At 41.2% G+C, this 72,089-nt stretch overlaps 1 protein-coding gene across 1 annotated transcript; it reads left to right on the forward strand.

Annotated features, from left to right (window-relative positions):
* Positions 1-7,184: 7,184 nt before the first annotated feature.
* LOC142750662 (olfactory receptor 11L1-like) lies at positions 7,185-46,787 on the forward strand. Its single transcript, XM_075859651.1, has 3 exons — positions 7,185-7,361; positions 34,065-34,595; positions 46,368-46,787. The coding sequence occupies exons 1-3, from the start codon at positions 7,185-7,187 to the stop codon at positions 46,785-46,787; spliced, it is 1,128 nt and encodes a 375-aa protein (XP_075715766.1).
* Positions 46,788-72,089: the final 25,302 nt, after the last annotated feature.

The raw sequence follows: 72,089 nt of genomic DNA on the forward strand, positions 1-72,089 counted from the left end.
AGAATAAGTAATGTAATGTATGTACACAGTGACTCCACCAGCAGAATAGTGAGTGCAGCTCTGGAGTATAACACAGGATGTAACTCAGGATCAGCACAGAATAAGTAATGTAATGTTTGTACAAAGTGACTCCACCAGCAGAATAGTGAGTGCAGCTCTAGAGTATAATACAGGATGTAACTCAGGATCAGTACAGGATAAGTAGTGTATGTACACAGTGACTCCACCAGCAGACTAGTGACTGCAGCTCTGGAGTGTAGTACAGGAGGTAACTCAGGATCAGTACAGGATAAGTAATGTAATGTATGTGCACAGTGACACCACCTGCAGAATAGTGAGTGCAGCTCTGAAGTATAATACAGGACAAAACTCAGGATCAGTACAGGATAAGTAATGTAATGTATGTACACACTGACTCCACCAGCAGATTAGCGAGTTCAGCTCTAGAGTATAATACAGGATGTAACTGAGGATCAGTACAGGATAAGTAATGTATGTACACAGTGACTCCACCAGCAGAATAGTGAGTGCTTCTCTGGAGTATAATACAGGATGTAACTCAGGATCAGTACAGGATCAGTAATGTAATGTTTGTACACAGTGACTCCACCAGCAGAATAGTGAGTTCAGCTCTAGAGAATAATACAGGATGTAACTCAGGATCAGCACAGGATAAGTAATGTAATGTTTGTACGCAGTAACTCCACCAGCAGAATAGTGATTGTAGCTCTGGAGTGTAGTACAGGATGTAACTCAGGATCAGTACAGGATAAGTAATGTAATGTTTGTGCACAGTGGCACCACCTGCAGAATAGTGAGTGCAGCTCTGAAGTATAATACAGGACATAACTCAGGATCAGTACAGGGTAAGTAATGTAATGTATGTACACAGTGATTCCACCAGCAGATTAGTGAGTTCAGCTCTAGAGTATAATACAGGATGTAACTGAGGATCAGTACAGGATAAGTAATGTAATGTATGTACACAGTGACTCCACCAGTAGAATAGTGAGTGCAGCTCTGGAGTATAACACAGGATGTAACTCAGGATCAGCACAGAATAAGTAATGTAATGTTTGTACAAAGTGACTCCACCAGCAGAATAGTGAGTGCAGCTCTGGAGTATAAGACAGGATGTAACTCAGGATCAGTACAGGATCAGTAATGTAATGTTTGTACACAGTGACTCCACCAGCAGAATAGTGAGTTCAGCTCTAGAGAATAATACAGGATGTAACTCAGGATCAGCACAGGATAAATAATGTAATGTTTGTACGCAGTAACTCCACCAGCAGAATAGTGATTGCAGCTCTGGAGTGTAGTACAGGATATAACTCAGGGTCAGTACAGGATAAGTAATGTAATGTTTGTGCACAGTGACACCACCTGCAGAATAGTGAGTGCAGCTCTGAAGTATAATACAGGACATAACTCAGGATCAGTACAGGATAAGTAATGTAATGTATGTACACAGTGACTCCACCAGCAGACTAGTGAGTGCAGCTCTGGAGTGTAGTACAGGATGTAACTCAGGATCAGTACAGGATAAGTAATGTAATGTATGTGCACAGTGACACCACCTGCAGAATAGTGAGTGCAGCTCTGAAGTATAATACAGGGCAAAACTCAGGATCAGTACAGGATAAGTAATGTAATGTATGTACACAGTGATTCCACCAGAAGATTAGTGAGTTCAGCTCTAGAGTATAATACAGGATGTAACTGAGGATCAGTGCAGGATAAGTAATGTCATGTATGTACACAGTGACTCCACCAGCAGAATAGTGAGTGCAGCTCTGGAGTATAATACAGGATATAACTCAGGATCAGTACAGGATAAGTAATGTAATGTATGTACACAGTGACTCCACCAGCAGAATAGTGAGTGCAGCTCTGGAGTATAATACAGGATGTAACTCAGGATCAGTACAGGATCAGTAAAGTAGTGTATGTACACAGTGACTCCACAAGCAGATTAGTGAGTTCAGCTCTAGAGTATAATACAGGATGTAACTCAGGATCAGTACAGGATAATTAATGTAATGTTTGTGCACAGTGACACAACCTGCAGAATAGTGAGTGCAGCTCTGGAGTGTAGTACAGGATGTAACTCAGGATCAGTACACGATAAGTAATGTAATGTATGTGCATAGTGACACCACCTGCAGAATAGTGAGTGTAGCTCTTAAGTATAATACAGGACAAAACTCAGGATCAGCACAGGATAAGTAATGTAATGTATGTACACAGTGACTCCACCAGCAGATTAGTGAGTTCAGCTCTAGAGTATAATACAGGATGTAACTGAGGATCAGTACAGGATAAGTAATGTAATGTATGTACACAGTGACTTCACCAGCAGAATAGTGAGTGCTTCTCTGGAGTATAATACAGGATGTAACTCAGGATCAGTACAGGATAAGTAATGTAATGTTTGTACACAGTGACTCCACCAGCAGAATAGTGAGTGCAGCTCTGGAGTATAATACAGAATGTAACTACGGATCTGTATGCGTCTAGAATGTGATATACTGTCATCATCATTATTATTTTATTTTTTAACAGATATATAAAATTCATAGTAAAATAATAATAATAATAATAATAAAATTGTAATAATAAATTATTAATAATTATATTTAAAAAGAATACCAATAATAATAATGATAATAATAATAATAATAATAATGTAGTTACAATAATAATAATAAAATAATAATAATAATAATAATAGTAATAATAATAATAATAATAATAATAATAATAATAATAGTAATAATAATAATAATAATAATAATAATAATAATAGTAATAGTAATAATGTTGTAAGCATTTTGTCTTGTTTCTTTTACAATTATATGAGCAGATTTGCCACATAAGAGTTAATCTCCCTCAGTCTAGCTGTAATCTTCCTCTATTGATCTCTCCTGAGATTTATACATTTGATACAATGAGATAATGAGATCGGCTTGTTAGGGATAAACTTCATGTAAACAGTAGAATTGATATAATTATTCATCTCTAGCTGCGGCACCAGGGACGTTGTAATGGAGCTCAGCAGCTGACGTGTAAAATCAATGATATTATTAGTGTCTATTAATATATGAAAGATCTAAGTACACGAGAAATACAATGTAACGTCTTCCAGCTCTGGTATAAAAATATATTATAATAGTGACAGGTCTAATTATTCCCTAATGTCTCCTCCTCTTATCTAATCAAACTTCTTCAATTTTATTTCACTAAACTCCAGATTTATTCCCTCGTCAGGCAGAACTTCTGCGATTCATGACGCTCATTATATCCTTGCTGTAAGTGCGTTGTGCTACTGGTGTATTATTAACTCAGGCTGTAATTCAAGTGCCATTTAAATTTACTTTAAAATTTATATCTACATTTTAATAAACTAAATATATTAAATAATAACAAATGGATTATTACTTTTATCATTTCTTCATAATAATAATAATAATTTGAATTATTTAGTGTCACATTATTATTCTTATTATTTTGTGTTATTATTATTATAATTTAATGTCACATTAATATTTGAATTTATTATTAATGATTATTATTAGCATTATTTATTTTTTATAGCATTATTATAATTATCATCATTATTATTGTTATTTAATGTCACAATTATTATTTATTATTTGTATTATTATTATTATAATAAACATTTTTATTATTATTATAAGCATTTATTGTTATTATTATTATTATCATCATTATTTGTATTAATATTGTTTACATCATTTGATATTAGTAGAATTATTACTGGTCGTTGACATTTTTATTTTACTTGTAGGTACATTTGCCCTTCTAAAAAAAAAAAAAAAGAGCTAAATATGTCAATGTACTTACAACTAGAGCAGCTTCTACAACTTCTATGTATCATGTTGGTTCTACCAGTGTTTTTCAGCTTAAGATTTGTCTTAGGGCACATTCAGACGTGGCCGAATTGCTGTTGAACTCCGCTGTGGACAGTCCGCAGTGGAATTCTGCAGCAGCCGTTTTTTTACATTTGTTTCTATACATATTTAGGAAACTTAGTTCAGACGTTGCAGAAAATAATTGTACGGAAAATAGGCTGCAGTGCAGATTTTTCCCTCCGCAGCAGCTCATGACGTTGCAGAGAAGAAGCGGAATTTCACTGCAGATTTCAGCCTTTGCAATACAAAAACTGAAATCTGTGGCAAGTCCGCTGTGATATCTGCAACGTCTGAATTACCTGTCAAATATGCAAATGTTGGTGCAGTTTCTTTGCTTAATTGCCCCAAATCTGCAGCAATATTTTCAGTGGAAAAATTCCGCCACGTCTGAATGTGGCCTTATAGTACATAACGGTGCAGGATTTTAGAAGCATTATAACCTATATATATATTTTCTTAGCCAATTTATCATACTCAAGATATCACATATCCATATTCATTAAACCAAAAAGAAAAATCTTGATATAATATTATTTCATCAAAATATTTTTTTTATTAGTAATTTATTACACATAAATACAAAAAATACAGATACAAAAATAACCCCCCTCCCAAGTATATACTATAGACAATTAAAATATCATAAAATATATGCCAGGTGTTATATAATAGGTTTCAAAAAGATAGTAGATATAATGATATCAATGTTAGGTCCTCATACAGCAAAGCATGCACCCTAAGGATAGATAGATATGAAAACATGTATATATATATATACATGCAATAGCAGCATCAGAACACTAAAGAGCTGATGTAAATAGCGCTACACTGACAGGTCACTCCAGTCACAAAAGTATAATGATATAGGTAAAACATGGAGCACTAAGTCAATAAGAAGAGATAGACTACCAAAGGTGCTAGAAAAGGACTATACCTGCAGAGGACATGGTGAATGTGAAATAAACACCAGGACACCGAGCACCTCTGTCAGTGTAGCGCTATTTACATCAGCTCTTTAGTGTTCTGATGTTGCTATTGCATGTATATATATATATATACATGTTCTCCAATCTATCCTTAGGGTGCATGCTTTGCTGTATGAGGACCTAACATTGATATAATTATATCTACTATCTTTTTGAAACCTATTATATAACACCTGGCATATATTTTATGATATTTTAATTGTCTATAGTATATACTTGGGAGGAGGATTTTAGAGGCAGTCAGACACCTCTGTATTATCATACAATGGATAATAAGTAAAAATAACAATAATAATTAATACTAGAGATAATAGAAGCTCATTTGCTGATATTTCAGGGAACACGGTGGTCTTACTCCCAAAATACAAATGTATGTATCATTCTTTATGCTTATTTTATCCTGGTGGTTTAAGTAATAGAACCAGAAGCGTGTTAAGGCCGGGTTTACACTGTGCATTTTTGTTGCGTCTTTACATGCATTTTTTTTGGTTTTGCCACATAAACTCTCATGTTTCTCAATGGGATTCATCAACCAAAATAATAAAAAAAAACATGTTAAAAACGCCACAAAAACGCAGAGTGTGAACCCAGCCTATTGAGGTTTCCTCACTTTGAATTTTTCTAATGTTTTTTATTTATTTGGGGCTCACACATTCTGGTAAGTTTGATCTGTGGCTAACGACTAGGGACTATTTTTTCAATCCATCTATCCTTGTCTTGATGTCAAATGGAGGGAGGTTTTTAAATGAGCTCTGCACACCACAGGAAAACATTTACTATGTTCTTGTGATGTAGTGCGGGGGATTTTGGGGATCATACGTTTATGCATCTCAACTTCATGTGCCATAGGAATTAATAGTATAGAAAACCCCTAAAAAAGACCCATAACTATTTTATTTTTCAGGCGATAGAGCGGTGTGAGGACGAGCTGTAGTTGTTTTTTTTTACCATCATTTTTTAACATCTGTTATGGCAGGTTTCCTGTCGCAAAAGCCCAACCCTGATATCCGCAGAGATAGCATACGTGTTTTCTACAGAAAGTATTCCCCTACATCAGTTTGACATATTGACAGCCTTCAGAGATTTGCAGAAGACTTATCAAAGATACGTACGGTCATGCTGGGAAATAGCGAGTTTACAGACATATATAGAACAACAAATCGTGTATAGGGGACTGCGTATTAATTTGACTCCTAACTCCTTCCGTGGAGATGCTGAATTTGTAAAAGTGTGGGAGGAACTTCTGACATCCAACTCCCTGCGAATGCTAAGTTACATTCTGGAGTTTGAAAAAAGAGATTTTGATAAAGTTAGTGTACAGCTAGAGAAGGAGATTACTGATATACGAACGTTTAGTGCATTGCCAGAATTTGCAGGTTGTGAAAGCAAATTGCAAAACAACATCACAAAACTACAGGGTGAGATTAAAGAAAGGAAACATCGCAAGTATATTAGGGATAAAAGGGACTTTGAAACTGGTCAAGCCTATACCTACAAAACTCGCTCATACCCTGTATCTAGACAAACAACACGCACTACCGATTTTTCAGAGTCTGACATCTCGGGTACAGACGAGTCCACTAGCTCAAAAATTGGAACCAAACGAAAAATTAGGAACACCAAATTTAGTTCCTCTAAGAGAACTCCAACTCAAGCAAAATCAGTTCCAACATGTCAAACTACTTTGGTAACCCAGTCTGGTGCTGGATCCAGTGCCTTGTCTGTATCTCCCTTTGTACCCACTACTTCAAGCATACTGTCGTCCCCTCGTCCGAATACCAGACAACTAATCAGTACTGGTGCTGCAAGTGTTCCCCCGCCAAATGGGTTTCCTTTTTTAGGACCACCGAACCTACATTGGGGTCTGAAACAATGACATCAATAATTAGACCACCTACCAATGGGGGGGAGGATATGCAAATTTGCAACATTTCATCCATCCCACTTAGCTTGCACCATGAGACTCTTTTGCATAGGGGGCCTATCCTATACTCCAGTTCCTGCCTTTAACTAATTTAATTGGGTCAAGGATGTTAATCTCTTTGCCCGTAAATTGGCCCTGGGCAAATATTTTAAGAACAATGTTATTGGAGATAACAGTGCTAGTAGGATGGAAAATAGGACCCTACGCGACCTTGAGACATTACTGCTTGAAAACGAGGATGGTAGCACTACTGCAGAGGGACCTTTTTCATCTCTGAAACCTAAATCTAGACTTACCCCCCCCTTTTCCCAGTACGCTCACATAGATATTTTCGTAAAGATGGTGAGTGCAGATCTAAAGAGATTGAGACCGAATAGAGAGAATGACTCCAGTAACTTGGATGACACAGAAAGAATAGCACAAGAAGATTTATGCCAGAATGAACAACTTGTTATCAAGCCCTCCGACAAAGATGGCAACATTGTTGTAATGGATGAGATGGACTATGTCCATATGGTACACAGGCTGTTGGATGATAGGACTACCAATGTAATTTTGGAAAAAAAATCCCACAGATAAGTATCTAACTGAACTCAATGCCATCCTTGTCAAAGCAAAGACACATAACATTATCACTAAAGACAAGTTAAAATCCATGTTCATCTCTAGTCCTACAATCCCCACTTTTTATGCACTCCCCAAGATACACAAGACCTCTCGCCCTGTCCCTGGCAGGCCTATTGTATCAGGCAATGACAGCCTCACTCAAGGCATCAGCTTATATGTAGATGAGGTGCTCTCATCATTTGTTACCTCATTACCGTCATATCTCAAAGATACTAAAGACACTATCACCAGGATCCAGGACATCCAGGTCAATTCATCTACTTTAATTGCCAGTATAGACGTAGAGTCCTTATATACAAGTATACAACACGAGATGGGCATCACTGCAGTCAGTCACTTTTTGAGCACTAGGGGTAGACAGTTTCACATGCACAATAATTTCGTTCTAACACTTCTACGGTTTCTTTTGACCCAGAATTATTTTATTTTTGACAGGAAATTTTATCATCAGATAAAAGGCACGGCAATGGGCACAGCATGTGCACCCACTTATGCAAATTTATTTTTGGGGTGGTGGGAAGTTTTTTCAGACGATTTACTTTGTTACACGTGTCACATACTATTCTGGGGTCGTTATGTAGAGGACATATTGATTCTCTGGGAGGAAGACTCCACCACCTTCTCGGATTTTATGTCTGTACTAAACTCTAACGCCATTGGCATGAAATTCACACATGAAATTCATGATACAGAAATTGTATTTTTGGACCTTTGGATTTCCCTGGATCCTGATGGTAGTGTCCAGACTAAGATTAGTCGCAAACCCACAGCTACCAGCAGTCTTCTCCATTGGGAGAGTCACCATCCCCCGGCGTTGAAAAGGGGTATTCCAGTGGGTCAGTATCTAAGAGCAAGAAGGAATTGCTCTGATGAAGCATCCTTTAAGATGGAATGTGATGGTCTATTTCAAAAATTTGTAGTTAGAGGCTACGCAAAAAAACATCTACATAGGGCCTATGCCAGGGCCAGGCGACAAAAAGGCAGGATCTCCTTTGTGGATCTGCACCTGTCAGAAATATCAATTCTATAGAACCCACCTCTGTCATCAGATGCATCGGTACCTACGATGCATGTTCCTCCCAAGTTAGAAAGATCTTGGAAAAACACTGGCCTATTTTGAGTGCAGATCCTGATCTACGTGACTGGATCTCTCCCATTCCCAGTGTAACGTACAGAAGAGGGAAGAACTTACGTGAACATCTAGTCCATAGCCATTACTCAAAATCTTTATCTACTCCAAAATGCTGGCTTAGAACAACAATTACAGGCTCACATCCGTGTGGCAGATGTTCATTCTGCCCCTATATGCCTGTTACAAAAAGCTTTTGCAATATCTCAGATGGCAAAGTCTACCAGATAAAGCAATTTATGAACTGCCAGAGTAGTGGTTTGGTATATGCGGCTCAATGTCCATGCCCGAAACTGTACATAGGGAAAACGATCCAGGAACTTAGGAGAATAATTTCTCGACATTGCTTTTCCATCACTGGGAAAGAAGATACACCATTATCGAGACATATCCGCTCTCTCCATGGTAGTGACACTCAGGTACTGAAATTCTGGGGTATTTCTTTGGTTAGGATGGGCCCACGCTCGGGAGCAGGAAGAGGCCAGATGGATCTATCGCCTTAACACTTTGAGTCCCGTTGGACTTAATGAGGGCTTCAATTTTGCAGCCTTCATTTAACGAACACATTTTCCATCATTATTTACCACAAAAAATCGGATAATATGCGAATACACGTGCAGGCTACCTGGTTGGGCTAGCTATTGTCTTACACCTGCGTATTGAATTCATCGGAGCAGCTAATGCACTATTGCACACGCTCCTGTCTGAATGACTATTACAACTCTCTAATTTTCTCGAGTCATTACTGTTTTGAGACAACATGACAGAGTAGCTCTGACTACCCAATGTCTTTTATTATATATTGAGATAACGTGCCATGCAGATATATATTTCTATTTGCGTACAATACCAACATCCTGCCGTCTTTCGTTAATAATGTTCGCCCACCAACTGTCACTCCTCAGGAATGGCCCAACATGCACCTATTGGGAGATATAGTGCAATTGCACACGGGGGACGGACACTGGTCCTAGTCTCACTGTGACACTTTCCCTCTATGCATCTGATGTATTGACTATAAGAAAAAAATATCAATGGATTTAGTATACCTGTACCTTATACGTATGACTGCCTATCTCCTATTGCGTTGCTAGATATAAACAATATGCAGTATGTTGTGAGTACTGCTTATGAATGAACTTGACAGGGGGAGTGCACCGGGGGGGGGGGGCACATATGCTGCGGCTCCGCCGTTGGTCCCCCTCAATTGGCTGCCTTTAGCGTCTGTCAGAGGGGGAGGGAACGTTATCCCTCCTCTCTGTGTGGTATTGGACGGAGGCGTAGTATACACACAAGGGCCGGACACAGGTCCTAGCCCCACTGTGATGCCTCCTATGTCTCCTATGGATGGGCGATTGCGTCCTTCCCCTGTAATGTATTTAATAGATCGTATGATCTCAAATAAACTCTGGTACAGCTATGCAGTGGGGATCTGGCCGCCTGTTATGTATGGCTTAGCTAACATCTAATGTCAATACAGGGAGTGTGATGTGGAGGAACATACAGGGGGCGGACGCATGTTGCAGCTCCGCCGTTGGTGCCATCTGATTGGCTGCCTCCGGCGTCCGTCAGAGGGGGTGGGAACTGAGTCTCACCCCTCTGTGCGACATTGGACGGAGGCCTGATGCGTCTCTCATTGGTCCTCGGTGTTGAATCACCGATTGGCCTATTGAGATGTCGATCAGGCCGTCCTGGGGGCCTGACCGCAATGAGGGCATACGATTGGCTGACATGATGATCTCAGCTGTTCCTCCCGGACAGCTTAAAACAGCCCAGCATTTTCGGCGCGATATCATTAAGCCCCTGAACCCCTGAGGACGCTGTATAGCACAGCGAAACATGTCGGGGGGGGCTCTGATATAAACCTTTTAATCTAATATGTACCTCCGTTGCTCTCCACATATGCTAAGTGTTTGACTCGTTGGTCTGCAGCCACGAGCAACACTGGTGGTCTAATGTGCACAGTCAGTTCTAATTCAAAAGGAGTTGATGTTATTTTAATCAAACAGTGTAGTCAGTCTTTTGCTCTTTAGTGGCACAATAAAATGTATTTATTTTTTTGTTCATATATTTAACCATTCATTGGCAGTTGGATTTAAAGAAATTATTCTGCTGGTAGAAGTTTTTTGTAAATATACTGTTCCTGTTCCTGTACCTGTATCCTTATCTAGTGCCGTACTTAGCTGTAGCCGTGCTGTGCTGTATACCATACCTGTCCTGCTTCTCCATGCCTGACGTCCACCTGCCGCCAAGTTCTTGCCTTGTCCGAGCTGCTACAGGTACCTGATACGAACTATAGACTTTGACCTGCGTCCTGTTAGCCAGCTGCCTTACTGCCAAGATGGTACGGCCCAGTGGGTCCACAAACCCAACGTGACAGTAAGCTCAGGCCATGGACCCCGCTGGTCGATCCAAGACCAAGACGACGTCACAGGAGATGCGGGCGGATTTTCTGGACCTCCAGTCTCGACAGGACCAACTCCTCCAAGCTTTGAACATTCTCACACGTCAGCAAGAAGCAAGAGCTGCCATTCCTCCTACTACACCTCCTGGCAGTGTTGATACTCAGACTTAACCTACTGGCAGTGTCGACCCGTGTTTTTCTTTGCCACTTCCGGACCGCTATGATGGAGACACAGGTTACTGTCGTGGATTTTTGAACCAGTGCCAGATCCATTTCAGCCTGTATTCTAGGACATTTTCATCTGATGGTGCAAGGGTCGCTTTCATCATCTCTCTCCTCACTGGCAAGGCTCTTGCATGGGCGAACCCTCTCTGGGAGAGACAAGGATCAGAGACCCGTGACTTCCAAGCCTTTCTCCGGACTTTTCGAATGGTGTTTGAGGAGCCTGGACGGGTCTCATCTGCAGCAGCTGCCTTTATTAAACTACGCCAAGGAGACACCTCCGTGAGTACGCCATCCACTTCCACACTCTGGCGGGAGAAATGTTATGCAACAATGAGGCCCTGGTAGCTGCATTCTGGCAAGGACTGTCTCCTAAGATTAAGGACGAACTTGCTGCTCGAGACCTGCCATCTACCCGAAAACGCCTCCAAGTGGTTCGTCGGGAGAGAGACCCTCCTAGTGTGGTACCTACTTTGCAGAAACCCCTGCTGTCCTCAGATGTCGATCCTACTAAGGAGTCCATATCCTGGACATAACAGAGAGAGATAGGACATAACAGAAAGATGAATGACATAACAGAGATAGGACATAACAGAGAGAGATGAAGGACATAACAGAGTGATGAAGGACATAACAGAGAGATGAAGGACATAACAGAGAGATGAAGGACATAACAGAGAGATGAAGGACATAACAGAGAGATGAAGGACATAACAGAGAGATGAAGGACATAACAGAGAGATGAAGGACATAACAGAGAGATGAAGGACATAACAGAGAGATGAAGGACATAACAGAGAGATGAAGGACATAACAGAGAGATGAAGGACATAACAGAGAGATGAAGGACATAACAGAGAGCTGGAGGACATAACAGAGAGATGAAGGACATAACAGAGAGATGAAGGACATAACAGAGAGCTACAGGACATAACAGACAGATGAAGGACATAGCAAAGAGATGAAGGACATAACAGAGAGATGAAGGACATAACAGAGAGATGAAGGACATAACAGAGAGATGAAGGACATAACAGAGAGATGAAGGACATAACAGAGAGCTGGAGGACATAACAGAGAGATGAAGGACATAACAGAGAGATGAAGGACATAACAGAGAGATGAAGGACATAACAGACAGATGAAGGACATAGCAAAGAGATGAAGGACATAACAGAGAGATGAAGGACATAACAGAGAGATGAAGGACATAACAGAGAGATGAAGGACATAACAGAGAGCTGGAGGACATAACAGAGAGATGAAAGACATAACAGAGAGCTGGAGGACATAACAGAGAGATGAAGGACATAACAGAGAGATGAAGGACATAACAGAGAGCTACAGGACATAACAGACAGATGAAGGACATAGCAAAGAGATGAAGGACATAACAGAGAGATGAAGGACATAACAGAGAGATGAAGGACATAACAGAGAGATGAAGGACATAACAGAGAGATGAAGGACATAACAGAGAGATGAAGGACATAACAGAGAGATGAAGGACATAACAGAGAGATGAAGGACATAACAGAGAGCTGGAGGACATAACAGAGAGATGAAGGACATAACAGAGAGATGAAGGACATAACAGAGAGATGAAGGACATAACAGATAGAGATGAAGGACATAGCAGAGAGATGAAAGACATAACAGAGAGATGAATGACATAATAGAGAGATGAAAGACATAACAGAAAGATGAAGGACATAACAGGGAGATGAAGGCCATAACAGAAAGATGAAGGACATAACAGGGAGATGAAGGATATAACAGAGAGATTAAGGACATAACAGAGAGAGATGAAGGACATAACAGAGAGATGAAGGACATAATAGAGAGATGAAGGACATAACAGACAGATGAAGGCCATAACAGAAAGTTGAAGGACATAACAGGGAGATGAAGGACATAACAGAGATGTAGGACATAACAGAGAGATGAACGACATAACAGAGTGATGAAGGACATAACAGAGAGATGAAGGACATAACAGAGAGATGAAGGACATAACAGAGAGAGATGAAGGACATAAAAGAGAGATGAAGTACATAACAGATAGAGATGAAGGACATAGCAGAGAGAGATGAAGGACATAACAGAGAGATGAAGGATATAACAGAGAGATGATGACATAACAGAGAGATGAAGGACATAACAGAGAGATATGACATAACAGAGAGATGAAGGACATAACAGAGAGATGAAGGCCATAACAGAAAGATGAAGGACATAACAGGGAGATGAAGGACATAACAGAGATGAAGGACATAACAGAGTGATGAAGGACATAACAGAGAGATGAAGGACATAACAGAGAGATGAAAGACATAACAGAGAGAGATGAAGGACATAACAGAGAGATGAAGTACATAACAGATAGAGATGAAGGACATAACAGAGAGATGAAGTACATAACAGATAGAGATGAAGGACATAACAGAGAGATGAAGGACATAACAGAGAGATGAAGGACATAACAGAGAGAGATGAAGGACATAACAGAGAGATGAAGGACATAATAGAGAGATGAAGGACATAACAGACAGATGAAGGCCATAACAGAAAGTTGAAGGACATAACAGGGAGATGAAGGACATAACTGAGATGAAGGACACAACAGAGAGATGAAGGACATAACAGAGTGATGAAGGACATAACAGAGAGATGAAGAACAGAACAGAGAGAGATGAAGGACATAACAGAGAGATGAAGGACATAACAGATAGAGATGAAGGACATAGCAGATAGAGATGAAGGACATAGCAGATAGAGATGAAGGACATAGCAGAGAGAGATGAAGGACATAACAGAGAGATGAAGGACATAACAGAGAGATGAAGGACATAACAGAGAGATGAAGTACATAACAGATAGAGATGAAGGACATAACAGAGAGATGAAGGACATAACAGAGAGATGAAGGACATAACAGAGAGAGATGAAGGACATAACAGAGAGATGAAGGACATAATAGAGAGATGAAGGACATAACAGACAGATGAAGGCCATAACAGAAAGTTGAAGGACATAACAGGGAGATGAAGGACATAACTGAGATGAAGGACACAACAGAGAGATGAAGGACATAACAGAGTGATGAAGGACATAACAGAGAGATGAAGAACAGAACAGAGAGAGATGAAGGACATAACAGAGAGATGAAGGACATAACAGATAGAGATGAAGGACATAGCAGATAGAGATGAAGGACATAGCAGATAGAGATGAAGGACATAGCAGAGAGAGATGAAGGACATAACAGAGAGATGAAGGACATAACAGAGAGATGAAGGACATAACAGAGAGATGGACATAATAGAGAGATGAAGGACATAACAGACAGATGAAGGCCATAACAGAAAGTTGAAGGACATAACAGGGAGATGAAGGACATAACAGAGATGAAGGACATAACAGAGAGATGAAGGACATAACAGAGTGATGAAGGACATAACAGAGAGATGAAGGACATAACAGAGAGATGAAGGACATAACAGAGAGAGATGAAGGACATAAAAGAGAGATGAAGTACATAACAGATAGAGATGAAGGACATAGCAGAGAGAGATGAAGGACATAACAGAGAGATGAAGGATATAACAGAGAGATGATGGACATAACAGAGAGATGAAGGACATAACAGAGAGATATGACATAACAGAGAGATGAAGGACATAACAGAGAGATGAAAGCCATAACAGAAAGATGAAGGACATAACAGGGAGATGAAGGACATAACAGAGATGAAGGACATAACAGAGAGATGAAGGACATAACAGAGTGATGAAGGACATAACAGAAAGATGAAGTACATAACAGGGAGATGAAGGACATAACAGAGATGAATTACATAACAGAGAGATGAAGGACATAACAGAGTGATGAAGGACATAACAGAGAGATGAAGGACATAACAGAGAGATGAAGGACATAACAGAGAGGGATGAGGGACATAACAGATAAAGATGAAGGACATAGCAGAGACAGATGAAGGACATAACAGAGAGATGAAGGATATAACAGAGAGATGAAGGACATAACAGAGAGATGAAGGACATAACAGAGAGAGATGAAGGACATAACAGAGAGATGAAGGACATAATAGAGATATGAAGGACATAACAGACAGATGAAGGCCATAACAGAAAGTTGAAGGACATAACAGGGAGATGAAGGACATAACAGGGAGATGAAGGACATAACAGAGATGAAGGACACAACAGAGAGATGAAGGACATAACAGAGTGATGAAGGACATAACAGAGTGATGAAGGACATAACAGAGAGATGAAGGACATAACAAAGAGATGAAGGACATAACAGAGAGAGATGAAGGACATAACAGAGAAATGAAGGACATAACAGATAGAGATGAAGGACATAGCAGAGAGAGATGAAGGACATAACAGAGAGATGAAGGACATAACAGAGAGATGAAGGACTTAACAGAGAGATGAAGGGCATAACAGAGAGATAAAGGACATAACCGAGAGTGAAGGACATAGCAGATCGAGATGAAGGACATAACAGAGAGATGATGGACATAATAGAGAGATGAAGGACATAACAGAAAGATGAAGGCAATAACAGAAAGATGAAGGACATAACAGGGAGATGAGGGACATAACAGAGATGAAGGACATAACAGAGAGATGAAGGACATAACAGATAGAGATGAAGGACATAGCAGAGAGAGATGAAGGACATAACAGAGAGATGAAGGACATAACAGAGAGATGAAGGGCTTAACAGAGAGATGAAGGACATAACCGAGAGTGAAGGACATAACAGATAGAGATGAAGGACATAACAGAGAGATGATGGACATAACAGAGAGATGAAGGACATAACAGAGAGATGAAGGCAATAACAGAAAGATGAAGGACATAACAGGGAGATGAGGGACATAACAGAGATGAAGGACATAACAGAGAGATGAAGGACATAACAGAGAGATGAAGGACATAACAGTGAGATGAATTACATAACAGATAGAGATGAAGGACATAGCAGAGAGATGAAAGACATAACAGAGAGATGAAGGACATAACACAGAGATGAAGGACATAACAGAGAGATGAAGGACATAACAGAGAGATGAAGGACATAACAGATAGAGATGAAGGACATAGCAGAGAGATGAAAGACATAACAGAGAGATGAAGGACATAACACAGAGCTGAAGGACATAACAGAGAGATGAAGGACATAACAGAGAGATGAAGGACATAACCGAGAGTGAAGCACATAACAGAGAGAGATGTAGGACATAACAGAGAGATGAAGACATAACAGAGAGATGAAGGACATAACAGAGAGAGATGAAGGACATAACAGAGAGATGAAGGACATAATAGAGAGATGAAGGACATAACAGACAGATGAAGGACATAACAAAGAGATGAAGGACATAACAGAGAGATGAAGGACATAACAGAGAGAGGAAGGACATAACAGAGAGATATGACATAACAGAGAGATGAAGGACATAACAGAGAGATGAAGGCCATAACAGAAAGATGAAGGACATAACAGGGAGATGAAGGACATAACAGAGATGAAGAACATAACAGAGAGATGAAGGACATAACAGAGTGATGAAGGATATAACAGAGAGATGAAGGACATAACAGAGTGATGAAGGACATAACAGAGAGATGAAGGACATAACAGAGAGATGAAGGACATAACAGAGAGATGAAGGACATAACAGAGAGATGAAGGACATAACAGAGAGATGAAGGACATAACAGAGAGATGAAGGACATAACAGAGAGATGAAGGACATAACAGAGAGATGAAGGACATAACAGAGAGATGAAGGACATAACAGAGAGCTGGAGGACATAACAGAGAGATGAAGGACATAACAGAGAGATGAAGGACATAACAGAGAGCTACAGGACATAACAGACAGATGAAGGACATAGCAAAGAGATGAAGGACATAACAGAGAGATGAAGGACATAACAGAGAGATGAAGGACATAACAGAGAGATGAAGGACATAACAGAGAGATGAAGGACATAACAGAGAGCTGGAGGACATAACAGAGAGCTGGAGGACATAACAGAGAGATGAAGGACATAACAGAGAGATGAAGGACATAACAGAGAGCTGGAGGACATAACAGAGAGATGGAGGACATAACAGAGAGCTACAGGACATAACAGAGAGCTACAGGACATAACAGACAGATGAAGGACATAACAAAAAGATGAAGGACATAACAAAGAGATGAAGGACATAACAGAGAGATGAAGGACATAACAGAGAGATGAAGGACATAACAGAGAGATGAAGGACATAACAGAGAGATGAAGGACATAACAGAGAGATGAAGGACATAACAGATAGAGATGAAGGACATAGCAGAGAGATGAAAGACATAACAGAGAGATGAATGACATAATAGAGAGATGAAAGACATAACAGAAAGATGAAGGACATAACAGGGAGATGAAGGCCATAACAGAAAGATGAAGGACATAACAGGGAGATGAAGGATATAACAGAGAGATTAAGGACATAACAGATAGAGATGAAGGACATAACAGAGAGATGAAGGACATAATAGAGAGATGAAGGACATAACAGACAGATGAAGGCCATAACAGAAAGTTGAAGGACATAACAGGGAGATGAAGGACATAACAGAGATGTAGGACATAACAGAGAGATGAACGACATAACAGAGTGATGAAGGACATAACAGAGAGATGAAGGACATAACAGAGAGATGAAGGACATAACAGAGAGAGATGAAGGACATAAAAGAGAGATGAAGTACATAACAGATAGAGATGAAGGACATAACAGGGAGATGAAGGACATAACAGAGAGAGATGAAGGACATAACAGAGAGATGAAGTACATAACAGATAGAGATGAAGGACATAGCAGAGAGAGATGAAGGACATAACAGAGAGATGAAGTACATAACAGATAGAGATGAAGGACATAGCATAGAGAGATGAAGGACATAACAGAGAGATGGAGGATATAACAGAGAGATGAAGGACATAACAGAGAGACATGACATAACAGAGAGATGAAGGACATAACAGAGAGACGAAGGCCATAACAGAAAGATGAAGGACATAACAGGGAGATGAAGGACATAACAGAGATGAAGGACATAACAGAGAGATGAAGGACATAACAGAGTGATGAACGACATAACAGAGAGATGAAGGACATAACAGAGAGATGAAGGACATAACAGAGAGAGATGAAGGACATAACAGAGAGATGAAGGACATAACAGATAGAGATGAAGGACATAACATAAAGATGAAGGACATAACAGAGTGATGAATGGCATAACAGAGAGATGAAGGACATAACCGAGAGTGAAGGACATAACAGAGAGAGATGAAGGACATAACAGAGAGATGAAGGACATAACAGAGAGATGAAGGACGTAACAGAGAGATGAAGGCAATAATAGAAAGATGAAGGACATAACAGAGAGATGAGGGACATAACAGAGAGATGAAGGACATAACAGAGAGATGAAGGACATAACAGAGAGATGAAGGACATAACAGAGAGAGATAGGACATAACAGAGAGGTGATGGACATAACAGAGAGATGAAGGACATAACAGAGAGATGAAGGACATAACAGAGAGATGAAGGCAATAACAGAAAGATGAAGGACATAACAGGGAGATGAGGGACATAACAGAGATGAAGGACATAACAGAGAGATGAAGGACATAACAGAGAGATGAAGGACATAACAGTGAGATGAAGGACATAACAGATAGAGATGAAGGACATAGCAGAGAGATGAAAGACATAACAGAGAGATGAAGGACATAACACAGAGATGAAGGACATAACAGAGAGATGAAGGCAATAACAGAGTGATGAAGGACATAACAGAGAGAGATGTAGGACATAACAGAGAGATGAAGACATAACAGAGAGATGAAGGACATAACAGAGAGATGAAGGACATAACAGAGAGAGATGAAGGACATAACAGAGAGATGAAGGACATAACAGACAGATGAAGGACATAACAGACAGATGAAGGACATAACAAAGAGATGAAGGACATAACAGAGAGATGAAGGACATAACAGAGAGAGGAAGGACATAACAGAGAGATATGACATAACAGAGAGATGAAGGACATAACAGAGAGATGAAGGCCATAACAGAAAGATGAAGGACATAACAGGGAGATGAAGGACATAACAGAGATGAAGAACATAACAGAGAGATGAAGGACATAACAGAGTGATGAAGGATATAACAGAGAGATGAAGGACATAACAGGGAGATGAAGGACATAACAGAGAGATGAAGTACATAACAGATAGAGATGAAGGACATAAAAGAGAGATGAAGGACATAACAGAGAGATGAAGTACATAACAGATAGAGATGAAGGACATAGCATAGAAAGATGAAGGACATAACAGAGAGATGAAGGATATAACAGAGAGATGAAGGACATAACAGAGAGATGAAGGACATAACAGAGAAACATGACATAACAGAGAGATGAAGGACATAACAGAGAGACGAAGGCCATAACAGAAAGATAAAGGACATAACAGGGAGATGAAGGACATAACAGAGATGAAGGACATAACATAAAGATGAAGGACATAACAGAGTGATGAATGACATAACAGAGAGATGAAGGACATAACCGAGAGTGAAGGACATAACAGAGAGAGATGAAGGACATAACAGAGAGATGAAGGACATAACAGAGAGATGAAGGACATAACAGAGAGATGAAGGACGTAACAGAGAGATGAAGGCAATAATAGAAAGATGAAGGACATAACAGAGAGATGAGGGACATAACAGAGATGAAGGACATAACAGAGAGATGAAGGACATAACAAAGAGATGAAGGACATAACAGAGATGAAGGACATAACAGAGAGAGATGAAGGACATAACAGAGAGATGAAGGACATAACAGAGAGATGAAGTACATATCAGAGAAATGAAGGACATAACAGAGAGATGAAGGACATAACAGAGAAATGAAGGACATAACAGAGAGATGAAGGACATAACAGAGAGATGAAGGACATAACAGAGAGAGATGAAGGACATAACAGAGAGATGAAGGACATAACAGATAGAGATGAAGGACATAGCAGAGAGAGATGAAGGACATAACAGAGAGATGAAGCACATGACAGAGAGATGAAGGACATAACAGAGAGATGAAGGACATAACAGAGAGATGAAGCACATAACAGAGAGATGAGGGACATAACAGAGAGATGAAGGACATAACAGAGAGATAAAAGACATAACAGAGATATGAAGGACATAACAGAGAGATGAAGGACATAACAGAGAGATGAAGGACATAACAGAGAGTGAAGGACATAACAGAGAGAGATAGGACATAACAGAGAGATGAAGGACACAACAGAGATTTAAAGGACATAACAGAGATATGAAGGACATAACAGAGAGATGAATGACATAACAGAGAGATGAAGGACATAACCGAGAGTGAAGGACATAACAGAGAGTGAAGGACATAACAGATAGAGATAGGACATAACAGAGAGATGAAGGACATAACAGAGAGATGAAGGACATAACAGAGAGAGATAAAGGACATAACAGAGAGATGAAGGACATAACAGAGAGATGAAGGGCATAACAGAGAGATAAAGGACATAACATAGAGATGAAGGACATAACAGAGTGATGAATGACATAACAGAGAGATGAAGGACATAACAGAGAGAGATGAAGGACATAACAGAGAGATGAAGGACAAAACAGAGAGTGAAGGACATAACAGAGAGAGATAGGACATAACAGAGAGGTGATGGACATAACAGAGAGATGAAGGACATAACAGAGAGATGAAGGACATAACAGAGAGATGAAGGCAATAACAGAAAGATGAAGGACATAACAGGGAGATGAGGGACATAACAGAGATGAAGGACATAACAGAGAGATGAAGGACATAACAGAGAGATGAAGGACATAACAGTGAGATGAAGGACATAACAGATAGAGATGAAGGACATAGCAGAGAGATGAAAGACATAACAGAGAGATGAAGGACATAACACAGAGATGAAGGACATAACAGAGAGATGAAGGCAATAACAGAGTGATGAAGGACATAACAGAGAGAGATGTAGGACATAACAGAGAGATGAAGACATAACAGAGAGATGAAGGACATAACAGAGAGATGAAGGACATAACAGAGAGAGATGAAGGACATAACAGAGAGATGAAGGACATAACAGACAGATGAAGGACATAACAGACAGATGAAGGACATAACAAAGAGATGAAGGACATAACAGAGAGATGAAGGACATAACAGAGAGAGGAAGGACATAACAGAGAGATATGACATAACAGAGAGATGAAGGACATAACAGAGAGATGAAGGCCATAACAGAAAGATGAAGGACATAACAGGGAGATGAAGGACATAACAGAGATGAAGAACATAACAGAGAGATGAAGGACATAACAGAGTGATGAAGGATATAACAGAGAGATGAAGGACATAACAGGGAGATGAAGGACATAACAGAGAGATGAAGTACATAACAGATAGAGATGAAGGACATAACAGAGAGATGAAGGACATAACAGAGAGATGAAGTACATAACAGATAGAGATGAAGGACATAGCATAGAAAGATGAAGGACATAACAGAGAGATGAAGGATATAACAGAGAGATGAAGGACATAACAGAGAGATGAAGGACATAACAGAGAAACATGACATAACAGAGAGATGAAGGACATAACAGAGAGACGAAGGCCATAACAGAAAGATGAAGGACATAACAGGGAGATGAAGGACATAACAGAGATGAAGGACATAACATAAAGATGAAGGACATAACAGAGTGATGAATGACATAACAGAGAGATGAAGGACATAACCGAGAGTGAAGGACATAACAGAGAGAGATGAAGGACATAACAGAGAGATGAAGGACATAACAGAGTGATGAACGACATAACAGAGAGATGAAGGACATAACAGAGAGATGAAGGACATAACAGAGAGAGATGAAGGACATAACAGAGAGATGAAGGACATAACAGATAGAGATGAAGGACATAACATAAAGATGAAGGACATAACAGAGTGATGAATGACATAACAGAGAGATGAAGGACATAACCGAGAGTGAAGGACATAACAGAGAGAGATGAAGGACATAACAGAGAGATGAAGGACATAACAGAGAGATGAAGGACGTAACAGAGAGATGAAGGCAATAATAGAAAGATGAAGGACATAACAGAGAGATGAGGGACATAACAGAGAGATGAAGGACATAACAGAGAGATGAAGGACATAACAGAGAGATGAAGGACATAACAGAGAGAGATAGGACATAACAGAGAGGTGATGGACATAACAGAGAGATGAAGGACATAACAGAGAGATGAAGGACATAACAGAGAGATGAAGGCAATAACAGAAAGATGAAGGACATAACAGGGAGATGAGGGACATAACAGAGATGAAGGACATAACAGAGAGATGAAGGACATAACAGAGAGATGAAGGACATAACAGTGAGATGAAGGACATAACAGATAGAGATGAAGGACATAGCAGAGAGATGAAAGACATAACAGAGAGATGAAGGACATAACACAGAGATGAAGGACATAACAGAGAGATGAAGGCAATAACAGAGTGATGAAGGACATAACAGAGAGAGATGTAGGACATAACAGAGAGATGAAGACATAACAGAGAGATGAAGGACATAACAGAGAGATGAAGGACATAACAGAGAGAGATGAAGGACATAACAGAGAGATGAAGGACATAACAGACAGATGAAGGACATAACAGACAGATGAAGGACATAACAAAGAGATGAAGGACATAACAGAGAGATGAAGGACATAACAGAGAGAGGAAGGACATAACAGAGAGATATGACATAACAGAGAGATGAAGGACATAACAGAGAGATGAAGGCCATAACAGAAAGATGAAGGACATAACAGGGAGATGAAGGACATAACAGAGATGAAGAACATAACAGAGAGATGAAGGACATAACAGAGTGATGAAGGATATAACAGAGAGATGAAGGACATAACAGGGAGATGAAGGACATAACAGAGAGATGAAGTACATAACAGATAGAGATGAAGGACATAAAAGAGAGATGAAGGACATAACAGAGAGATGAAGTACATAACAGATAGAGATGAAGGACATAGCATAGAAAGATGAAGGACATAACAGAGAGATGAAGGATATAACAGAGAGATGAAGGACATAACAGAGAGATGAAGGACATAACAGAGAAACATGACATAACAGAGAGATGAAGGACATAACAGAGAGACGAAGGCCATAACAGAAAGATAAAGGACATAACAGGGAGATGAAGGACATAACAGAGATGAAGGACATAACATAAAGATGAAGGACATAACAGAGTGATGAATGACATAACAGAGAGATGAAGGACATAACCGAGAGTGAAGGACATAACAGAGAGAGATGAAGGACATAACAGAGAGATGAAGGACATAACAGAGAGATGAAGGACATAACAGAGAGATGAAGGACGTAACAGAGAGATGAAGGCAATAATAGAAAGATGAAGGACATAACAGAGAGATGAGGGACATAACAGAGATGAAGGACATAACAGAGAGATGAAGGACATAACAAAGAGATGAAGGACATAACAGAGATGAAGGACATAACAGAGAGAGATGAAGGACATAACAGAGAGATGAAGGACATAACAGAGAGATGAAGTACATATCAGAGAAATGAAGGACATAACAGAGAGATGAAGGACATAACAGAGAGATGAAGTACATAACAGATAGAGATGAAGGACATAGCATAGAAAGATGAAGGACATAACAGAGAAATGAAGGACATAACAGAGAGATGAAGGACATAACAGAGAGATGAAGGACATAACAGAGAGATGAAGGACATAACAGATAGAGATGAAGGACATAGCAGAGAGAGATGAAGGACATAACAGAGAGATGAAGCACATGACAGAGAGATGAAGGACATAACAGAGAGATGAAGGACATAACAGAGAGATGAAGCACATAACAGAGAGATGAGGGACATAACAGAGAGATGAAGGACATAACAGAGAGATGAAGGACATAACAGAGAGATAAAAGACATAACAGAGAGATGAAGGACATAACAGAGAGATGAAGGACATAACAGAGAGTGAAGGACATAACAGAGAGAGATAGGACATAACAGAGAGATGAAGGACACAACAGAGATTTAAAGGACATAACAGAGATATGAAGGACATAACAGAGAGATGAATGACATAACAGAGAGATGAAGGACATAACCGAGAGTGAAGGACATAACAGAGAGTGAAGGACATAACAGATAGAGATAGGACATAACAGAGAGATGAAGGACATAACAGAGAGATGAAGGACATAACAGAGAGAGATAAAGGACATAACAGAGAGATGAAGGACATAACAGAGAGATGAAGGGCATAACAGAGAGATAAAGGACATAACATAGAGATGAAGGACATAACAGAGTGATGAATGACATAACAGAGAGATGAAGGACATAACAGAGAGAGATGAAGGACATAACAGAGAGATGAAGGACAAAACAGAGAGTGAAGGACATAACAGAGAGAGATAGGACATAACAGAGAGGTGATGGACATAACAGAGAGATGAAGGACATAACAGAGAGATGAAGGACATAACAGAGAGATGAAGGCAATAACAGAAAGATGAAGGACATAACAGGGAGATGAGGGACATAACAGAGATGAAGGACATAACAGAGAGATGAAGGACATAACAGTGAGATGAAGGACATAACAGATAGAGATGAAGGACATAGCAGAGAGATGAAAGACATAACAGAGAGATGAAGGACATAACACAGAGATGAAGGACATAACAGAGAGATGAAGGCAATAACAGAGTGATGAAGGACATAACAGAGAGAGATGTAGGACATAACAGAGAGATGAAGACATAACAGAGAGATGAAGGACATAACAGAGAGATGAAGGACATAACAGAGAGAGATGAAGGACATAACAGAGAGATGAAGGACATAACAGACAGATGAAGGACATAACAGACAGATGAAGGACATAACAAAGAGATGAAGGACATAACAGAGAGATGAAGGACATAACAGAGAGAGGAAGGACATAACAGAGAGATATGACATAACAGAGAGATGAAGGACATAACAGAGAGATGAAGGCCATAACAGAAAGATGAAGGACATAACAGGGAGATGAAGGACATAACAGAGATGAAGAACATAACAGAGAGATGAAGGACATAACAGAGTGATGAAGGATATAACAGAGAGATGAAGGACATAACAGGGAGATGAAGGACATAACAGAGAGATGAAGTACATAACAGATAGAGATGAAGGACATAACAGAGAGATGAAGGACATAACAGAGAGATGAAGTACATAACAGATAGAGATGAAGGACATAGCATAGAAAGATGAAGGACATAACAGAGAGATGAAGGATATAACAGAGAGATGAAGGACATAACAGAGAAACATGACATAACAGAGAGATGAAGGACATAACAGAGAGACGAAGGCCATAACAGAAAGATGAAGGACATAACAGGGAGATGAAGGACATAACAGAGATGAAGGACATAACATAAAGATGAAGGACATAACAGAGTGATGAATGACATAACAGTGAGATGAAGGACATAACCGAGAGTGAAGGACATAACAGAGAGAGATGAAGGACATAACAGAGAGATGAAGGACATAACAGAGAGATGAAGGACATAACAGAGAGATGAAGGACGTAACAGAGAGATGAAGGCAATAATAGAAAGATGAAGGACATAACAGAGAGATGAGGGACATAACAGAGATGAAGGACATAACAGAGAGATGAAGGACATAACAAAGAGATGAAGGACATAACAGAGATGAAGGACATAACAGAGAGAGATGAAGGACATAACAGAGAGATGAAGGACATAACAGAGAGATGAAGTACATATCAGAGAAATGAAGGACATAACAGAGAGATGAAGGACATAACAGAGAAATGAAGGACATAACAGAGAGATGAAGGACATAACAGAGAGATGAAGGACATAACAGAGAGAGATGAAGGACATAACAGAGAGATGAAGGACATAACAGATAGAGATGAAGGACATAGCAGAGAGAGATGAAGGACATAACAGAGAGATGAAGAACATAACAGAGAGATGAAGGACATAACAGAGAGATGAAGGGCATAACAGAGAGATAAAGGACATAACATAGAGATGAAGGACATAACAGAGTGATGAATGACATAACCGAGAGATGAAGGACATAACCGAGAGTGAAGGACATAACAGAGAGAGATGAAGGACATAACAGAGAGATGAAGGACAAAACAGAGAGTGAAGGACATAACAGAGAGAGATAGGACATAACAGAGAGGTGAAGGACTTAACAGAGAGATGAAGGACCTAAACCGTGCATGCCACCGCCACGAAACTGTGCATATTTTTTGGTGAGACCTTAAGTGGTAAACTTCCAGAGTCAGAAACGACGCCGGTCGCTTCCCTGAAGATTTTATTTTTGACTTTGCACCATCGGTGGTGATGGCGAAAGTCAATAACGGACCGCGTCCGTCCATACAAAACTTTTGGTCCCAAAATGCAAAATAGACTCTAAAACACACTCTAGCGCGCTCTGAATTTTTTCGCCACTTGAACCCTAGACCGCTCATTAGAGGCTGGGACCACATGATGTAAACCAACCAATTACATCTTAGATCTCTCACTGCTTGGTTTACTGTCATGGAGCACACTGCGGCTCCAGCGCTGGACCCAGGAAAGGTAAGAATAGCTTTTTTATGTGTTACTAATGTTTTGGTTTTTTGTGTTTGTATTTTTTACAGGTTGGCTCGCTTCGGGTTCGAGGACTACTTTAATCAAATGGTTAACGAGTGTGATGTGTGTTTTTTTTAATTTCAATAAAATATTTTTGTTAAGTCCTTGTTTTTTTTTTAAACTTTATTACTACCACATTAGTAATGGCCACTGACTTATTTAAAAAATAACAATAAAAAAAACGTTATAGAAGTAGTCCTCCAATCCAACGTAGTCCAATAACCGATCCTGTAAAGAAAAGCACAAAAAAAACAAACATAAGTAACACATGTGGTAGGCTTAGATACAGGGCCCATGTGGGGTAATGTGTGATGGGCCCTGTATCTAAGCCTACCAAATGGCTCCTCTTCAGCTACGGGTGCAGCGGAGGTCCTGACGCCATCCAGCATTGTGACATATTTGTGCGACACACAGCGATGTGACGTCACAACCCCGAAAAACATCGGGACCTCTGCTGTGATCTGGAAATGAGTAGGGTAAGTATAATGTTACTATAGTAACAAGGGCCTCAGTTACTTTAGGAACTTTAAATAGAAATGGTACAGGGGGGCCCTGGCTACCCCTGACTTTTGGGCATGGTCGCAATTGCAACCGCTGCGTCCCCAATAGCTGCTCCACCGATGCCGTTAGTGAGAGGCTGCTCCTACTAGAATAGTCCCTAAGAGGGCTGAGTTCACCTGTAACTGGGGCTACTGTGCATATAGGATTGATGGTTTGTCTGTTACAATCCTACTAATTGTTTGGATAGGTTAAGTGCAATAACCGGTCTGTTCTGCCCGTCTCTGATAGAGCATTCTGGGACCTGTAGTATCTCTAAATCCTATCTCACACCCGCTCATTACACTTGACCCTCCGTGTTTCTGCATCAGCATACATCATCATGGGTATAGAATATTCTAGTATATGTTATTTATGTCATTTTCATGTAGCAGCGAGACCTTGTGGCAAGCATTTATACCTCACCCCTCTTTTGTCAAGCCTCTTCAACAGCCAATCAATGCAGCACATGTACCACTGACATTCCTACTCCTGATTGGCTCATCGGATCAGTCACGGGAGTACCACCAGTTACCATGGAGTTTACCATTGTTTTATGGTCCAGTTATGGTGCTTAGGTGCCATCTACACTTTTCCATCATGGTCAGAAGTAAAAAATTTTTTTAGCAATTTGTGCTACAGCAGCTCTTTGTAAACAGACTAGATGGGCTAGAATTCACTTCCCATGATCAACAATGAGCTTTGCATGCCCATGACTCTGTCTTGGGTCCTCCGGTTGTCCTTGCTTGGACCACTTTTGGTTTGGTATTAAGCACTGCATAACAGGAACACCCAACAAGACCGGCAATTTCCGAGATGCTCTGACCCAGTCATTTAGCCATATAACAATTTGTTAAATTCGCCCAGATCCTTATAATTGGCCTATTTCAATAACTATTTTTCCTGCTGCCAACCACCCCCCCCCCCATCCCTTGACAGGTGCTGTGGCATTGATCAGTTCTTTACACGTGTGATGCCAACACCAAAGAATGCTAAAAAAAAAACACAGACAAAATAGTAAGAACAGATTTTTAGAATTAAAAAACATCTACCATTCATTCTCATGATGGAAGGAGAGTTCCACCCGACATCACCCCAACACCCGCTTTCCCACAGCTTTCTTACTTTATTATAATGATAAGGAATGAGATCTGTTACAATGAGACACAGATAAAGTTAATTTCAAAACTCTGAAAAGTTTACATTAAACTATTAAAAAAGTAACTAAAAGTAACTAAAAGTAAAGATCTCATTAAGAGTTTAGACCTTAGAACAACTTCATCACCCGAGAGATGGACGTCATTCTCCAGATATAGGATGGATCTCGTCAGGGATTTATCCAGCAGCTTATAAACATATCACATTCTATCATTTTCTGTTTCATTTCATCTGGAGAACGGGAATGTGTAAGTGCAGATCTCTTCTCTATATTTTGTATTATTGTTTCCTTATGACAATGTGAGGCAGTGACTCTGTAATGTCTATGGGGGGGGGGGGTCTCCTTTTTTCAATGATTTCTTTTTTTATCTCTTTTTCTTTTATATTATTATTATTTCTGAGAGAATGTTGAGTAAGGCCACATGCGCAAGACTGTAATTTTTATCTGCAATTACGGATTCATAATTGCGGATAAAATACGGACCATTAATTTCGGCCACAGACACCTTACCATATATTTAGAGGTGAATGTCTGGGCCGTAGAAATTACCCGCAAAAAATAGGACATGTCCTATTTTTCCATTTACGGACCGTACTACTATACTTTTTACTATGAGCACGGTCCGCAAATGCGGGTCAAACTCAGTGGCCCGTAAAAATACTACATGATTTCTCCATCCTTCTTACATAACTGAGCCATGTTCTTTATGGTGCCTACAAACCTTTTTCTTGGGTTTCCAGGTCTCCTTCATTTTAGAATCTTGTTTTTTATATTTCTATTAACCACTTTATGACCTGGACTGAAAAAGCCTTAATGATCGGCAAGGGTCCTTTTACACGGTCTGACATGGGCCGTGTAAACAAGCGCAGATCAACGAGACAGCTCATTGGTCGGCGCTGGTTTGCTCCTTTCACAAGGAGCTATGTATGGGGATGAGCACTCGTTACTACGATCTCTTGTCCCCACACATTTCTATCATGTCGGAAGCGCATCTCTGTTTACTGCCGACAACGCTAATATTTAATGCTGCATAAATGATACGATCAGCCGATCATCAAGCGTTTGCTCATCTATCGGCTGATCGTTGCCCTGGGGAATGATCTGGAACGAACCTTCACATGAACGTTTGTTTGCCCGTGTAAAAGGGCCTTTCGTTTTTACGTTTTGGTCTTTCTGAATTTCAGCAGCCATAACTTTTTTTATTTTTTCTTTGACATGGCAGCATTAGGCTTTGTGTTATGCAGGAGAAGTTGTATTTTTTTGTTGCCGCTGTTTGGGGGTAGAAATAAATTACTGTGTAATGTTATATAACAAAAATGTAGCATTAATATATTGAAAGTGATTTTGGCATTGTTTTTTCTTCATACTGTTCACATTTCACAATAAATTACATATTCAATTAATTCTTCAGGTTATTATGGTCATTTGTATGCCTAATAAGTTTTTTGTTTTTATGTAATGCATAATAAAATTTATTTTGCAACTTTATTTTATAATTTTAATGTATTAACATACTCGTAAATCCTGTGTCACTATGAAACCGGCTGCTGTTAGAGCAAAATGTCCATATTGGACCTAATACTTCTCCACAGTGGTTCCCCTAGGTTTTTTTCCGGTTGTTTCACACAATTATTTTTCTTAGGTTCCGGCCATGAATTAATATTGTGTTCAAATATATTAAATCTTTCAGGAGTTGTCCGGTCTCAGATATCCAATTTACAACACACACTCTGTATTAATTCCTCACGGTTTTCAAGATCTCTGCTTGTTGTTTTTCAGTAGTAACTTTCATTGCTTACTTCAAGTAGATAAAATTCTGTCCTGGTCATGTGATAGACACACAGGTACTGGGATCGTTACAGGGTCATGTGATAGAGACACATGTGCTCTGATCGTTACAGGATCATGTGATGGACACTCAAGTTCTGGCATTGTTACAGGGTCATATGATAGACACACAGGTGCTGGGATCATTACAGGGTCATGTGATGGACACACAGGTGCTGGGATCGTTACATGGTCATGTTGTAAACAAACACATGTTGGGATCTTTACAGGGTTATGTGATGGGCACTCAGGTGCTATGATCGTTACAGGGTTGTGAGATGGACACACTGGTGCTGGGATCGTTACATGGTCGTGTGATGGACACACAGGTGCTGGGATCGTTACATGGTTGTGTGATTGACACACAGGTCCTGGTTAGAGGACACAGCTCTGATGGCCGATTTGACACCCATTCGTGTGAATATATCCTTATAGTCATTACATCCGGGGTTCACCACTAAAGGACAAACCCACTTGGCTAGCCAGCGGTTTATTTACATACTGTTTAATAAATAAAGAGGGGGCAATATCTCAGCAACAGGGGGACGCAGGAGTTTGGAACAAACACTGGACTCACAAACACAGCAGAAATTTCGTGAGTCTAATAACTCACTTGGTAGGAGCTAGTGACAGGTCCTCTTTAAATAATGTTATATTATAATAGTTCAGACTTTTAAAGGCGCGGTTTTATCAATTTTGTGGTGTTTTTTTTACATTACTTTAGAGGAAAATGGGAAAAGTGTTTTTTTTATTTAAGATTTTTTTTTTTTTTGTGCACTACTGAAAACTTTAATTATTTTTTTTACACTTTTTTATTAGTCCTCTAGGGGATTTAACCAGTGATCGTCAGATCGCTACTTCAATACACTGTAATAATAATGTATCGCAGTGTATTATCTTTTCACAGGCTCCTGTTAAGCCCTACCAGAGGATGGGCTTAACAGTTGCAGAAAGAAGGCAGACCTGGGTGTTCTTCATTAGGCCCACAGGCTGCCATGACAACCAGTGGCATAACAACCGCTGTAGCAGCCGTAGTGCCTGCTACGGGGCCGCGGAAGGAGGGTGCCCGTTCCACCTGCCGGCACGTCCCCCCCATGCCGATGGCTTCGCTAGCAGCTCCTATGGCTGCTACAGTGGTAGCGATGCCATATTCAATAGTATCTGCTTTCTTTGGACGCAAACACTATTAACCACTATGGCAGAGCGTGGAGGTATCTCCCTGCTCTACCATAGGCTATAGGCCACGTTCGGCGTGCAGCCAATCAGGCGCGGGCCGGCATTATGACATCACTGGATCACGCTGGCTAACACAAGGATCCTGTAACAATAAAAGTGATGGTCATTTAGAAATTGAGATTGTGAATAATAATAATAATATAATAATGATACGTATTAAAAATAGTAATAATAATAATAAAAATACAAATAGTAAAAATAACTAATAATAATAATAATAATACAAATAATATAGGAAAATCTTAGTATATCCCAAAATTATATTTGATAAGATCCAAATGATATGTGCCATGGGTATTTTATATATATATATATATATATATATATATATATATATATATATATATATATATATATATATATATACACACATATATATATATATATATATATACAGTTTATACATGTAGCTATATATATTAGGAAAATTTCTATTGCTTTTGAACCTTGAAATTGTGTGATCATACGTCTCAGATAACAGACAACGTAAAACTTATTATTTTACTCTGATGTTCATTTACTTTAAAAAAATAATAATAATATGATGTAATTATATTTATTTTTTACAGCCATGGCAATATTTTTGGCATTACCATGTCTTTTTAATAAAACCTAAGGGAAAAAAAAGAGTACACAGCGCCACATCGTGCAAGATAATCCTGATGGAAAAGGTTGAAAAATGTAAATAAAGGTGATAGCGCTCACCTTTACAGGTTGTACAATTCAGGTACAACACTGATGTAAGCATGTAAGCAATTAAACAAATAGCTGCTGCTCCCCAATCCAGATGCCGGTATCATGGAAGCGTGGTACCGCAATGTAATAGTAAAATTGGAAAAAAATTATGGATATACAGGGGAGCGCTACTAATAAGTAAACGGGTAACAGTGGTAAATTCCTTGATTTATTAAATATAGGCAACGCGTTTCAACACATGCCCTGTGTTGAAACGCGTTGCCTATATTTAATAAATCAAGGAATTTACCACTGTTACCCGTTTACTTGTTAGTAGCGCTCCCCTGTATATCCATACATTTTTTCCAATTTTACTATGTCTTTTTAAAGTTTGGCTATGAGCATTAACCCAATCACATATCAATTAGGTGTGATCTAACAACTGGCGGGAAGTATCCAGGCTGGGAAAAAATTGTTTTAGAAAAAGATTAATTTTCATTCCAAGACAAAGGTTAAACATTTTTTGAAGGTTGTTCCACAGAGGCAGGATAATGGGTCAAATCAGACAGATACGTAAACGGGTCACCTGTCATACACAATTCTATATGACCTGAACTTCAAACCACTAGGATAGAAAATGAACTCACCACTTGAAAAACATTGACACTCTCATTGTTTGGGAGAAATAACATTGTCAAGATGATAGAGTTACCTAGGGAGTTTTTTCTTACTTCATTTTCTTCCAATTGAAATACCCCAATGTTTATTTACCAAACACTTAAACAGCTGATCACAAAATGTATATGACTAACTAAAGGATATAAACTAAGAGATATATCTCTGAAATCTATAAATGTCTACAGTCCAGTCAAGATATACCATCGTACATCATAAAATGGAAAACAGATCTAAATACTAAATTTACCTAAGAAAAACCCAAATATATAGTAAAAGGAGTGCACTTCTTTTCAGTATTCTTTATATTTCGGGAACAAAACTATAAATTAATTTTTAGATGGTAGAAATCATGACTCATTACATAAAATTGACCCAACCCAATGTCATATGTGTCAGCGCCGTGCCCAAGAGACAGCTGACCCATTACTTATCTGGCTTACTTGCCTCATTATCCAACTTTTTGTACATTTTTTTATTCTTCCTAAATTTGCTTATTAAAGTCAGAAATCTAATGTATAGGATGTTTATGTAACTTTTATGAACTGTTTGACAGCAGAATTATAGTGTACAAAATATTTCAGAAATGTATTATTCAAGATCTCGCTCCTCTTTATTTTTCTTTTCACTAAATAGAAATCTCACAGGGAAATACTATATAAATCCAGCGTGACTAAAACTCATCACCCACATGAACTAATCACAGTTGTTCCCCTCTAGTGAACGATGTACAAGAAATGATAACTTGTGGGTTAAATTAGTTACTTTACTATTATATTTAATTGTATTCCATTTCTTTTGAGAAGTTCATCTTTCTGAATATGCAGCACGGTAATTCCAGCACGGTGACTGAAATTGTTCTCTTGGGATTTCAGAATTTAAAAATTTGTAATATTTGTTTTTATCTTCTGCTTCTGATCATCTACTGTGTGACTGTATGTGGAAACCTCCTCATCATTCTAGTGGTGTCTTACAGCCGGTCGTTCCACTCTCCCATGTACTTCTTCCTCACACAACTCTCCTTCTCAGATATTCTCCTCTCCACCACCATAGTACCCAACATGCTCCATATTGTGTTGTATGAAGGAAGTTCTATGCCTTTTATCGGATGTTTGACACAATTTTATTTTTTTTCAGGCTCAGAGGCATTTGAATGTCTTTTTCTGATCGTCATGTCCTATGACAGGTATCAGGCCATCTGTAACCCTCTACATTACACCTCCGTCATGGACCGCACATTTTGTGGAAGGGCCGTTCTCTTGTGTTGGGTGATGATGTTTTCGGTTATATTGAGTTTCTCAGTCATAATGAATTGTTTTCAGTTCTGTGGACCAAACATCATTGATAGAGATGAGCGAACTTATGAAAAGTTCGGTTCGGCAAGTTCGCCGAATTTCGTGCAAAAGTTCGATTCGGACCGAACTAGTTCTGACCGAACCTGTAATACAAGAAAGCCCCTAAAAATCGTGTATAACACTGTTTTAAAGCCCTAGAAGCCCTGTATAACACTCTTAGGTCACCCATGAGTGTATCCAAGTACTTTTGAGCTGTCTTTAATGCAAAGTTGGTGTCAAAGTTACGCCAACATGTATGGCTCTAGGAAAACGGATGGGACACGGAGATAACTAACAGAAACCACTGCACTTGTGCATGTTGTATGCTTAATGCATTGTTAAAAAAGGTACAAAAATTTACCATTTTAGGCGGCTGATGCCTGCCAGGGTTCATACATATAAGGTGGTAAAAGAAGAAGCAATGGCTTTTGACAAGCCCTCCAAAAATTGACCCTTTTTATTGGCAGATGCCTGCCGGGGTTCATCCATACATGGATGTAAAAGCAACAAGCAATGGCTTTTCACAAGCCCTCCAAAAATTGACCCTTTTTATTGGCAGATGCCTGCCGAGGTTCTTCCATACATGGATGTAAAAGCAACAAGCAATGGCTTTTCACAAGCCCTCCAAAAATTGACCCTTTTTATTGGCAGATGCCTGCCGGGGTTCTTCCATACATTGATGTAAAAGCAACAAGCAATGGCTTTTGACAAGCCCTCCAAAAATTGACCCTTTTTATTGGCAGATGCCTGCCGGGGTTCTTCCATACATGGATGTAAAAGCATTAAAGCAACAAGCAATGGCTTTTCACAAGCCCTCCAAAAATTGACCCTTTTTATTGGCAGATGCCTGCCGGGGTTCTTCCATACATGGATGTAATAGCATTAAAGCAACAAGCAATGGCTTTTCACAAGCCCTCCAAAAATTGACCCTTTTTATTGGCAGATGCCTGCCGGGGTTCTTCCATACATGGATGTAAAAGCATTAAAGCAACAAGCAATGGCTTTTCACAAGCCCTCCAAAAATTGACCCTTTTTATTGGCAGATGCCTGCCGGGGTTCTTCCATACATGGATGTAAAAGCATTAAAGCAACAAGCAATGGCTTTTCACAAGCCCTCCAAAAATTGACCCTTTTTATTGGCAGATGCCTGCCGGGGTTCTTCCATACATTGATGTAAAAGCATTAAAGCAACAAGCAATGGCTTTTCACAAGCCCTCCAAAAATTGACCCTTTTTATTGGCAGATGCCTGCCGGGGTTCTTCCATACATGGATGTAAAAGCATTAAAGCAACAAGCAATGGCTTTTCACAAGCCCTCCAAAAATTGACCCTTTTTATTGGCAGATGCCTGCCGGGGTTCTTCCATACATGGATGTAAAAGCAACAAGCAATGGCTTTTCACAAGCCCTCCAAAAATTGACCCTTTTTATTGGCAAGGGTGAGTAGTAGCAGCACATTAAAAGACACTGGACGACAGTCACAGGACAAAGCCCTGTGGTGGGGCAGGCCTGCTTGTAGCAGACGGGCGGCAGTGGAGGTTTATTGGTGGTAGTAGTCGAGGTAGCCAACACAGACAGCAAGGGTGCAAGCAGTAGTAGCAGTAGTAGCAGCACATTAAAAAAAGAGACTGGACAGTCAGAGGAGGACAAAGCCCTGTGGTGGGGCAGGCCTCAGGCCTGCTTGTAGCAGACGGGCGGCAGTGGAGGTGTATTGGTGGTAGTAGTCGAGGTAGCCAACACAGACAGCAAGGGTGCAAGCAGTAGTAGCAGTAGTAGCAGCACATTAAAAAAAGAGACTGGACAGTCAGAGGAGGGCAAAGCCCTGTGGTGGGGCAGGCCTCAGGCCTGCTTGTAGCAGACGGCAGTGGAGGTGTATTGGTGGTAGTAGAGGTAGACTAGCCAACACAGACAGCAAGGGTGGTAGGACTGGTAGTAGCAGCAGCACATTAAAAAAAGAGACTGGACGACAGTCACAGGACATAGCCCTGTGGTGGGGTAGGCCTGCTTGTAGCAGACGGGCGGCAGTGTAGGTGTATTGGTGGTATTAGAGGTAGCCAACACAGACAGCAAGGGTGCAAGCAGTAGTAGCAGTAGTAGCAGCACATTAAAAAAAGAGACTGGACAGTCAGAGGAGGGCAAAGCCCTGTGGTGGGGCAGGCCTCAGGCCTGCTTGTAGCAGACGGGCGGCAGTGGAGGTGTATTGGTGGTAGTAGTCGAGGTAGCCAACACAGACAGCAAGGGTGCAAGCAGTAGTAGCAGTAGTAGCAGCACATTAAAAAAAGAGACTGGACAGTCAGAGGAGGGCAAAGCCCTGTGGTGGGGCAGGCCTCAGGCCTGCTTGTAGCAGACGGGCGGCAGTGGAGGTGTATTGGTGGTAGTAGTCGAGGTAGCCAACACAGACAGCAAGGGTGCAAGCAGTAGTAGCAGTAGTAGCAGCACATTAAAAAAAGAGACTGGACAGTCAGAGGAGGACAAAGCCCTGTGGTGGGGCAGGCCTCAGGCCTGCTTGTAGCAGACGGGCGGCAGTGGAGGTGTATTGGTGGTAGTAGTCGAGGTAGCCAACACAGACAGCAAGGGTGCAAGCAGTAGTAGCAGTAGTAGCAGCACATTAAAAAAAGAGACTGGACAGTCAGAGGAGGGCAAAGCCCTGTGGTGGGGCAGGCCTCAGGCCTGCTTGTAGCAGACGGGCGGCAGTGGAGGTGTATTGGTGGTAGTAGTCGAGGTAGCCAACACAGACAGCAAGGGTGCAAGCAGTAGTAGCAGTAGTAGCAGCACATTAAAAAAAGAGACTGGACAGTCAGAGGAGGGCAAAGCCCTGTGGTGGGGCAGGCCTCAGGCCTGCTTGTAGCAGACGGGCGGCAGTGGAGGTGTATTGGTGGTAGTAGTCGAGGTAGCCAACACAGACAGCAAGGGTGCAAGCAGTAGTAGCAGTAGTAGCAGCACATTAAAAAAAGAGACTGGACAGTCAGAGGAGGGCAAAGCCCTGTGGTGGGGCAGGCCTCAGGCCTGCTTGTAGCAGACGGGCGGCAGTGGAGGTGTATTGGTGGTAGTAGTCGAGGTAGCCAACACAGACAGCAAGGGTGCAAGCAGTAGTAGCAGTAGTAGCAGCACATTAAAAAAAGAGACTGGACAGTCAGAGGAGGACAAAGCCCTGTGGTGGGGCAGGCCTCAGGCCTGCTTGTAGCAGACGGGCGGCAGTGGAGGTGTATTGGTGGTAGTAGTCGAGGTAGCCAACACAGACAGCAAGGGTGCAAGCAGTAGTAGCAGTAGTAGCAGCACATTAAAAAAAGAGACTGGACAGTCAGAGGAGGGCAAAGCCCTGTGGTGGGGCAGGCCTCAGGCCTGCTTGTAGCAGACGGCAGTGGAGGTGTATTGGTGGTAGTAGAGGTAGACTAGCCAACACAGACAGCAAGGGTGGTAGGACTGGTAGTAGCAGCAGCACATTAAAAAAAGAGACTGGACGACAGTCACAGGACATAGCCCTGTGGTGGGGTAGGCCTGCTTGTAGCAGACGGGCGGCAGTGTAGGTGTATTGGTGGTATTAGAGGTAGCCAACACAGACAGCAAGGGTGCAAGCAGTAGTAGCAGTAGTAGCAGCACATTAAAAAAAAGAGAGACTGGACAGTCACAGGAGGACAAAGCCCTGTGGTGGGGCAGGCCTCAGGCCTGCTTGTAGCAGACGGGCGGCAGTGGAGGTGTATTGGTGGTAGACTGGTAGTAGCCGAGGTAGCCAACACAGACAGCAAGGGTGCAAGCAGTAGTAGCAGTAGTAGCAGCACATTAAAAAAAGAGACTGGACAGTCAGAGGAGGGCAAAGCCCTGTGGTGGGGCAGGCCTCAGGCCTGCTTGTAGCAGACGGGCGGCAGTGGAGGTGTATTGGTGGTAGTAGTCGAGGTAGCCAACACAGACAGCAAGGGTGCAAGCAGTAGTAGCAGTAGTAGCAGCACATTAAAAAAAGAGACTGGACAGTCAGAGGAGGGCAAAGCCCTGTGGTGGGGCAGGCCTCAGGCCTGCTTGTAGCAGACGGGCGGCAGTGGAGGTGTATTGGTGGTAGTAGTCGAGGTAGCCAACACAGACAGCAAGGGTGCAAGCAGTAGTAGCAGTAGTAGCAGCACATTAAAAAAAGAGACTGGACAGTCAGAGGAGGGCAAAGCCCTGTGGTGGGGCAGGCCTCAGGCCTGCTTGTAGCAGACGGGCGGCAGTGGAGGTGTATTGGTGGTAGACTGGTAGTAGCCGAGGTAGCCAACACAGACAGCAAGGGTGCAAGCAGTAGTAGCAGTAGTAGCAGCACATTAAAAAAAGAGACTGGACAGTCAGAGGAGGGCAAAGCCCTGTGGTGGGGCAGGCCTCAGGCCTGCTTGTAGCAGACGGCAGTGGAGGTGTATTGGTGGTAGTAGAGGTAGACTAGCCAACACAGACAGCAAGGGTGGTAGGACTGGTAGTAGCAGCAGCACATTAAAAAAAGAGACTGGACGACAGTCACAGGACATAGCCCTGTGGTGGGGTAGGCCTGCTTGTAGCAGACGGGCGGCAGTGTAGGTGTATTGGTGGTATTAGAGGTAGCCAACACAGACAGCAAGGGTGCAAGCAGTAGTAGCAGTAGTAGCAGCACATTAAAAAAAAGAGAGACTGGACAGTCACAGGAGGACAAAGCCCTGTGGTGGGGCAGGCCTCAGGCCTGCTTGTAGCAGACGGGCGGCAGTGGAGGTGTATTGGTGGTAGTAGTCGAGGTAGCCAACACAGACAGCAAGGGTGCAAGCAGTAGTAGCAGTAGTAGCAGCACATTAAAAAAAGAGACTGGACAGTCACAGGAGGACAAAGCCCTGTAGTGGGGCAGGCCTCAGGCCTGCTTGTAGCAGATGGCAGTGTAGGTGTATTGGTGGTAGTAGAGGTACTAGCCAACACAGACAGCAAGGGTGCAAGCAGTAGTAGCAGTAGTAGCAGCACATTAAAAAAAGAGACTGGACAGTCAGAGGAGGGCAAAGCCCTGTGGTGGGGCAGGCCTCAGGCCTGCTTGTAGCAGACGGCAGTGGAGGTGTATTGGTGGTAGTAGAGGTAGACTAGCCAACACAGACAGCAAGGGTGGTAGGACTGGTAGTAGCAGCAGCACATTAAAAAAAGAGACTGGACGACAGTCACAGGACATAGCCCTGTGGTGGGGTAGGCCTGCTTGTAGCAGACGGGCGGCAGTGTAGGTGTATTGGTGGTATTAGAGGTAGCCAACACAGACAGCAAGGGTGCAAGCAGTAGTAGCAGTAGTAGCAGCACATTAAAAAAAAGAGAGACTGGACAGTCACAGGAGGACAAAGCCCTGTGGTGGGGCAGGCCTCAGGCCTGCTTGTAGCAGACGGGCGGCAGTGGAGGTGTATTGGTGGTAGTAGTCGAGGTAGCCAACACAGACAGCAAGGGTGCAAGCAGTAGTAGCAGTAGTAGCAGCACATTAAAAAAAGAGACTGGACAGTCACAGGAGGACAAAGCCCTGTAGTGGGGCAGGCCTCAGGCCTGCTTGTAGCAGATGGCAGTGTAGGTGTATTGGTGGTAGTAGAGGTACTAGCCAACACAGACAGCAAGGGTGCAAGCAGTAGTAGCAGTAGTAGCAGCACATTAAAAAAAGAGACTGGAGAGTCACAGGACAAAGCCCTCTGGTGGGGCAGGCCTGCTTGTAGCAGACGGCACTGGGGTGGATTGGTGGTAGAAGTAGTAGCAGCTGCAGCACCAACAGCGGCACATTAAAAAAAGAGTGGACAGGACAGAATCCCATAGTAGCAGGCGGCAGTAGCAGGCGGCAGCAGCAGCAGCAATGTAAGATCTAATCAGTGGCATCAGGCACAGGGGTTTTAAAATCCTCACCGATCCACGCTTGATTCATTTTCAGAAACGTGAGATTTTCCAAGCTGTTGGCGGACAATCTTGTTCGCTTAGGGGTGACGAAGCCCCCTGCTGCGCTGAATACCCTCTCTGACGCTACACTGGAGGGTGGACAAGACAGTACACCCATGGCAAACTGGGCCAGTTCTTGCCAATGATCCAATCTGCTGACCCAGAAGTCCATGGGGTCTGGGATCAGCATTTCTGACGGAGAAAGGGCACAGTCCAAGTACGAGTGAACCTGGTTGTTTAGGTGCTGCACCTGGAGATGGTGAACATCCCTTTGGTGACTAGTGCTACGATGTGTGTCAGGTCGGGGTATTGGATGTAAAAATGTTGTCATCATATTTTCCAAACTGAATTGGCTGCTGCTGCTGCTGCTGCTGCCGCTGCTGCCACGGCTGCCGCCTATTGCAGAGGTAGCTCTGCCAGAGGCGGTGGAACGATGAGACAGTGGGGAGCGGAGAGTGGCCCCCCGGTCAGACATGCTTGCAGCGGGTGTCTGCCGTTTGAAAGCCATGACAAGCTGGCTGCATAGCTTCTCTCTATAATAAGCCAATTTTGCCTCCCTCTCGGAAGGCGCAAAAAACTCCCCCATTCTGGCTTTATACCGAGGGTCTAAAAGTGTGGCTATCCAGTAGTCATCTCTTTGCTTCATGCTAACAATACGACAGTCAGCGCGCAAGTAACGAAGCATACAGCTCGCCATCCTGGCCAGCGTTTCAGAGGGCCCGGTTGGTTCCATCTCCGCCCCATACTGCCATGGTTGTCCATCATCAAGGTCGTCGTCAGACTCGTCATCACCACCATCACTGTCATGTTGTGCGGCTGCCTCGTCCCCTATCCCTTCCTGTGATTCCATCTCCAAATCCAGCTCCTCTTCAGGTCCTGTTTCCTCATCCTCCTCCTCCTCCTCAACATCCATAGCCAGATGTGATCCTTCCTCCATCCTTTGCTGAATCATCGCTGTGAGCGTTTGCTCCATAATGAATATCAGCGGCATAACATCGTTCATTCCGCTAGCGTCACGGCTCACAAATCGTGTGGCCTCTTCAAAGGGCCTCAAAACGCGACATGCGTCTCTAACCAGCTGCCAGTGCCTGAGCTCGAAATTACACTGGCTCCAAACGCTGCCCGTCTGCTGCATCAGGAAATCATTCACGGCTTTCCGCTGTTCGTACAGACGGTCCAACATGTGCAGGGTGGAATTCCATCGTGTTGGAACGTCGCAAATCAGGCTGTGTTCTGGGAGATTGTTTTGACGCTGCAAGTCCAGGAGGGCGTGCTTAAATGCATACGAACGTCTAAAGCGAACGCAAACCCTCCTGGACATGGCCAGCACACCCTTCAAACCAACATATGACTTTAAGAAGCGTGTTATGACCAGATTGATCACATGTGCCATGCAAGGAGCGTGTGTCAGGTGACCTAGACGCAGTGCAGCCACAACGTTCTTGCCGTTATCAGAGACAACATTGCCCAGTGTGAGTTTCAGAGGAGACAGCCAGCGTGCGATTTCCTCCTTGATGCACAGCAGCAGCTCCTGCCCTGTGTGGCTTTTCTCGCCCAGGCTCAGCAGGTGTAAGACAGCGTTGTGGCGCTTCACCTTGCACCTATGAAAAGAGGAGGGAGGAGGAGTGGAAGATACGCTGTGTCCTGTCGGGGACGGGAAGACCTCCAAGGAGGAAGGCAAGGAGGAGGAGGAGGAGTAGGAGGAGAAGGATGGTAGGCGCCTGGTGTCCGGAGTTGAACTAGAAACATACAAGCGTGGAGGTGGTAATGCCTGGCATTGCTGCGGTGGTGCATCGGACTGCAAAATATTGACCCAGTGGGCCGTGAAAGACATGTACTGTCCCTGCCCATAGTTGCTGCTCCACGTGTCGACGGTGGCATGTACCCTGCTGCACACGGATAATTGCAAGGACTTGGACACCTTTTCCTCCACATGCTTGTGCAAGGCAGGGACAGCTGTTTTGGAGAAGTAATGTCGGCTAGGTATTCGCCACCTAGGCTGAGCGCACGCCATCAATTGCTTGAAGCCGGCGGAGTCGACCAGGTGGTATGGCAGCGACTGCACCACCAACAACTTTGCCAGGTGTGAATTAAGCCGCACGACAAGTGGATGACTGGGTATATATTGTTGCTTATTGGACAACGATTCCGTAATGGATAACTGACGGGACATAGGAGGAGCACTAGATGACAGTGATGATGATGATGACAACGACATGGTGGATAAGGCCTGGCTACTACTTAGATGACAGGGACTCGGAGCAGCAGCAGCAGCGGAAGAGGGGTCTTCATTAGATGTACATGATGGTGGGGCATGTTGATTGTCCCACATGGCCTTGTGATGCCGTTCCATGTGTTTACGTAGAGCAGTAGTTCCTACATTGCTGCCCTGCCCACGCCTTACTTTCTGCTTGCAGATACGGCACTGTGCCATGTTTTCCTCCTCTGGGAAGGTACAGAAAAATTGCCACACGGCAGAGTACCGTAAAGAGGTAGTACCACGTCCACCACCACCACCACCACCACAACCACCCGAGCTTGCCCCTTGTCTGGCAGGCTTTTTTCGGGAACCTACACCAGCATCTGTGTCGCCGTCACCGGCTCCTGAGCTGACCCTACCGCTGCAACGTTTTGCAGATTGACTTCTGCCCCTACCTCGGCTTGGCTGTTTATCACATCCAGTGCCGCCACTACTACCCTCCTCCTCTGACGCCGTCATCACCTCGTCACCTGGTTCCCACGTCCTGTCTAAAACAACATCATCATCATAGCCTTCCTCATCATCCCCGCCACTTCTGTCACTGTGTTGTGAATGTGATGTGACATCATGGCGGGCTCCATGCCCCCCCTCATTACTGCGTCTGCCACCACGGCTACCACCACCAACACCCCCACTACCGCAGCTATGCGTCTCGGTCACCGCTTCCACCTCCACCACCGCCGCAACACACTCCGTTGGCTGACTCGCGGAAAACAAATCATCATCATCACTATGTTGTTCAGTATCTTCCTTCGCACCCGAGGAGATGTCTCTTAGGACTCTCAGGAAAGATGGCTTCCCGCTAGGAAGGGGGAGCGAAGACATAGATGATGGAATGGAAACGCTAGAAATACCTATATTACTACTGTCACCGTGCCAAGGAACTGTAGAGGATCTGGAATCCAACGAAACCTGGCTTGAAGCCAGATCGTCAGAGTCTTCCTGCTGAGATGACCGCGAGCCAGCCAACCAGTCCACAATGGCCGTATTGTCTAAAGTAACCCGCCCACCGGAGGAGATGGACAAGTCTGGCTTGCTGATACTACTACTAGCAGGCACATGGCAGCTGCTACTAGTGGAACTGGGCACATGTCTTGTGCCACAAATGCTGCTACTGGGTCTGGCACCAACAGATCCAACATTTGGACTGGAAGAGGAGACGGCATGGGTGTTTCTTCCTCTACCCCGTCCTTTCACAACCTTTTTTTTCCCAGACATTTCAGAGCCCCTTTTAAAAGCGTATTCACACACGGACACTGGCTTGGCAAATGGCAATGAATGAGAATTTCAATCAGCCTCGCTGCAGTGCACTCAGGGAATGCTGGGCCTTGTAGTACTACTAGGCTGCCTGTATGGCAAGTTGGATTGTTATTCCAGGGATGAGCCCCTTTTAAAAGCGTATTCACACACGGACACTGGCTTGGCAAATGGCAATGAATGAGAATTTCAATCAGCCTCGCTGCAGTGCACTCAGGGAATGCTGGGCCTTGTAGTACTACTACTACCACTACTACAAAGGCTGCCTGTATTGCAAGTTGGATGCAATGGGGATGAGCCCCTTCTAAAAGCGTATTCACACACGGACACTGGCTTGGCAAATGGCAATGAATGAGAATTTCAATCAGCCTCGCTGCAGTGCACTCAGGGAATGCTGGGCCTTGTAGTACTACTAGGCTGCCTGTATGGCAAGTTGGATTGTTATTCCAGGGATGAGCCCCTTTTAAAAGCGTATTCACACACGGACACTGGCTTGGCAAATGGCAATGAATGAGAATTTCAATCAGCCTCGCTGCAGTGCACTCAGGGAATGCTGGGCCTTGTAGTACTACTACTACCACTACTACAAAGGCTGCCTGTATTGCAAGTTGGATGCAATGGGGATGAGCCCCTTCTAAAAGCGTATTCACACACGGACACTGGCTTGGCAAATGGCAATGAATGAGAATTTCAATCAGCCTCGCTGCAGTGCACTCAGGGAATGCTGGGCGTTGTAGTACTTCTAGGCTGCCTGTATGGCAAGTTGGATTGTTATCCTGTTAATAACGGCCAGGGATGAGCCCCTTTTAAAAGCGTATTCACACACGGACACTGGCTTGGCAAATGGCAATGAATGAGAATTTCAATCAGCCTCGCTGCAGTGCACTCAGGGAATGCTGGGCCTTGTAGTACTACTACTACCACTACTACAAAGGCTGCCTGTATTGCAAGTTGGATGCAATGGGGATGAGCCCCTTCTAAAAGCGTATTCACACACGGACACTGGCTTGGCAAATGGCAATGAATGAGAATTTCAATCAGCCTCGCTGCAGTGCACTCAGGGAATGCTGGGCCTTGTAGTACTACTAGGCTGCCTGTATGGCAAGTTGGATTGTTATTCCAGGGATGAGCCCCTTTTAAAAGCGTATTCACACACGGACACTGGCTTGGCAAATGGCAATGAATGAGAATTTCAATCAGCCTCGCTGCAGTGCACTCAGGGAATGCTGGGCGTTGTAGTACTTCTAGGCTGCCTGTATGGCAAGTTGGATTGTTATTCCAGGGATGAGCCCCTTTTAAAAGCGTATTCACACACGGACACTGGCTTGGCAAATGGCAATGAATGAGAATTTCAATCAGCCTCGCTGCAGTGCACTCAGGGAATGCTGGGCGTTGTAGTACTTCTAGGCTGCCTGTATGGCAAGTTGGATTGTTATCCTGTTAATAACGGCCAGGGATGAGCCCCTTTTAAAAGCGTATTCACACACGGACACTGGCTTGGCAAATGGCAATGAATGAGAATTTCAATCAGCCTCGCTGCAGTGCACTCAGGGAATGCTGGGCCTTGTAGTACTACTACTACCACTACTACAAAGGCTGCCTGTATTGCAAGTTGGATGCAATGGGGATGAGCCCCTTCTAAAAGCGTATTCACACACGGACACTGGCTTGGCAAATGGCAATGAATGAGAATTTCAATCAGCCTCGCTGCAGTGCACTCAGGGAATGCTGGGCGTTGTAGTACTTCTAGGCTGCCTGTATGGCAAGTTGGATTGTTATTCCAGGGATGAGCCCCTTTTAAAAGCGTATTCACACACGGACACTGGCTTGGCAAATGGCAATGAATGAGAATTTCAATCAGCCTCGCTGCAGTGCACTCAGGGAATGCTGGGCCTTATAGTACTACTAGGCTGCCTGTATTGCAAGTTGGATGCAACGGGGATGAGCCCCTTATAAAAGCGTATTCACACACTGGCTGAGTAGTGAGTAGTGGATGAGCCCCTTCGATTTCTGAATTCCTGCCTTTTAGATTCCTAAAGCTTTCCCTTACTGCACAGAGATGCTATTCCTACAGCTCCTGTCTGTAAAATGGCCGCTGAGCTCCGTGCATAGACTTTTATTGCAGGCTTGAGCCCGCCCCTATGCTGCCTCCCGATAGGCTGGGAGAGCCGTTTGCAAGGCATTATGGGGTAGCCTGATGTCAGGTGATCTTCTGTAATCCTCCATTTTAGATGTAACATGTGGCAGGCGCCAAAATGTAGCCGGGTTCGGTCAAAACGGGTTCGGCCGAACCCGGTAAAGTTCGGATTCGCTGCGAACCGAACTTTTCCTGAAGTTCGGACCGAAACCGGGTTCGGTTGTCCCGGTTCGCTCATCTCTAATCATTGACCATTTCTTCTGTGATTTAGAACCTTTACTTGAACTTTCCTGCTCAGATACTTTTTTAATGAAAATAGCAGAAAGGATACTGGTCGTACCATTTGCACTTTGTCCATTTACTGTGATTATAGTCTCATATGTTTATATTATAGTCACCATACTGAAGATCCCATCTGTGACTGGGAGGCAGAAGACCTTCTCCACCTGCAGCTCTCACCTGGCGGTGGTGTCCATGTTTTATGGGTCACTTGTTTGTATCTATTTATTTCCAAATACCGGCAATGTAAAGAAAATCCTCTCCCTGTTCTACACGGTTATAACTCCACTTCTTAACCCTTTGATCTACAGTCTGAGTAACAGAGATATTAAGCAGGCTCTTAGAAAGCTAATGAGGTGTTTCTCATCCACTTCCCTTAAATGACTTGATTTATTATTCTTTCTACCTGGTCTGTCAAGTACCAATTTATCTTTATTAAACTGGTTATGTAACATCCATGGTCGTGGACCGTCGGGATTACTCACCCCTCGACGGCCGCAGCCATGGTCTTGTGAGTGCTGGCCCGCATCTCATCCTCAGGAGATGCCAGCACTCACTTCCGCTCCACTCTGCTGTGTCCCGTAGGGTGAGCGAGCACGCGCACATGGGAATTATCATTAATTAGCTCATGATTACCCTGGACTATAAGAAGGGCCCTGCCTCTTTGCGCATTGCCTGAGCGTTGTTGTGTTTTCCTATGTTAGTCTTGCAAATGGTTCCTTAGTGTTATCCTGTTCCCGTTGTTTCCCGTGCCCTGAATCCCGTGCTATTTTTTCCTGTGCCTTAAAGGGGTTTTCCAATCCTTTTTTTTTTTTTTTAAATCAATGCAATGTTCCTCTATTAATATATTAGTGCACTCTGACTATCTTTTTCTTGATAATAAATGGTTTTAGTAACATTACTCCCTATTGTTTACCTTGAGAGGTTTGTTTTTCTCAGTAAGTTCATTCCTCTTCTCTTCCTGTGTTTCTCCACCCTGCATGCACTGCTCTAGTCCCAGCATGCAATGTGCATTCAGCAGTGCACTTGCGCCGCCTACTACACCCAGCTCTACTAACTTCTGCAATCTCAGTCTTCATTTTGGTGCTCTCATTCTATTACTGATAGCACAAGCTGAAATCACTGGATATCTGCGTTTTTAACGTCTTAACGCTGAAGGGCGGATATATCCGTCCTCAGCAGCTGCTAGTTCGTGCAGGAGGACGGATATATCCGTCCTGTAATCGTGCGGGTACTGTCACTGTACCCACGCGATCAGCGGCAGGAGCACGGCTGTTATACACAGCCTGGCTCCTGCTGCAACTGCCGGAATCGAAGCGCGCTCCGATTCCGGAAGTTTAACCCATTAAATGCCGCTGTCAATAGTGACAGCGGCATCTAATGTGTTTGACAGAGGGAGGGAGCTCCCTCTGTCACCCCATCGGCGCCCCCGCAAAGAAATCGCGTGTCGCCGTCGGGTTTCCATGGCAGCGGGGGTCTAACAAAGACCCCCAGGTCTGTCTTCAGCATCTGACTGTTAGGCGATGCCGGAGGCATGACCTAACAGATTGCCTGTCAGTTTTACAGTGACAGGCAATAATGCTTTGGTATACTAAGTATACCAAAGCATTATATATGCGATCAGCACATCGCATAGTGAAGTCCCCTGGTGGGACTAAAAAAAAAAATGTCAATCCGTTAAATAAAGTTGGTGAAAAAAAAAAATAAATTACAGTGAAAATCAAATAAAACTACTTTTTTTGCCCAAAAAGTGGTTTTATTTAGTAAAAGTGTCAAAACAAATCACACATACACATGTATGGTATCCCCGCGATCGTAACAACTTGAACAATAAAATTAACACATTAATCAAACCGCCGAATGAACGGCGTCCAAAAAAACCGCAAAAAAACAACGGCAAAATTCGCTCTTTTCTCCCATTCCCCCCATAAAAAAATTAAATAAAAATTAATCTATAAGTCCTATGTACCCCAAAATAGTACTAATGAAAACTACACATTGGCCCGCAAAAATCAAGCCCACATACGGCCACATCTACGGAAAAATAAAAACGTTACGCCTCTTGGAATCCGGCGATGCAAAAACAAGTAATTTTTTTATAAAAGGCTTTTTATTGTGCAAACGTAGGAAAACATAAAACCTTTACATATTTGGTATCCCAGTAATCGTGCTGACCCATAGAATAAAGTTAACAAGTTATTTACGCTGCATAGTAAACGGCGTAAATTTATAACGTGAAAATCAATGCTGGGATAGCTGCTTATTTTCAATACTCTCCGAAAATAAAGTTAATAAAAGTTAATCAATATATTATAAGCATCTAAAAATGGTACAATTACAAAATACAACTCGTCCCGCAAAAAACAAGCCCTTATACGGCTATGTCGACGGAATAAAAAAAAAGTTACGACTCTTGGAATGCGACCATGAAAAAACAAAAAATATTCCAAAGGTCATTAACGCGCAAAATGGCCTTGTCATTAAGGGGTTAAACGGTTTGAAGAGGTCTTGTGGTACCAAAACAGTGGAAACCCCCAAAAGGTGACCCCATTTTGGAAACTAGACCCCTTGAGGAATTCATTGTAGTTTTCTTGGGGTACATGCGGCTTTTTGATCAGTTTTTATTCTATTTTTAGGTGGCGTGGTGACTAAAAAACAGCAATTCTACTATTGTTTTTTTATTCTATTTTTGTTACAGCGTTCACCGTGCGCTATAAATGACATATTAACTTTATTCTGCGGGGCGATACGATTAGGGCTCATTTACACGAGCGTGTTATACGTCCATGCAACGCGCGTCGCAGGGACCTATGTTAGTCTATGGGGCCGTGCAGACAGGTGCGTGATTTTCACGCAGCGTATGTCCGCTCCGTGAAACGCACAACGTCCTATATTTGTGCGCTGTTCGCGCATCACACACCCATTGAAGTCAATGGGTGTGTGAAAACCACGCATGTCGCACGGAAGCACTTCCGTGGGACAAGCGTGGTTCGCGCTACAGCACTGTAAAGGATGAATGAAAACAGAAAAGCACCACGTTCTTTTCTGTTTACAAACATCCAAACGGAGTGTCATAATGATGGCGGCTGCGCGAAAACCACGCAGCCGCGCATCATAAAGGGCTGACACACGGAGCTGTTAAGTGCCTTTTGCGCACGCAAAACGCCGCGTTTTTTGCTTGCGCAAAATGCACACGCTCGTGTAAACCCGACCTTACGGTGACACCAGATGTTTATAGGATTTTTTTATGTCTTATGGTGTTTGCACAATAAAATAAGTTTTGTAAAAAATAATTTACTTTTTGTGTTACCTTATTCTAAGAGCCAGAACTTTATAATTTTTCCATCAATAAAGCCGTGCAAGGACTTATTTTTTGCGTAACGAACTGTCGTTTCCATCATTACCATTTTTAGGTACATGCGAGTTTTTGATCTATTTTTAATACATTTTTTGGGAGGTGAAGTGACCAAACAATTGTGATTTTGGTACGGTTTATTATTATTTTATTTTACGGTGTTCACCGCGCGGGATAAATAACTAAACAATTTTGTAGTTCAGGCCGTTACCAATTATGTATAGTTTATTTATTTATATATTTTTATTAATAATAAATGACTGATAAGGGGAAAAAAAGGGGATTTTTTCACTTTTAAAACTTTTATTTTCTTATTTTTACACCTTTTTTTTTAACTTTTTTTTAACTTTATTACTTTGTCCCACTAGGGGACATGAGGGCAGGAGGCCCTGATCGCTATTCTAATACACTGCACTACATGCGTAGTGCAGTGTATTAGAACTGTCAGCTACTCACTTACAGCAAGCATAGTTGTCAGGACCCACTAGGCTTCCGTCTATGGCATAGCCGGACGCCATTGTTTGGTGTCCGGTTGCCATAGTAACCATCGCCGGCCGCTATCGTGTAGCAGGCCGGCGATGGTAACTTAACCCCTAAAAAGCCGCAATCTCTATTGAACGCTGCTTTTAAGGGGTTAAACAGCGGGGACACAGCGATCGGTCCCCGCTGTAGGAGCTGCGGCAGCTGCTGTACGAGACAGCAGCTGTCACAGCTCCTGCATCTGTCGGGAAGACGGCCGAAACGGCCGTTATTCCCGCAACTTCATATTCCATTGCTGATTTCACAGAGCATGCGCGGTGGTGTGTGTTAACCACGCATGCTCTAATAGGATAAAGAAGCACGTGGTACGGTTACGTCATTTGTGACGTAACCGTACAGTGTGAAAGCCGGAAACCGGAAGTAAGGTAGCAGACCAAATGGACGGGTCTGAACAGGAAGTGCAGATTTTGCTTTACTAAGGGGGCGGTGACGGAAGAGGATATACGACGCTACAGCCATCTGATGAAACGTAAGTACATTGTAAAGTTGTATATTTTTCATTGTTTAATTTAAATGAATGTAATTTTTTACTTCCGGAAAACCCCTTTAAACCTGTTGGAGATGTGTTGTGCCACCGGCTCTGCCTGCTGTGTTACACCATGTCTGGTGTCTGCTGTCAAGGTCCCTTCTGTGCCTAGCCGTTGCTACTGCCTAAACCACTACAGGTACCCATAAATACATCGTTGGGGGAGTTTGGAGTGGAAGTAGATGACTGGCCCGCACAGAGCTCTGGCCTCAACCCCTTATAACACCTTTGGATGAACTAGAACAGAGATTGCGAGCTAGACCCCCTCCCCCAACATCAGTATCTGACCTCACAAATGCTCTTCTGGTTGAATAGGCAATAAATTCCACAGACACCCCAAAATCTTATTTAAAGCCCCCAGAAGAGTCAAGCTGTTTTAGCTGCAAAGTGGAGACCAACTCAATATTAATGTATATGGATTTAGAATGGGATGTCATAAAAGCTCATGCAGGTGTAATGTGTGGGTGTCCCAATACTTTTCTCAATATAGTGTATGTTCATATTGTATTTATATATAAATATCTTTAACTTTTTCTCCTAATTATCCTTAGAAATAATTAATACCAAATAAAGCATTTTTCTCTATTGGCCAATCATTTTATTACCCTCAACCATCAACATCAATATATAACCATCAAACATCAATGTACTTTCTCTGCCCCCTCACTGTAAAGACATAGTGCTTACATTGCACCCAGAGTGCAATTTTGACATTTTGCGGTGGTCACTCCAAAATGTGAGTATGCCCCCCAAATTCCCTGTGAGGGCTCAGAACACTGCTGTGTGTGTGTCACATCAGTAATGCATCAGTGTTTTTATTTTTAACCACACAGTGTGTGTAAAGTGCCTTTACACCTGTAGAGATCCACAAAACAGGATCTAGCACCTCAGATGATGCAAAAAGATTAAGCCGTCTCATACTCAGATGTACACTGGTTTCTGTACAAAGAAAAAAGTCACAACTTAGCCAGGTCAATATTTAGGAAAAGAGTACCCAGGCCCTCGTGATTAAAGTTACACGGTCATATGTAGACTTGTTAAACGAGAAATAAAACTCAAACTATGTAACTAAAAGAAAAAGCTAATATACAACACACTATTTAAGAGAATAATGACAATTCTCAATTGGCCAGAAAGATATATTACATGAACTTTAAAGTCAGTGGTTGAGCCTATATGAGGGAATGCTGGTGGGTAACTAGCTCTAAATGATCGCCAGGGACCCCAAGCCTTCTCAGATTTGGAATGGTTTATTTCCTCTAAGCTGGCCAGCTCCCTTATTCTAAACAGTGGGTCCATTTTGTTAAACCACATCTGTACATAGGGGGCTTCCCGTGATCTCCATTTCAACAGGATTAGTATTTTAGCTTTTATGATCATATGTAAGGATGTAGTCATCTTTATTTTGACTGTGATAACTTGCTGCAGCGTGATATGACATAACAAAAGCCATTGAAAATTCATTGAAAAAGTCAAAATAAGAGATCTAGCTATTGTGTATTTAATGCGTTAAAAGTGAAGGTAAAGACGGCTACATCAGTATGACCAGGATTTCTTCTGCAGGTCGACAGAATATTGATGGCACACATGACAAGATCAGTTGGTCCGGTGCAATTGATTTTCCTTTTTAGAGAATCCAAATCCAAATTGTTGGCTATCTGGACACGCCCACCATATATATGAAGAAAAAGGGCTAAAAAAGAAAGTGTAAAAATAAATAAATAAAACCTGCCAATCGTGTGAAGTCCTGCCATAGATGCAATGATCCTAACAAGGACACATCATAATAATCATTGGACTATGACTATTTCTTTTATTTTATATGCGATAAAGCAAAAATATGTGAACCTTGGAATAAAAAACATAATTATTTTGTTACATTTTACTCAACAAATGGCCAATTTAAAAAAAATAACAAACATAAAATCAAAAAGTACATCCAAAAAATGACGCCTTTTTCACTAAAATGGGTATAAATAATCATTTTCCACAATGCTGTCCCAGAGCATTTCACAACAAGCAACAAACCGCGAGTCTGATGGTATCGACCTAGGCGTCCATTCGTTCGACTTATAGAGATGAATAATAAGATACCTGACTCGGTCATTTGCTGTAAATAGGGAACCATCTCTTGCCCCCGAAACATGGCGCAGTTCCTTCATTTATAGCTAAATTTGAGCGGTTTTAGCTAAATATTTCCGTAGCTTTTTATTGTGAAGTTCCGAGCCCTGGAACGTTCATGCATCACGATGTCCTGAGTATGTCTACCAGAACTCATGAACCTGCGTTGTGCCATTCACCCAGAAAAACCTTGTCACGACGGCTGTATTTTAGCATTGTTTACAATAAAGAAACAATATCTAATAAAGAAACAATATCTGAGAAACTAATCGTCCAAAAGCTGTAACATTTTATATACTCGTAGCCTTTGACACTCTTACCTACACCCTAAAAAATCAGGGCACCCAAACAAACATTGTTGAGCGAACAAATCTCTGTGCTCAATAATTTATTGCTGTCAACCCCGGCAGTTTTTATGCCAGGCCATACAGGTGCGATGATCCCTTCCACCCAGGTCTCTGAATGCCCCATAGCCCCAAAGAACGTAGGAGAGGTTGGTCAGAACGGGCCAACTGATGGAGCTTCCAACCTGTTTGTAAATCTCTGTATTTTTATTTTATTTTTTTGAGTCAACTTTAGATGGTGCAAAAGTAAAGGCCTGGCATGGTTTTAACGTCATCTTTGTAGATGACAGGTTGTTCTTTTCGCATCCACAGTGATGCTGGCTTCATCTTTTTGCATCACCAGAGATGTAAGCACTATGGCTTTACAGTGAGGGGGTAGAGAAAGTACATTGATGTTTGATGGTTAAAGGATGAAAGTTCTGAAGCACTGAACCCAGCAGTTCTATTATTAACTGCCAGGTTCACTCATGGATCTCAGGCAATTGACATAGATCTCACAATAAAATAGCACATAAAGGTACTTACTGGTGAGGTACTCACAGCAGTGTTCTGAGCCCTCGCAGGAAACTTGCACTCTGGGTGCTATATGTGCCCAGGGGCTTTAAATATCTTTCTCATGTGATTATACCATGTCAAATTTGTTTTCACCGTGAAATCGATACTGCACTTATTTTTATATTCATAAGTGGAATTTCACGAAAAACCGGTCATTTCAAAAATCCACATCCAAACAGCTCTTGCATGCACGCCTAACGCCTCTTCCTAAGCCCTGTTATGGGATACACTCAAAGAAGTGTTACAGGGGCGTGGCTTGCACGGCGAACCGGATGGTCGCATAAGTTCAGAGCTCCGGTGTGAAGAGACCATTCTAGCGGCAAAATAACGTCGATAAACGACTAACATACTCACCCTGAACAGGGGAATGATACCGGCAGAGATGGGCAGGAAAAAGCCCCAAAAAACGGGGACAGAGAGATCCCTGGACAGATTTTTCTTCCCCGACGGAGGGATCAAAGATGGCGCCGCTGATACGCAGATACCAGCAGCACGAGAGTGGGACCGTCCTGCCTCAACAAGGAGAGACGAGACAGAGCAGGAAGGTAGGATGGCTGATGTCGCTGAAGCCCCTGGAGCTCTGCACACTAGCCAATTCTCTCTAAATGATGACTGGTGCTCGCCAGGTATACATCCGGGGACGGTGACACCTCTACCCCAGAGAAGGGACTCGATCCCAGGGATACATGCACCGGCAACCAGGGGGAGGGCAATTCACCTACCTCGCCCCCCTGTAGATCTCAATCACCAGTACGCAGCCCAGAGAAACACCGCCAGCGGCTATCAAGCCCAGACGAGGAGGGGAACCTACAGACTGGGGAAATGACTGACACATTTACCTCATTCCAAACTACTGACAAAATGGTGTCTGAACCTACCCTCAAAGCCATGCTGCTAGCACTGCGTAGCTCCTTACACCAGGACTTTACTAAAGTCATTTTACCATTTCAGAACACTATATCTGATCTAGGAGACAGGATCTCCATGGTGGAAAGTAAAATGGATTCTTTTGCAGCGGCTCACAATGAGGTGGTGGATTCCCACAGCTCCATGGAAGATAAATTATCCAAATTACAAGCTAAAATGGTGGACTATGAAGATAGGAACCGAAGAAATAACATCAAATTCAGGGGGATACCGGAAAACGTTCCTTCTGCAGAGCTACAGCTATACCTGAAGAAGTTCACACAGCGTTTATTGCCATCATGCGTTGAATACGAACTTAGCATCGACAGGGCGCATAGAATCCCCAAGCCTAAGAATCTCCCGGACTCAGTGCCTAGAGACGTACTGGCCAGATATACATTTTTCACGACTAAAGACCGGCTAATGGAAAAGGCCAGAAAGCAACAACCGCTTCCACCTCCATACGCGAATATCAAGCTATTTGCTGACCTCTCAGCGGCGACGCTTCAAGCCAGGAGGGACCTGACTGACATCACGAATCCTCTTCGCAAACATGATATCCCTTACAGATGGGGGTTCCCCACGAAGCTAATTATAAACCGAGCAGGAGCTATCCACGTTGTTGTATCTCTCGGAGAAGGAATTGCCCTCTTGAAAAAGTGGAACATTCATGTGGTACAAGCAACATCCACCCCAAGGGTTGGTCCCCCTATACGACGATTGACCGAAGAATGGCATGCAGTTGGTGGTACCTGACTTTTAGCTGAACCGTTTAAAAGATAGTTAAGAGTGGCTCGCACACCGAGCATTGTCGTGTTTTAATAGTTCTTTCTCCCCAGAACTATTGGTTCAACATGATACCAAGGCACTATGGTGCGGTAATGTATGTGCATTGTTTTACTGTTTTTGGTTTAAATGTTTGCTTTCAGTTTTCAATGTTCAACCTGATACGCGCAACATTCTGTTTGATCAAACACAGGGTACGATGTCGGAACACAATCTATGAGTACACTACATCTGATGAGGAGAAAGAAATGATCCAGCGCTGATGATGGTGTTTAAAAGGGAATTGGAAGTCCCATATTTATTGGAGAAAGTAAGTAAAATCGAAAGGGAGACGCAGTCCCAAAGTGCAAGTAGTCAGGCTTGGAACCTGAGCCTACGCGTTTCGAACGCGAGCTGCGTTCTTAATCATGGCAAGTAAGGTAATGACCGTGTGTCTGAGCTTCCTGTATAAGCTGGGCAATCAGGTGTTGTGAAAAATATGCAAATGTCGGTAATTGGTGAACTACGTCAGTTGGAGACTGACTGGCGATCGTCTGGCAGGTAAGTTTTGAATGAGTGTATAACATATCCACACATCGACATTGTGTATACTTCTAGTGTATGATGTTGATACAATTCTGTTACATAAATAGAATGTATAAAAGTAACGGCAATATTGTTGATATAAAATAAGCCCGTCTATAATTTGTTAAGCTCATATAGGAAAATTGAGACACACGGCCCTGAAAATACTTGTGCATACATAAAAAACAGTATATGTTGAATAATCATAACATTAGTATGTACAGACAATTAAAAAAGATAATGAAGAAACGACAAATACATCTGTATTATTGTGGGGTAACGGCCTGTTCAAGATCAGTGTTTATGCAAAAGAAATCTCTTGTTTGTAAAATTTGGTATATGTTGAGATAAGTAATTGAATTATAATATAATGCAATATGTCAAAGAAATATCATATTTGGATATTAATAATGATCTAATCTGTCAAATGAAAAGAAGCTTATAGATCTATAAAGTTTGTATCGAAATGGCAGTGTAGTATATTGAAATACATATGCTGAAATATTGAATATTGAATATTAATACTATTATGAAAAGAAAAATGTTAAAATATTAAATTCAAAATGATCAGTTGAATATGTTTCGAAGGAGGAAAAACATGATGGTAGACAGAAAAATGAATGCTGAGTCCCATGACTAACAGAAACCTGTGAGTGGAAAACTGTGAGTGGAAAACATGTGTCCATATATACATCTAACCATCTATCTATACGAGCGTAGTCTCTGTGAAGAAACATCAAATAAGGTACGTATATGAACTGCACATAAGGATATTATTGTATTGGCATAAATAAATATTAAAGTGTCATGCTGATAAAAAATATATATGTACTGACGCATTATGTGAAGTGTGGATTGAGTCCAATGCTGTGTATGGGTAGAATCCGTTTATTTAGAAAATAGACCACTTCTAAATTAGGCCGCTACTAAATAGATAACAACATTAGTGCGAATCTAAGTACAAAAGAGAATATCGTAATATCAGAATGAGAATGAAAAAATATTTTAATTTCTACAATAAGATACAAGATAACAGAAAAAATGATCTGAATGATTGTGAAATTTAATTATATACGAACATGTATAATCTAGTTACATAGATCCGGTTTGGAATGCGTCCATATCAATGTACAATGGAAATCGCTGAACATAAGACAGTGCGCCCCAATATATGAGGTATACACAAGAAACCCATGCAAAACAATTGCAACCAGTAGGTCTGATGAGGTCTGCATGCAATATATCCTATATATATTTTGTAAGGAAATTAATATTATGTAAAATGAACAGTCAGGGCGAAAAAACCGCTGCGTGGAAAAACTTCACCTCCGAACAGCGACGAAACTGCAGAGAAACCACGTCCCGCAGAAAAATTACTGCGACCCCGGCCAAGGCACCCAGCAACACCAGGTGAATACCGTGTGTGTAGAATGATGATATAATTAGTCAAAAAATCTATATAGTGTGGTTGATGCTGGAATTGTTTGAATGTGAAAATATCACCCTAGAATAGTTGGAAAAATTGTTGCATTAAGCCTGATATGATGGAAATGTTAACACAAATGGCAATATTCTGTTCCAAAACATGGATGTATTCTAAAAGCTGGATGATGTGTTACTGAAAGGAATATGTATATTGATGCTTAGTTAATATTTTGTTCGTATTATTAGTTTTTTGGACACCAATACATTTTTGTATCTGTGATGTGAGAAGGAAAACCAAAATATGGCAAGATTTGGTGGCAGATATAGATATTGATATGATTTTCAAAGAACCTGTTTGTATAGGTTAGAATGGACAAAAAGAATATATATTGTGTTAATCAGCAAGACATGTAACTAAAACTGGATATTACTGTATATATTATATATCATTAACATGGGTGGGATTGGCATTCTGGAATAAGGAATGGATGTTGGATGTTTATAAATTAGTAGTGAAACATAAGATCCTTCTTAAGGTTGAGTCCTGTCGGAAAACGAGTATCTAAATTATAGATCCAGAATGCCTCTCGTGTAAGTAAACGATGTTTCAGATCACCTCCTCTGTTTGTCCCCCTTATTTTCTCTATGGCATAAGTACGGAAAGAATTGACATTTCTGTTATGACAAGTAACAAAGTGTCTGGCTGCATTGGATATGCCAATAATAGATGGATTGCGTATATAACTGAGATGTTCTAAAATGCGAGTTTTAAGTTTCCTTGTAGTGCAGCCTACATATTTGAGTTTGCATGTAGTGCATTCAATAATATACACTACGTGGTCGCTATTGCAGTTCATGTAGGATTTGATTGCAAAAGTGGAGGTATCTGTAGAATTTGAGTATTGTTTAGTTATTGTTACAAATGTACAAACTTTACAAGGACTAACCCCGCATTTAAAAAATCCCTTGTGTGTCAGCCAAGTAGGTTTGGGGTTGTTTATTGGTAACAGTGATGGAGACAATATATTACCCAAGGTTTGTGCTCTGCGTGGTACTATTCTACATCCGTTCTTCAGAAGATTCTCTAATTTGGGGTCTTCGTACAATATCGGGATATATTTAAGCACCATATTTTTTATGGCGTCAAACTGTTTGCTATATTGAAGTACGAGAGTTGGAATACTATGACTTTTTGTTGGAATAATTTGGGTTCTATCTGTAAATATAAGAGAATCTCTATTTTTAGTTGCAACAATTTTTTTGGCCCTCGTCAGGGTCCAATCTTTGTAGCCTCTGGCCTTTAACCTTTTAGAAATGAGAGACTCTTCTTTGGCATAGCCTGTGTGAGAGCTGCAGTTTCGTTTGGCGCGTGTTAATTCACCTATGGGGATAGCAGAAATGGTGTGCATAGGGTGACAGCTTGATGCATGCAATATGGTATTGCCTGATAGTGGTTTGCAATAAATATTGGATTGAATAGTATCTCCGGTTTTACATGTCAGACTCAAGTCAAGAAAATTAGTACATGTTGAGTTATAAGTAAAAGTGAATCTGAGATTAGACTTGTTATTGTTCATAAATGATATGAACAATGGTATGGCAGATACATCTCCCTCCCATATGATTAGGAGGTCATCAATGTATCTGCCATACCAATGTATGAAATTGGAGAATGGGTTGACTGGAGAATATATATGGTGCTCCTCCCACCATGCCATGGTGAGATTAGCTATCGAGGGGGAAAACTTAGCCCCCATAGAGACTCCACGTTTTTGTAAATAAAATTGATCTGTAAAACTAAAGTAGTTATGCGTCATGAGATAATTCGTTATTTCTATCAGGAATGATTGCATGTTGTGATCATATCCACTATACTTGTGTAGGTGATACTTCAAGGCCTCTAAGGCAATATCTTGAGGAATGCTGGTATAAAGAGCAACTACGTCGCAAGTGAGCCATGTAAAATCAGAGTGCCAAATTTTCTTATGGAATGCCTCGAGGACATCTTTGGTGTCCTTAAGATATCCCGGGATTCTGTTGACCAAAGGTTGGAGAAAGGTATCCAACCATTCGGATGTCCTTTCGGTAAGGGAAAAAACGTGGAGTCTCTATGGGGGCTAAGTCTAATCTCAGATTCACTTTTACTTATAACTCAACATGTACTAATTTTCTTGACTTGAGTCTGACATGTAAAACCGGAGATACTATTCAATCCAATATTTATTGCAAACCACTATCAGGCAATACCATATTGCATGCATCAAGCTGTCACCCTATGCACACCATTTCTGCTATCCCCATAGGTGAATTAACACGCGCCAAACGAAACTGCAGCTCTCACACAGGCTATGCCAAAGAAGAGTCTCTCATTTCTAAAAGGTTAAAGGCCAGAGGCTACAAAGATTGGACCCTGACGAGGGCCAAAAAAATTGTTGCAACTAAAAATAGAGATTCTCTTATATTTACAGATAGAACCCAAATTATTCCAACAAAAAGTCATAGTATTCCAACTCTCGTACTTCAATATAGCAAACAGTTTGACGCCATAAAAAATATGGTGCTTAAATATATCCCGATATTGTACGAAGACCCCAAATTAGAGAATCTTCTGAAGAACGGATGTAGAATAGTACCACGCAGAGCACAAACCTTGGGTAATATATTGTCTCCATCACTGTTACCAATAAACAACCCCAAACCTACTTGGCTGACACACAAGGGATTTTTTAAATGCGGGGTTAGTCCTTGTAAAGTTTGTACATTTGTAACAATAACTAAACAATACTCAAATTCTACAGATACCTCCACTTTTGCAATCAAATCCTACATGAACTGCAATAGCGACCACGTAGTGTATATTATTGAATGCACTACATGCAAACTCAAATATGTAGGCTGCACTACAAGGAAACTTAAAACTCGCATTTTAGAACATCTCAGTTATATACGCAATCCATCTATTATTGGCATATCCAATGCAGCCAGACACTTTGTTACTTGTCATAACAGAAATGTCAATTCTTTCCGTACTTATGCCATAGAGAAAATAAGGGGGACAAACAGAGGAGGTGATCTGAAACATCGTTTACTTACACGAGAGGCATTCTGGATCTATAATTTAGATACTCGTTTTCCGACAGGACTCAACCTTAAGAAGGATCTTATGTTTCACTACTAATTTATAAACATCCAACATCCATTCCTTATTCCAGAATGCCAATCCCACCCATGTTAATGATATATAATATATACAGTAATATCCAGTTTTAGTTACATGTCTTGCTGATTAACACAATATATATTCTTTTTGTCCATTCTAACCTATACAAACAGGTTCTTTGAAAATCATATCAATATCTATATCTGCCACCAAATCTTGCCATATTTTGGTTTTCCTTCTCACATCACAGATACAAAAATGTATTGGTGTCCAAAAAACTAATAATACGAACAAAATATTAACTAAGCATCAATATACATATTCCTTTCAGTAACACATCATCCAGCTTTTAGAATACATCCATGTTTTGGAACAGAATATTGCCATTTGTGTTAACATTTCCATCATATCAGGCTTAATGCAACAATTTTTCCAACTATTCTAGGGTGATATTTTCACATTCAAACAATTCCAGCATCAACCACACTATATAGATTTTTTGACTAATTATATCATCATTCTACACACACGGTATTCACCTGGTGTTGCTGGGTGCCTTGGCCGGGGTCGCAGTAATTTTTCTGCGGGACGTGGTTTCTCTGCAGTTTCGTCGCTGTTCGGAGGTGAAGTTTTTCCACGCAGCGGTTTTTTCGCCCTGACTGTTCATTTTACATAATATTAATTTCCTTACAAAATATATATAGGATATATTGCATGCAGACCTCATCAGACCTACTGGTTGCAATTGTTTTGCATGGGTTTCTTGTGTATACCTCATATATTGGGGCGCACTGTCTTATGTTCAGCGATTTCCATTGTACATTGATATGGACGCATTCCAAACCGGATCTATGTAACTAGATTATACATGTTCGTATATAATTAAATTTCACAATCATTCAGATCATTTTTTCTGTTATCTTGTATCTTATTGTAGAAATTAAAATATTTTTTCATTCTCATTCTGATATTACGATATTCTCTTTTGTACTTAGATTCGCACTAATGTTGTTATCTATTTAGTAGCGGCCTAATTTAGAAGTGGTCTATTTTCTAAATAAACGGATTCTACCCATACACAGCATTGGACTCAATCCACACTTCACATAATGCGTCAGTACATATATATATTTTATCAGCATGACACTTTAATATTTATTTATGCCAATACAATAATATCCTTATGTGCAGTTCATATACGTACCTTATTTGATGTTTCTTCACAGAGACTACGCTCGTATAGATAGATGGTTAGATGTATATATGGACACATGTTTTCCACTCACAGTTTTCCACTCACAGGTTTCTGTTAGTCATGGGACTCAGCATTCATTTTTCTGTCTACCATCATGTTTTTCCTCCTTCGAAACATATTCAACTGATCATTTTGAATTTAATATTTTAACATTTTTCTTTTCATAATAGTATTAATATTCAATATTCAATATTTCAGCATATGTATTTCAATATACTACACTGCCATTTCGATACAAACTTTATAGATCTATAAGCTTCTTTTCATTTGACAGATTAGATCATTATTCATATCCAAATATGATATTTCTTTGACATATTGCATTATATTATAATTCAATTACTTATCTCAACATATACCAAATTTTACAAACAAGAGATTTCTTTTGCATAAACACTGATCTTGAACAGGCCGTTACCCCACAATAATACAGATGTATTTGTCGTTTCTTCATTATCTTTTTTAATTGTCTGTACATACTAATGTTATGATTATTCAACATATACTGTTTTTTATGTATGCACAAGTATTTTCAGGGCCGTGTGTCTCAATTTTCCTATATGAGCTTAACAAATTATAGACGGGCTTATTTTATATCAACAATATTGCCGTTACTTTTATACATTCTATTTATGTAACAGAATTGTATCAACATCATACACTAGAAGTATACACAATGTCGATGTGTGGATATGTTATACACTCATTCAAAACTTACCTGCCAGACGATCGCCAGTCAGTCTCCAACTGACGTAGTTCACCAATTACCGACATTTGCATATTTTTCACAACACCTGATTGCCCAGCTTATACAGGAAGCTCAGACACACGGTCATTACCTTACTTGCCATGATTAAGAACGCAGCTCGCGTTCGAAACGCGTAGGCTCAGGTTCCAAGCCTGACTACTTGCACTTTGGGACTGCGTCTCCCTTTCGATTTTACTTACTTTCTCCAATAAATATGGGACTTCCAATTCCCTTTTAAACACCATCATCAGCGCTGGATCATTTCTTTCTCCTCATTCGATATTCTACACTGCGGGCCGTCGCGGGGATCCGACTGACGCTACCAGGAGACGCAGACCGGTGAGCTGGAGGTTCTCTCCCTGTTTTCATTATTCATATTACGGCATATCCTCCGTGCACACCGGCAAGCATCTTGCACAGTTTCCCGTGTTATTAGATTTCAACGTTAACGCAATTTGGAGCAACAACTTATGTCTAATATATGTCAAACACAGCTTTAAACATACAAGCTGGCATATTTTACAATCAGCTCATCTTGAATATTAACGCTGTCTCGATCTGGAACTTACAGATATTTGAAATATTCACACTCTACATTGGGACTGTATCCAAGCAAGTGCATTTACTTATATTCCCAAGGCATACACAACTTGCAAACGATATATGTGTTGCTTTTCTCATGTTTTCATGTGTTATGTTTTTAATCAAGATTTGAAGAATATCACTATATTCACTCCCTGTTCAAATACTGAGATAACCATTCTCGATTGAATTTATTATATCCAAGTCAATATTATCACAAATATGTCGTTCTCCCAAACACCTCAGCGTTCAAGAGCGGAAATGGCAGCTCTTGTATTTGGAGATTCAGAATATTCTGATCTATCTAATTCATCCTTACATACCAAATTTAAGGAATTAGAAAAATTATCAGCTACGGAAACCAAAGTATGGTGGGATCTAACCACACTACAAAACTACATCTCAAAAAGTATGATCCCAAGGGGTCTGAGATTGAGGAAAATTCCTACACATCATTACTCGGATGAATTTTTGAAAGAATGGAACAATACTTTGACGGATTGCTCTATCAATCTCATGCGGCTCATTACCAAGCAAGAAAATATCAAACTACTTGAATTACAAAAGGACATCAATAAAGTAAGGGATGAGATCAACCTATCCTCCAGCTCACCAGATTTTACTATGCTGCAGAAACGCACTGATGATCACCTAGAACAATTGGAGAAATCAATTGCAGAAACCAAAAAAATCAAGTTTCATAGAGATAACCAGGACTATAACAACAACGAAGTATATACATGGCACCGAGCCAATTATACCAAATACAAGACGAAATCCATTCTGAAGCATAGACGCTCTCCACATAATCAGTTTCCAAACTCCCGTAAAGTTAGTTTCAGCTCCACTGAACCTGAAACCACTGACGGAGCAGAAGGAGAATCGGATATAGATACGTCTAGATACAACCAACAACCAAGATTCAACTATAACCGCACTCGAGATGCTACAAAAAACGGGGGAGGAGGGGGGGCCGAAAGCATCAATCAAGCCGACATACCGCCCCGCAGACTGAGGAACCAGAGACACTGAGAACTCTTGACGTTGTCAACCTTTCATCATTGTCACTTACTAAAGTTCAGACCCACGTTCTTTCTTTGGGTCTTAACTTCGTACCCAATCAAAATTTCGATTTATTTTATACTTTGCTTGATATCAGTCAACCCATTCTCCAATTTCATACATTGGTATGGCAGATACATTGATGACCTCCTAATCATATGGGAGGGAGATGTATCTGCCATACCATTGTTCATATCATTTATGAACAATAACAAGTCTAATCTCAGATTCACTTTTACTTATAACTCAACATGTACTAATTTTCTTGACTTGAGTCTGACATGTAAAACCGGAGATACTATTCAATCCAATATTTATTGCAAACCACTATCAGGCAATACCATATTGCATGCATCAAGCTGTCACCCTATGCACACCATTTCTGCTATCCCCATAGGTGAATTAACACGCGCCAAACGAAACTGCAGCTCTCACACAGGCTATGCCAAAGAAGAGTCTCTCATTTCTAAAAGGTTAAAGGCCAGAGGCTACAAAGATTGGACCCTGACGAGGGCCAAAAAAATTGTTGCAACTAAAAATAGAGATTCTCTTATATTTACAGATAGAACCCAAATTATTCCAACAAAAAGTCATAGTATTCCAACTCTCGTACTTCAATATAGCAAACAGTTTGACGCCATAAAAAATATGGTGCTTAAATATATCCCGATATTGTACGAAGACCCCAAATTAGAGAATCTTCTGAAGAACGGATGTAGAATAGTACCACGCAGAGCACAAACCTTGGGTAATATATTGTCTCCATCACTGTTACCAATAAACAACCCCAAACCTACTTGGCTGACACACAAGGGATTTTTTAAATGCGGGGTTAGTCCTTGTAAAGTTTGTACATTTGTAACAATAACTAAACAATACTCAAATTCTACAGATACCTCCACTTTTGCAATCAAATCCTACATGAACTGCAATAGCGACCACGTAGTGTATATTATTGAATGCACTACATGCAAACTCAAATATGTAGGCTGCACTACAAGGAAACTTAAAACTCGCATTTTAGAACATCTCAGTTATATACGCAATCCATCTATTATTGGCATATCCAATGCAGCCAGACACTTTGTTACTTGTCATAACAGAAATGTCAATTCTTTCCGTACTTATGCCATAGAGAAAATAAGGGGGACAAACAGAGGAGGTGATCTGAAACATCGTTTACTTACACGAGAGGCATTCTGGATCTATAATTTAGATACTCGTTTTCCGACAGGACTCAACCTTAAGAAGGATCTTATGTTTCACTACTAATTTATAAACATCCAACATCCATTCCTTATTCCAGAATGCCAATCCCACCCATGTTAATGATATATAATATATACAGTAATATCCAGTTTTAGTTACATGTCTTGCTGATTAACACAATATATATTCTTTTTGTCCATTCTAACCTATACAAACAGGTTCTTTGAAAATCATATCAATATCTATATCTGCCACCAAATCTTGCCATATTTTGGTTTTCCTTCTCACATCACAGATACAAAAATGTATTGGTGTCCAAAAAACTAATAATACGAACAAAATATTAACTAAGCATCAATATACATATTCCTTTCAGTAACACATCATCCAGCTTTTAGAATACATCCATGTTTTGGAACAGAATATTGCCATTTGTGTTAACATTTCCATCATATCAGGCTTAATGCAACAATTTTTCCAACTATTCTAGGGTGATATTTTCACATTCAAACAATTCCAGCATCAACCACACTATATAGATTTTTTGACTAATTATATCATCATTCTACACACACGGTATTCACCTGGTGTTGCTGGGTGCCTTGGCCGGGGTCGCAGTAATTTTTCTGCGGGACGTGGTTTCTCTGCAGTTTCGTCGCTGTTCGGAGGTGAAGTTTTTCCACGCAGCGGTTTTTTCGCCCTGACTGTTCATTTTACATAATATTAATTTCCTTACAAAATATATATAGGATATATTGCATGCAGACCTCATCAGACCTACTGGTTGCAATTGTTTTGCATGGGTTTCTTGTGTATACCTCATATATTGGGGCGCACTGTCTTATGTTCAGCGATTTCCATTGTACATTGATATGGACGCATTCCAAACCGGATCTATGTAACTAGATTATACATGTTCGTATATAATTAAATTTCACAATCATTCAGATCATTTTTTCTGTTATCTTGTATCTTATTGTAGAAATTAAAATATTTTTTCATTCTCATTCTGATATTACGATATTCTCTTTTGTACTTAGATTCGCACTAATGTTGTTATCTATTTAGTAGCGGCCTAATTTAGAAGTGGTCTATTTTCTAAATAAACGGATTCTACCCATACACAGCATTGGACTCAATCCACACTTCACATAATGCGTCAGTACATATATATATTTTATCAGCATGACACTTTAATATTTATTTATGCCAATACAATAATATCCTTATGTGCAGTTCATATACGTACCTTATTTGATGTTTCTTCACAGAGACTACGCTCGTATAGATAGATGGTTAGATGTATATATGGACACATGTTTTCCACTCACAGTTTTCCACTCACAGGTTTCTGTTAGTCATGGGACTCAGCATTCATTTTTCTGTCTACCATCATGTTTTTCCTCCTTCGAAACATATTCAACTGATCATTTTGAATTTAATATTTTAACATTTTTCTTTTCATAATAGTATTAATATTCAATATTCAATATTTCAGCATATGTATTTCAATATACTACACTGCCATTTCGATACAAACTTTATAGATCTATAAGCTTCTTTTCATTTGACAGATTAGATCATTATTAATATCCAAATATGATATTTCTTTGACATATTGCATTATATTATAATTCAATTACTTATCTCAACATATACCAAATTTTACAAACAAGAGATTTCTTTTGCATAAACACTGATCTTGAACAGGCCGTTACCCCACAATAATACAGATGTATTTGTCGTTTCTTCATTATCTTTTTTAATTGTCTGTACATACTAATGTTATGATTATTCAACATATACTGTTTTTTATGTATGCACAAGTATTTTCAGGGCCGTGTGTCTCAATTTTCCTATATGAGCTTAACAAATTATAGACGGGCTTATTTTATATCAACAATATTGCCGTTACTTTTATACATTCTATTTATGTAACAGAATTGTATCAACATCATACACTAGAAGTATACACAATGTCGATGTGTGGATATGTTATACACTCATTCAAAACTTACCTGCCAGACGATCGCCAGTCAGTCTCCAACTGACGTAGTTCACCAATTACCGACATTTGCATATTTTTCACAACACCTGATTGCCCAGCTTATACAGGAAGCTCAGACACACGGTCATTACCTTACTTGCCATGATTAAGAACGCAGCTCGCGTTCGAAACGCGTAGGCTCAGGTTCCAAGCCTGACTACTTGCACTTTGGGACTGCGTCTCCCTTTCGATTTTACTTACTTTCTCCAATAAATATGGGACTTCCAATTCCCTTTTAAACACCATCATCAGCGCTGGATCATTTCTTTCTCCTCATTCGATATTCTACACTGCGGGCCGTCGCGGGGATCCGACTGACGCTACCAGGAGACGCAGACCGGTGAGCTGGAGGTTCTCTCCCTGTTTTCATTACACTACATCTGACCCATATTCACTCCACCAAATACATATACATGTACAACAACCAGTCTATAACAGACCCGATGGCTCTTAAAATTTTATCTCTGAATGTGAAGGGCTTGAACAGCCCCTTCAAGAGATCTATGGTATGGAGAGAACTTAATAAACAAAAATGCGATGTCGCATGTATACAAGAGACCCACATCTCTAACAAAGGGCCATCGCGAATGTGTCACAAAGCCTTTCCCAATATATTGTACTCCTCATTCCCTGAAAAAAAGAGAGGAGTTCTAATTGCTTTTCGAAGTTCTCTTACTGTACAAATACACAAGTCAGTGGTGGACCCACTTAGCAGATACATCATAGTACATTGTTCCATTAACACGGTAGAATATACCATAGTGAACCTGTATGCCCCTAACAGCAACCAATATAGATTCTTAAATAAACTACTGAAGAGAGTGAATGCTATCAAGAGGGGTCTTTTACTCATTTGCTGGGACTTCAACGCTATTTGCGACCCCTTGCTAGACACCTCGTCCTCCCAGGTACAGAGGAGAAACAGGATTAGCTCAATAAAACAAGGAGAGAACCTACATGACATATGGCGATTACTGCACGATAGTGAAAGGGACTATACATTTTATTCGACTAGACATAAATCCTATTCCAGGATAGATATGTTCTGGATAGACCAAAGATTGATAGATCATATCCCAGCGGCCGATATAGGGGTGATACACTGGTCCGACCATGCCCCCATATCAATTACAATATCAACACAACATCCCCAAGTATCAGATTATGTGTGGCGGGCTAACTCATTCATAATCTCGCACACGCAGCTAGCACAAGAAGTACGAGAATCAATTTCAGAATATTTCAAGTTTAATGCCACTCCAGATATGAATGCATTCACGCTCTGGAACGCGCACAAGGCGTGCATTAGGGGGACTTTAATACGTATGGGCAGCAGGTTGAAAAAACAGCGGGAAAGAGATATACAGGGGACCATGGATGACATTCAAAGACTAGAAATACAAAATAAACAGAAACAATCACTCCAGGTCACTACTTCCTTGACGAATGCTCGCCTGCTTCTGAAACACTTGCTCCTACAAAAACACGATAAGATGCTTAAAATAATGCATACCCGATACTACTCTCAGGATAATAAATCTGGGGCATTACTGGCACAGCGGTTGAAAACAATAGCCCTCAAATCACGAATACCAGTTATCAAACACCCCAACAACTCCCAACCTATCTACACACCTAGGGGTATTGCTAATGCCTTTCAAGCATATTATAAATCTCTATATAATCTCAAAGAAGATAGCACAACACCCCAACCCACGCGAGCGGGAATTAACTCCTTTCTTTCAAAAATTAAGCTGCCCTCTGTCTCGCAGGAACAATTAAATGCATTAAACCTCCCAATGAATAGGGAAGAAGTAAGTAAAGCTATTAAAAATCTTCCCCTCCATAAAGCTCCAGGCCCAGACGGTTTTTCAAATGATTACTATAAAAATTTTGAGGCCATCCTAATAGAACACATGCTACCAATGTTCAACCTGGCAATAACAACTGGATCGTTTCCTAAAGAGATGTTGACAGCTCTTATTGTCACGTTGCCTAAGCCTGGGAAGTCGACTGATTCCACCGCAAATTATAGACCTATTTCACTATTAAATGGGGATGTAAAAATCTATGCTAAAGTACTAGCTAATAGACTATTATCCATAATACCAATGTTAGTCAAAAATGATCAAACAGGATTTGTCATGGGTAGACAAGCTCCAGATAATACCAGAAGACTGTTATCTCTGTTGCAAATAGTAGAGACATCTATTTCCCCTGCGGTTTTCCTATCATTGGATGCAGAAAAAGCATTCGACAGGGTAAATTGGGAATACGCATTTTCAGTCCTGGAAAAATTTGGCCTGGTGGGTACAATACATAAAGCAATTCGAGCTTTGTACTCTAATCCCGCAGCGAAGGTGTATGTGAATAATACCCTATCGTCCCCATTTGACATCACTAATGGCACTAGACAGGGTTGCCCGCTCTCCCCGATATTTTTTATCTTGTCTATTGAACCCCTGGTGGAAATTATTCGGAATACCGCCGATATAACTGGGGTAGTAGTGGGTGAATCTTCACACAAAGTGGCATTGTTCGCCGATGATGTTATGCTGGTGGGCACGAACCCCATGACCTCACTTAGGGCGACATTCAAGATTCTAGAGGAATATAGCCGGGTCTCATATTACAAACTGAATAGGGAAAAGTCGCAAATCCTGCCTATACACATACCCCAATCTATGCTCCTGACTTTAAAAAAAGAATTTATACTAGACTGGCGCAATACAGATATTTCATACTTGGGCGTTCATCTGACCTTTCCTTCTAACAAAATGTACCAAACAAATTTTCCCCCTGTGTTATCAGCCGTAAATGAGGACATATCCAAATATTCGAAATGTATCATTTCGTGGTTTGGGAGAGTGGCGGCTTACAAAATGCTGATCCTCCCTAAGCTCCTTTATCTGTTTCGGACTTTGCCGATTCATATTCCGCAGTCCTTTTTCACACAAGCACAGAATATGCTCCTAAAATTTATATGGAATAACAAGCGTCCCCGAATAGCGACTAAAATCCTCACCAAACATAGGAGGGTTGGGGGACTGGGCTTACCTAATCTCAAAGATTACTACAAAGCCTGCATTTTGGATCAGACGATATTCTGGTGGAATAATGCAGGGGATAAAAAATGGGTGGAGATTGAGGCCTCTATATGTGGTTGCAAGTCCCTACAATCTCTTCTAATTAACAACTTATGGCAAAGACCCAATGAACCCACATTTCTCACGCCCATCATAGTCACAAATAGCATATGGCTCCAATTTGTATCCAAAATGGGACGGGACTCACAAGTCCCGTTAACTCAGATCCCTCTATCTTTCCTGGAGGATCAGATCCCAGATTTGGATCTGGAAAACTGGAAGGAGCGGGGGATTGATTCGGTACAGGATCTGTATGATAAGCATAACACTCTCCACTTCCAAAACCTCAGAGATAGATTTGGCCTTCCACACAAGGAATTCTATAGGTTTCTCCAGGTGAGAGATTTTCTCCAAAAAGTAGTCCCCAAGACCGGATATGTGGCAGGAAATATTATTAGACACCTGGCACACTCGGAAGGGAAGAAAAAGGGGATCTCGTTTTACTATAATCTTTTGGGGGGGAAAAGTATATTTGTGAAAACTGTGGCCATGTTGAAATGGGAAAGAGATCTGATGATATCCGTCTCTGAGGAACAATGGGAAAGGGCACTTCATTGTATATATAAAATATTTCGTTGCACCTCATTTCAGGAGGTCATTATCAAAACTCACATGAGATGGTATTACACTCCCTCTAGACTTCATTTAATGTTTCCACACACTTCGATTTTTTGCTGGAGGAAATGCGGAGAGCCGGGGACCCTTTTACATACATTGTGGTCCTGCCCAGTTGTCCGAACTTTATGGGTAGCGGCACACCAAATAGCACAATCTGTGGTAGGTCTGCGCTTTCCTCTGGCACCGGAAATGGCGTTGCTACTAATAGGTATAGGAGATATCCCGACTAACGCACGGACAGTGGTAGCCCATATATATATGGCTACCAAACTAACCATTACCCGACATTGGAAATCACCAATACAACCCCATGTGCTGGAAATCATAAATATAATTAACTCAACATATATGTATGAGAAACTGATAGCATCCCAACAGCATCAATATACCAAGTTCCAAATGTCATGGGAATGTTGGAAGCAGAGTTCTTATTATGGGGAATAGGAGAGGAGGGAGAGGAAGAAGAAGGCTCAGAGGGAACAAACCGAGACACAATCAAGAAGAGTGGGTACGTCACAACGCAAAACTAAAGTCAGGCCTGGGAAGGGAACAAAGGCTGTACTATGCTATAAAGCAATTAATAGCAATATGTTATCAGGTAATTCTGTTTGTTTGCTTTAATTTTATGTGATCCTAGTATCTATGGATTTGTGAATGTCATTTTCAATGTAATGTTATACAAAATTTGGAAAATAAAAACTTTTTTGATTAAAAAAAAAGAAGTGTTACAAACCCTC

This window comes from Rhinoderma darwinii, chromosome 3 (assembly GCF_050947455.1).
Source record: "Rhinoderma darwinii isolate aRhiDar2 chromosome 3, aRhiDar2.hap1, whole genome shotgun sequence".
Lineage (NCBI taxonomy): Eukaryota > Metazoa > Chordata > Amphibia > Anura > Rhinodermatidae > Rhinoderma > Rhinoderma darwinii.

Excerpts from the sequence above, each read along its gene's own strand:
- LOC142750662 (XM_075859651.1), top strand. The coding sequence starts at position 7,185 with ATGGTGAGTGCAGATCTAAAGAGATTGAGACCGAATAGAGAGAATGAC. Across the intron at positions 7,362-34,064 it reads AGATGGACTATGTCCATATG|TTCATCTTTCTGAATATGCA; the intron begins GTACACAGGCTG and ends TCTTTTGAGAAG. Across the intron at positions 34,596-46,367 it reads TTCAGTTCTGTGGACCAAAC|ATCATTGACCATTTCTTCTG; the intron begins ATCATTGATAGA and ends CGCTCATCTCTA.